The sequence below is a fragment of the Amphiura filiformis genome, chromosome 8 (genome assembly GCF_039555335.1).
Source record: "Amphiura filiformis chromosome 8, Afil_fr2py, whole genome shotgun sequence".
NCBI classification, from domain to species: domain Eukaryota; kingdom Metazoa; phylum Echinodermata; class Ophiuroidea; order Amphilepidida; family Amphiuridae; genus Amphiura; species Amphiura filiformis.
This window is the reverse complement of record NC_092635.1, coordinates 16,493,692-16,555,638: the sequence shown is the minus strand read 5'-3', so window position 1 is coordinate 16,555,638 and position 61,947 is coordinate 16,493,692. Positions and strand designations below refer to the sequence as shown.

General features: G+C 35.8%; 3 protein-coding genes across 3 annotated transcripts in view; 1 reads left to right on the top strand and 2 right to left on the bottom strand.

Annotated features, from left to right (window-relative positions):
• Nucleotides 1-2,621: 2,621 nt before the first annotated feature.
• On the bottom strand, nucleotides 2,622-15,755 carry LOC140159437 (peptidyl-glycine alpha-amidating monooxygenase A-like). The gene is made up of 8 exons (XM_072182914.1): nucleotides 15,636-15,755; nucleotides 11,749-12,141; nucleotides 9,140-9,194; nucleotides 7,166-7,256; nucleotides 6,457-6,548; nucleotides 5,733-5,867; nucleotides 3,578-3,592; nucleotides 2,622-2,626 (listed from the first exon to the last, which is right to left on the bottom strand). The coding sequence occupies exons 2-8, from the start codon at nucleotides 11,929-11,931 to the stop codon at nucleotides 2,622-2,624; spliced, it is 576 nt and encodes a 191-aa protein (XP_072039015.1). The 5' UTR covers nucleotides 11,932-12,141; nucleotides 15,636-15,755.
• A 10,699-nt stretch (nucleotides 15,756-26,454) lies between these two features.
• On the top strand, nucleotides 26,455-41,321 carry LOC140158694 (COMM domain-containing protein 10-like). The gene is made up of 7 exons (XM_072181877.1): nucleotides 26,455-26,586; nucleotides 33,791-33,881; nucleotides 34,713-34,823; nucleotides 35,724-35,795; nucleotides 37,903-37,986; nucleotides 39,077-39,253; nucleotides 39,967-41,321. Exons 1-7 carry the CDS (start codon nucleotides 26,471-26,473, stop codon nucleotides 40,003-40,005), a joined length of 690 nt encoding a protein of 229 aa, XP_072037978.1. The 5' UTR covers nucleotides 26,455-26,470; the 3' UTR covers nucleotides 40,006-41,321.
• A 9,039-nt stretch (nucleotides 41,322-50,360) lies between these two features.
• LOC140158693 (semaphorin-6D-like) overlaps nucleotides 50,361-61,947 on the bottom strand; it is a 62,747-nt gene continuing 51,160 nt past the window's right edge. Inside the window, 2 exon segments of the mRNA XM_072181875.1 lie at nucleotides 50,361-57,282; nucleotides 61,554-61,646. Coding sequence (XP_072037976.1) covers nucleotides 56,738-57,282; nucleotides 61,554-61,646 — 638 coding nt within the window. The 3' untranslated portion in view covers nucleotides 50,361-56,737.

Below are 61,947 nucleotides of genomic sequence, written 5' to 3'. Positions count from 1 at the left end.
TTATTTCACTATATCTTTTGAATTATATGAAAGTATCCATTTTTCGAAAGGAAATGATAAAAGAAATTCAACTGTATCTTAGAACTTTAATGAAAAAATACTCATTTTGGCAAAAGGTCCAAAAACATGTCAAAAATTGCATATTATTGTTCTCAAATTAAAATTAGTACTGCTTTTGCAAATTTATAGAATTTTTCTTCTTTTTTTCAAAATAAGTTCCAAAGTAGGTCAAAATTTGCATATTTTTACCAATTTTGGAAATTTAATAAAATTCCATGTCACCATTGCATTCCCTAATTCACTCCTTGGTGTAATTATTGATTGCTTCCACCTCCAGATTTGAAAACATGACAATATGCCACCTTTAACCTATAAATATAATTCCATACTGAAATCAATTTATTGGTCCAAGACATTGACAATACAATTTAATTTAGTCTATGATAAAAGCAACAGCTGACATATGCTCTCCTTTCACGTCAGATCTACCTTTTCAAATCGTCTACACGAATCATTTATCTTGATATAAAAGTGCACATTTTGTCCTCCCAGCAACCATAATAATCCCATACATGCACGGAAGATAAACATGCTGTGCAGTAACCAACAGAAATTATTGCCTACAACATTGGAAGGGTTTGTATCCATCAGGGTTGTAGCTAAAGTTTGTTCGGCTTATATAAGGTGGAAAAAGTACGACTCGTAACACCGTGTATTGATATAGAATGGCATGCATGTAGTAGGGCGCAATGCTTACGCTAGTTTTGCGTTGCATAATGTGTGACTACCACATGCTTATGTGAATTTACGCGAGAGTGAGTTGGGACTTTATTGACGCGCGCAGTAACAAAAGCCGAATAATTTCTGCCTTATATAAACCGTACAAACTATACAGTGGGCGGTGGTAGGCGGCAGAGTCCACCACTCAGTTTTGGAGCCCACCACTCAGCTGCAATTTTAGCACTGGAGCCCACTCAGAGGCCAAAATTGCACCATTTGATTGAATTAGTTAAGAATTTGGTCCATTTTGGCAAAAAATTGCCAAATATGCAAAATTTTCATCAAATACCACCCAGCACTAAAATATCCTAGCTACAACCCTGGTATCCATGTACTATCTTGAGCTCTATGTTTACAAAATACTCCCTAAAATAGACTAGAAAAATTCACAATATTTGAAATGTATACCTAATAATAAATATAAATTGTTTATTTTTAACATCAAATTGCTAATAATTTTGCTTGAAGTAAAAACAAATTAGAGTTTTTGAATGCAACATGTGCACTGTACACGCTTACAAAATTTGTTGAATTCAAACAAGGCAGCAGTAGTATCTAAATACAGATAACAGATTTTTTTTCTTAATTTTTAATTATCCATTACAGTGTCAAGTTACTGAAGCATGAACACCATGCAACTAGCATTTTGTTATGAATATGTTGGGCTACGTGCAGAAAACTGCCATGCATGGTTTTCAAATCCGGGATTCAAAATAACTTTGGCATTAAATAACAAGACCATTGTAAAGAAATTGTCAATAAAAAGCTATAGTTAGTTTACTATTATACATGTACTCCTAGGCTTTTTGAGAAAAAGTTGCTTGCTTCCTCATTTGTTCCCGCTTAATAAACTTTCATTATAAAATATAATATATGATTGAAACTTTTGCATTTGAAAATCACTTATTTCATATCACATAATCTATGAATTCAGTCAACTTAAACGGAATACAAAATAAACAATATCATGGATTCATGCAACATAATCATGTGGCTCAAATCAATTTAGGTCAGCCAAAAGTGAATAATCAATCTTTTATTAATTTCCTCATTTTCAGCACATATAAATAAGCATATTTCAGAAGCCTAATTTTGATAGAATTTTTAGCATAATTGTGACCAATTAAATGTTTAAGAGAAACTAGAGCGGTTACCGCACCAAAGCTGAACCATGGGGCTTCGGCAGTATATTGTGGTATACCATTTGTCACCCAGGGGTTCATACCTTCTTGGGATATGTGAAAAGGACCCAAAATAGGAATATTGACCTAAGTCTTGTAAGGAGTGTCATCCCTGGTGGGGAAATTATTTTTATTATATATTCTGTACTTTTCTCTCTTTGATTTGACCCCACTCAGGGGTTATACTTTCTTGGCAGTTCAAGATATATGAAAAGGACCTACAATTATGAATATTGACCAGGTCTTTTGAGGAGTGTCACCCCCGATTGGGAAATTATTTTAATTATATTTTTTACTTTTTTGTTGTCTTTCATTTGACACCACTCCGGGTCACTCCTTATTGGCATTTCGAGATAGAAAAAGGACCCAAAATAGAAATATTGGGTCTTATGGAGAGTGTGACCCCGGTGGGGAACTTATTTTTATTATATTCTTTACTTTGTTCTCTTTCATTTGACACCACTGGGGTACATACCTTTCTTGGCATTTTGAGATATAGGACCCATATGAATATTGACCCAGGGCTTATTATGAGTGCCACCCCCAAGTGGGAAAATATTTTATTATATTCTTTATTTTTCTCTCTTTCATTTGACACCACTCACAAGGTCATACCTTAGTAGCATTTTGAGATATGCCCATTTTAGACCAAAAGGTTAGTCAGTCTGTAAGTAAGGAAGTAAGATACACTTATATAGGCTGATACCATTTCATGGTTCAGCAAAAAAGGACAATTGACTGTGTGATGTATTCATTTATATAGCAAAAGTCAAATTTGAAGTCAAGTTTGAATTTGATAAAAGATGCCACAGGTTGTCATTCAAGTCGAGTTCAAAACACGACAACCCTGTTTACACACAAATAAAGTCAAGTTCAAATTTGACTATTAAAGTGAACTTCAGACTCTGTGTAAATGGGATCTAAGTGACAAATTACACATTGTATTTGATTGTGTCACACATACAACTCTGTGCCAGTAGTTAAAACACATACATGTACATCGATCCTATAGACTAGACAAAATCTCGATATTAATGTCGTTTTGCCAATGCATAATTCAATTGGCACTTGAGTTTCTGCAAGTAACTTAAGAAATATCATTGATATTATTAAGTCTTTAATTCTATGACAAGTAGATCAAGTCAAGCATCTCAAATTCATTACATTATTCATTTTTTAAATGAGATTCATACTAAGAGTTACTAACAAAGTGATTTATACTTGGTGATTTAAAGAAAGTAAACAAAACATTTTATATCTAAATATTGTGCATAAGGAGAAGTGCTACTGCCTATTCATTATGAAAAACATGCAGAGGCATACTGACTGGGGGAAGGGCTGGGGGTATCCCCCAGCTCTAAATACAATCAGAGAACTTGTTTACTCTTAACACAATCTGACCTAAATCTACAGTGCCTAACTTCCATCACATATTCCCACCTAATGTTATAGCCTCTATTTTGTCTACATGCACTATTTTAGAGTTTTCAACCACTTAACACAAGGGTAAGGGTACAAGCCCAAGCACGGTTTTGTGTCTTATATGCAAAGGAAGCAAGCAGGGCAGAAGTGACTCAAAGTGCCATGACATATAGGTTTTATCATGCTCAGCTTACCATGAATTCTAGAATCTAAAAATAAAACAATAAACAAAAATCAAAGCACACTGAGATTGATTTTGTAAGCATCAAGCAAGTATGATAACACATTTGCATGCTGCTAGTTGTTTTATTGCAAGTCCAACATATTGTTTGAAATTCACATCATCAGTATAAAGCAGAAACTTAACCAACTCTGTTTTCTGTCTATATTGTTATTATTTTTTTTCTGAAAGAAGACAGTTTAAGAAGTCAGCTGAATTACTCATCTAAATGTTATAAATACCTATTGCTGTCCAGGTTATAATTATTATTGTTGTTGTTGTTATTGTTAGGTATTTCCTTTTGCTTGTAGCCCATAGTCCCAAATTGCATGCAAATGTTAGTGTACATGATTTATCAAAACTGCAAATCACTGTGTGATAGCAAGTACACTACATCTTCAGTCACTATATATTCAGTTCAGTTCAGATTAATTTTGTATCCAAACATCTTTAAAAAATACAAACATACTAATATTCAATATAAATAATATATGCAATGTACATGGTTCAAACTATACATGAGAAAATACATATGATGGATGAGATATAATATGAGGACACTGCTAAATGCTGAGTGTGAAAGGCAGTGCCCTCTGCCTAAAATTACAACAAAAATAATATGGAATTACACACTATACAGGTTGTATCAAAATGATTGGTACCCAACTGTTTTCAATGATACTGCAGAAGACTGACACATCAAAATGCAACATAAGATCCCCAGTAATTTGTAAAATAAAGCTATAAAAGTTCCAAATTATGCACATTTAAAGAAGATACAATGCTGAATTTGTAAGAAATAAGATTTCCAATAAACATCCAAACCAATCATTTTGATGTAGCCTGTAAAGGTACATACAGGTGCCATAAAGAAATAAGGGTGCTGCCAATAAGGTCATTAAACATGTTAAAACAAATTTCTACCCTCAAAAAACTCAATCACCTTGCATTTTAATATTATAAAGATGAAAAGATTTAGGTGGTTCAAGAACCATAATTCTCAATAAGATGGTATTTTAGTCCAGGTTGGTTGCCTCAGAATTAGGTGTGTTATAAATATTAAAATTGTTATTTGAGTTAAAAATAGTTCTTGTCTGGTAAATCAGGAAGGAGACAGTGGTGAAATTGATAAATAGAAATTCCAAGTTGGTTTGAAAAGGTGGATCGGTATGTGCTACCCACAAAAAAGTACAAGTTCTCACCAACTTTTATCAGCCCAGATGACAATGCAGTACAATATAAGGATAAAGACAAGTATTATATAAGGTGGATAAATATTCGCGTAAACTGCGTAACTTTTTCTGATGATGCCATAATTGTAGAGATAATATTACAAGTATGTGCTGTATAGCTCATTTTTGTTACTTTTAAGGAGAGTTTCTTTAATTAAAACCAATTAGAGATTATTTCAAGTTCTTCATTAAGTACTGTTCCACCTTTATTTGGGTCTTTAGAGGTGGAAGGTCAAATTTGAAATGGCCCGGCAATTTGTAAATTTGTGTTTATCACCAGGTTTACTTTGGTTGCTTTTAATTTGGATGGGACAATTATACCTGTTGATGAAGATTTGTAAAACATGTTTTAAGATGACATCAACAATTACAGGGATATAATAATTTGCTTGAATAAATTAGAATTAATGCCATCAAAACCATTACTGTGCTTCACTGAATTAGTGATTTCAACCTGGCTAGTACAAGGGGAAAAAAGACCTCAACAGTGATTTAGCATAATTAATATGTGTCAGAAATCAAGTTTTGGAAAAGTGGTTCTTTATATGATTTCAGAATAAACTTATTCCTCAGCAATCATCCCCTATTTCATTTGAACATAACTAAAAATGTAACCAATTTTTCTTTGTCTGTTTTGTTTTTTCTTCCATCCAGTGGCGGCGCCAGGAATTTTTTTTTTTTGGGGGGGGGGCATTGAGGGGGGAAAAGTGACTTTCAGGGGGGGGGGGCAAAATCAACAAATTTTATGCAAAAAAGTGGAAATTTTCGTAATATTGGGTTTATTCTGGGGGCAACAGGGGGGCAAGAGTTCTGACTGGGGCATTTGCCCCACCCCATGCCCCAGTGGCACCGCCACTGGTTCCATCATAAACAATTGGACTATATGGCATTCATTACATAGCATCATCAATAATGTATGTAACTTATGTATGGATATGTGTGTCTTACCTGCGAATGCATCTTTATGTCCATAGTGAATTTGTAAAGTGACATAGTTGATTCGACTGTCTCCTCCTACATGAAAACCAACACCTACAGGCATAACACAATACAACAAATCATTAGCATGGCTAATACAAAGCTATATAAGCATAAAGGTAAAGGTCAAGAACTCTTGAGAATCTTAGATTTCTATATCCAAAACAAACTCAATACATATAGCATCTTGTAATGTAAATGCTTTCACTTTAGGCAGCAAAAGATCCAGGTTCTACTTTGAATGAACCACATCCCGAATTCCTATACCTCTATAATCCATCCCTACAAAAAGATTGAGCATTCTCACTTAGTTTATAATGTACATGACTGAACAAGTACGTTCTAATTCAGGGGCGTACCCAGGACTGGGGGATCCCGGGAGCGGAGTGAATCCTAAAAGCAATACCAAAATGTCTTTCTTAACACATCAATTATATTAAAAACAATATTACAAATTTCAAATGCAAGCAATGACGATTATATCAGCTTTGGATGGAAATGACATTTTTTAACCATTCTCAAAACACAGGTGGTACATTTTTAGCATACAAAAGCTGTATTGTGCTTATGCAATTGGGTACTACAGAATGTAATTGCATGTATATTACACAAAATATAAGTTATATAAAACAATAAGACTTGCCTTCAGGTATACTTGGAGCTGGAGCATCTCTGGCCCATGCAAATAGAATGGAAGATTGGCCACCTTTACACACACCCATCCCCATACATGAACTGCAAGTAAACAGAGTAATACATTTAAAGTAATTCAAGCATCATTTTTCCTCATAAACTGTTTTACAACTGTAGCAAGCCATCTCTCTTTCTGTAGAGACACTATATTTTTGGCTGTGATATTTTGCTTGCTACCTTGGTTTAATTATTTGCTATGATTTGATTAATTTTTATGCTTGCTATCCACTTGTAACTAGATTCAATTATTTGCTGTATATAATTTTGTTGTTTGTCCCTGAGGAAGGGCAGTTTATCTCCTCGAAACGTCGGTTGTATTTTTGTGTAAGTTTGTCTACTATCCCTGTAGTTTTGGATTTTTACTAGTACAGTTACAGTGTATACCATCATGGTTATATACTGCATTAGATTTTATCTTGTCTTAGTCTTGTTCCCCGCACCAAGTTGATATACCTGGTTCGAATCTTTCTGTTTCACAACTAACTACGCAGAAACTTTTCTACATTCTTTTGTCACATTCATTACTGCCAGCACTGTCCTTTTCAGAAATAATAATTAAGTAAACAAGCAATGCACTAAATCAATTACTGAATCAATCAATCAATCAATCAATCAATCAATCAATCAATCAACCACAAATGAATCAATTGAATACTTACTATGCTTCACCCGGACTTGAAACAATATCAAAACAGCCATATAATAACATATGATGAGCTTTCTTCATGGTTGCATGGGGTTCAAAGTTTACTGAAAAAGAGACAATACAGGTAACATGAAAAGTAAATATATTTATATATTATTATATTTGCATTACAATGTACATGTACAATGAAACACCAACATTTCACCTTACAACTCCAATTTATCTCACATCATGCAACTCCATTGAAAAATACAAGTTGCTCATCAACCAATACTTTACATAAAGACAAAACTCGTGCTACTAGTACTAGAACTTTCATCAAATTTAATCGCTGCGTGCAATGCCGCCGTGCATGAATTTTACAAACTGTGGGATTGAAACTTTACTTGACAACATAATATCCTTCTATGTGTGTTTTTCTACCATCATTTCAAAATTGTTCACTGATATTGTGTGTGTTTAAATTTATTTACTGGTACCTATAAACATTTAATACCCATTAAATTTTTATGGTTTGACACTAATGCAACATCATCAAGTGTGCAATTTATTCACTTGATCATCACATTAAATCAAATAAATAAATTAAACCATCTGATTATTTTTAAATGTAATATAAAAATCTATTAAAGGGGGATAACCCTATTGGTTTTGGATATGGATTGTCTTTAAAATTACATAATAATATCAAATATCGCCCCTTTATGCTGCTTTGTGAAAAACGAGAGCATTTTCAGCGTAAATGTGAATAAATAGCCAAATTTGCAATCCAATACCTTGGTATATGTGAATTGCATTCTGGGCAGCAACAACAACAATTCCCGTTCAATGACGGATGCTGACATGTTGTACAATGCCCGGCCCAGCGCCCGTATTGAACAGAAAATATTTGTGTTTTTTCAGTGCGTTTCAGAAAAAAAAGGAAACAAAATATATTTACCCTTGTAATATGTACATTTCAAATGAATATATAAAAAGTTTGGGTTAAAAATGGAGAGGAAAAAAAACTTCTGATACCGGGTTTTGAACCGGGTACCTCGCGGGTAACAGCATATTGAGTTAATTCGCCCACGATTTTCACAGAATGTGTATAACGCGAAACCAAAGTAGCTGTTGAGGAGACTGTTGATCCGCAATTAATTCCCTCCCCAGAAACCAAGTAATTTTTGTATTTACAAACTGGTAGCCTGTAAAAACCGCTGTGTTTCATGATTTCTCCGGAAATACATTGACTTGGAGCGTCAAATTTCAGGATAGTAATGAGAAAAATAGGATCTATTATGTGATACCAAAACCTCATCAACAATGAAAAAAATCGGGGGGATGATGCTGTCGATCGGGTTACGGACCTTTAATAAATAAATTGGTACTGAAAAACCCCATAGACGTACACATGCAGCAAACAGCTAATCACACGTGTGATGCAATGAAAGTAAATGCAGTATACTTTAAAAGTGGACATTTTCGCGGAACATTCATTTTCACGCTCAACACAGCTACCGCGAAAATATAAAAGTGCAAATATGTTAATTTTATGGATAGGTCTATGTACGAAACCTCAAAATTGTGAATTTAAAAACAAGCAAAGTAGTTCAAAGTTGGCAAAATGCAAAAAATTATGCGAGCAAATTGACCACTTTTACAGTAATATAGCCTAGCCTACAATGTAATGTTCTTCCATTGCAACAAATCCTGCATTATCTATTAGTCGCTTTGGGGTTTTTTTTCCTTCTTGAACTTTTGTCACTGTGATTTTTCATGCATCAGAAAACAGTGTGCTGAAATTGCCATCATTGTTGGCATGTCAAAACACTGAACTTAATACTGGCTCTTACGATTCCACAATTTTGAATAATTCGGGTTCAAGGATAAGGATTTGAATGATCCTATTGAACGAAACCCAACAATTTAGCGCAAGCCACGATCTATTTTACTTGATTACATTGGTATCCAAAATATGTTGAATATGTGGTTATGTTTTACTCACCAATATAGGCATCTTGTCTTGGCATTTGTACTGAAGTGCACATGTATTGATCATCCTGTAAAATATAAGGAACTTATTGAGAACGAAACAAACAAGACTAAATAATGACTATTCTAAAATATTCATTCATGGATTTTATGTGTGTGTCTGTCATTTTCAGACTCAAAAAGATTTTTGGCAAAATGGTAGATATAACTTATAAGCAAAAAACATAATAAGCATGATTGCACCTGAAAAAAAAGCACAGAACATAATTAAAATAAGAATCATAATAAAAATCTGTACAAAGAACCGATGACCTCCTAATTACAATATGGATACTTTTCGCAGCTATGTTGCAAAAGAGGGTCATCGGTTCCTTGTATAGTTTTTTAATGCAAGAAAACATATAATTAGACACCAAAATTACCAAAATCAGATGTTGTTAACTATGGTCAGAATTCAAAAAGGTTGTTGACCTTTGGAAAATTGTCATCAAAGCGCCCTCTAGAAAGGTCTGACGTATAACAAACTATACATTTTGATATATTACTTGACATAATTTGAGCATTCTGAAAATTTTACCCCCATGTGACGTTGATTGACCCCTCCCGGAATGCCCGGAAGTGTCAGGAGGTGAGCCCAAGCTAAATGTATCCAGAATCAATTATAAAGATCCCAAAATGACTATCAAACTTTTATTCTATGATTTGGTCATGGAGTCTACAGGTCCTTTACTATCAGCAGCAGACTTTTTGCAGTGTACCAAGTTCAACATTAAAGCCATATTATAACATTTCTGTAAAAATAGATTAGTAGTATTTATTTTCCATAAAATGTTAGCTTTTACTGTCAGATATGTCCCCTTTTAATTTTGAGCCGAACAAGTGAGGTGAAGCATAGAAAATTGGAATTTACTACTAGCGCTCATGCATATTACTCCCGCGGTTGTAATAGGGTACAATCCTCTGGGTATGTGTATGTGTAGCCCGCACGCCGTGTACATACGTGTTCGACTAATATTTCCATCGTAATAATAAAACGCTGGTTCCATCGTTTTATTCAAAATCTCAGATTTTGACAAAACTACAGCACCTGAAGTCTTGATTTTTGCAGAGTATTTTTTAGGCCTGGCATTTTCGGGTAATTTGTACCCGGCGCATTTTTCGGGCGGGTAAACGAGTACACAAAATTTTAAAAAAAACAACCTTTTTTTTTATTTTTTCGGTTTTGTAATGTCCCTGGACCTAGACCCAAGGCTTTAGCTAGAGACCCGTCCGGCCGTCATTTGGACGCCCTGTCACGAAAATGGACGGCCTAGGACGGCCTTCATAAAATGCAAAAAAAAAAAAAAAAAAATTTTTTTTTTTTTTTTTTTTTTTTTGTAGTGTCCCCGGACCTAGACCTAAATGCTAGGATCATTCATGGTTGACCTAAAAAAATTTGCATGATGTTTTGTGTTTTTAATATGAAAATTGATAGTTTGTATTCATGTCATACTCTATCAATGATATCAAAATGCATTCAAATTCAATGCATTTTGATATCATTAATAGAGTATGACATGAATACAAACTATCAATTTTCATATTAAAAACACAAAACATCATGCAATTTTTTTTTTTTTTAGGTTACCATGAATGATCCTAGCATTTAGGTCTAGGTCCAGGAACACTACAAAACCAAAAAAAAATAACTTAAAAAAAAATATATATATTTTTTTTTTTTTTTGTTGAAATTTCGGTATCCGGGCATGGCGGGACTCAATTCCCAGGAACCAGTCCCTACCTTAGTAAGTCAAGAAAAGTAAGTTTTGAATGGTATTGATGCAAATTGCTTAATACAAATAGTTGGATTTTTATGTCTAAAAAGCCTCTCCTGGGCCCTTCAAATTGCTAAAATCCAGGAGCTTTCGGGGGCGCTGCCCCCTGATCCCCAACCAGGGGGCCTAAAGCGGCCCCTGGCACCCCCGCCGGTGGACGCTACGTTCGCTTCGCTCACTTCGCTTTACTTTTTCTACTTTGGACACCCTACTTTCAAATCCTGGTTAATGCGTTTGTTTAGACCTAAATGCTAGGATCATTCATGGTTGACCTAAAAAAAATAATAAAAATTTTTCAAGATATTTTGTATTTTTAATATGAAAATTGATACTTTGTATTCATGTCATACTCTATTAATGATTTCAAAATGCATTCAAATTCAATGCATTTTGAAATCATTAATAGACTATGACATGAATACAAATTATCAATTTTCATATTAAAAATACAAAACATCTTGAATTTTTTTTTTTTTTTTTTTTTTTTTAGGTCAACCATGAATGATCCTAGCATTTAGGTCTAGGTCCAGGGACACTACAAAACCAAATTTCGGGCACCCGGGGAGGGTATTTCCTACCCGGGTAATGTAATTTCGGGCGGGTACCCGCTAGCCTGCCCGAATTGCCAGCCTTAGTATTTTTATTGACTAAAGTACATTACAATCGTGTAAAAACCCTAATTTAAAAATTTTTTGAGGGTGTTCTCCTCAGCAAATATTATAATATGGCTTTAATGAGCATACACACATTAACTTCTAAATCATGTTTTGAACACAATTGCTAACAAAGCCTTTCCATTTTAACTTACCGATTTTGGAATGACTCCTGGCATGCGTACATCTTGTTCAAAGACCTCATTATCTCTGTCTCCATATCTTTGCCTGATGTTACCCCAATCAAATGCTTTACTATTACAGCTCAATATGATGCTCAGTAGTACTATCAGTACATGATACACAATGTATACAGTCCTTTGGCTTTGGCTCTTCATCTTGGTAAGTTCAAGTCTCAACTTGGTTATTGCAAATTGGTTGCTATATAAAAATCACATTTAGTGGCTGCCAAATTAAATTTAAGAATCTCTCTCTCTTGATTTCCTGCAGTGGTTAATATTGGTGTGAAGAATTCCTGTGGTGTCACTTTCAAATGCTGTATGTTAGTATTGGCCTGACATAACCATGCTTACTTTCCCACTGTAGATCTAAATGAACGAAAGCAAACAGAAAAAAAAATATATAGTCCAGTCAGTCTATCTAAACAGAAAACAAATTCTATGGACTATCTATACATGATTTTATTGGTGCTTTTGATGAGTATGATCTACAAACAAAAGATGTTTTGCAATATACTTTTTTTGAGTTTGATGTTGTTATTCGTGCTATTGTTTATCATTGTCTATATCAGCAACACTTTTTTATTGCAGCCCTCATGAAAAGATACAGTATAACACAACTTGTAGATTTGTGTATAAACTTCTGTAAATGCTCATGTAGTTTACTTGCTAATTCCTCCTAACCTATGTATGATACCTGGAACACAATAGAAACCCAAGGTTTACTAAACCTGTGATGTCTACAATAATAATATGTGACATGATCTGGTCCATGGAAGCAAAAGGCAACAAATTTGAAATTGAGATAAACGCAAAAACATGAAGTAAAAACTAAGAAAATACAGGGTGTCCCTGAAAGAACTGTATTGTCAGAAACTGATTTTTTTTGGTATTTTAACACATACGGTAAACCAAACATAACTAAATAACCGATGTGGTTGAGGAATATATCAGATATCACATACTTTTTGAATTTTGACAATTGACTGCTCCGTTTTTGAAATAAACTAATTTTATAAAACTACAGGTACGCATAAACCAAACATAACTAAATAACTGATGTGGTTGAAGAATATATCAGCTATCAATCATATATGCTCCGTTTTTGAAATAAAATAATTTTACAAAACTACCTCATTTTGAGCCTGTTCCACAGAATCAAAAACTATCAATGACAATAGACACCTCATGCGCTGATGGTGCGCAGTGATTAGCACTCCTAATACATATCATTGATTGATATTTGAATTTGTGAAAAGGTTTGAAAATGAGGGAGTTTAGTAAAATTCTTATATTTCATGAACGTGAACGGTGTGGTCAATTGTCAAAATCCAAAAAGTATCTGAAAGCTGATTTATTCCTCAACCACACCAGTTATTTAGTTATGTTTAAATGTGGTGTTAAAATACCGAAACAATTAAGTTTCTGACAATACAGTTCTTTCAGGAACACCCTGTAGACAGCACAAAACTTCTGAAGTTTAGAACCAAGTATGCTAGCCCTTAGGTGTTTTCAGTATAAGATAGTCTATTGTTTGTTTGGTAATAATCAACTCTACTCAATTTTTGGTCAATTTCAATAAACAAAGGTGTCAAAATAATCAGGAGATCATCCTGCATCAAATAAGCTGGAGCCCTAAGGAATCTGAAATATCACTATATATTGTAATAGCCAACCAGTATATCAAATTGGATGAGTCCTGAATACCAAATATGAACTTATTTTCAACAACCCATTGAAATAACACTGTTGATACAAGCTTACAAATCTCTCGCTCCTCTGTATACAAACATAATAAATGCTGTGAGGACGGGAGGTAGACTACTTGCAGTGTAATGATCATGATCACTAATAAACATTATTTACACACGGATACCAATCTGATATTTATCATCTCAAACCAAACATTGAATGAGTGCATATAATGCATAAAAATAGTGATAAAATGCTGAGTTGCAATTTTTGAACATTATTAAAATGATGATAGTACAGTATTATGTCATGAACCCTATGGAGCGAATGCAGTAAAGATAAGTAAGTTATAATGTGTACAATGTTGAACAAAACAGTTTTAGTGAAAAGACTTGTTATAAAGAGAATTGTTTGATTGATAGTAACATTTTATACTCAATAGTCAAAATACTATTGTGAAGTATAACAGTACATATAAAATCTACCAGTCCTATCTTATCAATTGATACAACTGTAATTATTTGCACTTTGGTATGTACTTTGAAATGATAAAATATCCAATATCAATATTTGCCCTAATGTAATCATTGTGCATCATATGTTTACACACATGAAAGCACAAACTTAGGCACAATTTCTGCATGGTAATATGAAATGTGCAGCATACATACTTGCAGAAAACCATCAAGAGGCATGAATGAGTTGCAATGACTACAGCACATAGATACTGTAAAGCCAAATGTCTGCATAAATAAATAGATGGTACAAAGTCTCATCACATTAATTCATACTATTATTAAAGAAAACCCTAGCTAGGCCTAGTACAACTATAACACAGTTACAAAATATATTTTTGAATATTTGTTTTAAAATATAATTTTAGCAACATGGTTGGTTGGAATCAATTCAATTGGTAAGCATGCAACCTTTGATTGGATCATAGACCTTTGACCGACAAAGTTGGTGAAGTAGCTTATCTGGAAATGGCCAGAACCAGATTGACATTGACAACAATCAATCAAATCAGCATCGCATGTTGTTTTGAAAAAAAACATGTTAAAACCCAGACATGGCCGCTTCGGCGCAAGAGCTATAATTGAAGACCGAATTAAAAAGACTAGTTTGCGTATGACGTCCTGTCAACCATGACTTTGCCCTGCCCCTGATGTCAGACGCAAACTAGTCTTTTTAAGTCGGTCTTCAACAGGGTGTACATGTAGCGTAAACTTGCTTGTTGTACACAATAGTACACACTACACACAGATCAGCATTTGATCCAACCGCGATCGTATTTTGCATATCACCTACAACGCGAACGCACAACCTTGAATACAGTGCTAACCAATCATGAGTGTGTTGGCATGGTTGGATTCACTTTCATGTTATGCATACACAGTCGCACACGCTGGCGCACATCACGCAGTGAGTGTACGCAAAAAATCGTCACGCTATGTCAGGCTGTGCAGCTGTGTTCGTGTTTGTTCAATTGAAATTTCCACTATATAAATAGGTAATTTTTTATTTCTTACGTGGTCTGGACTGCCGGCTGTGCATATCACGCACACGAGCACAAAACACATGCACAGTGCAGCCGATAACCAATCACGCTGATCAACGGTCTTGACAACAAGACGGTTGACCCATTGGTTGTCGGTGCGTAGTTAGGGGAGGAGACCTTGTTACTTCTAGCTACGCTATCACCAATCACCAGTACCAGCACGTACCCCGACCATGGATGAAATAAAAAATTATCTTCCTTATATTGCAAGCCAATGAATGACTGTTGATGAGCACTGCCACTGAGCAGTTTTTAATAATTATCATGATTATTATACTTTCAATTTACACATTTACTTCACTGTATATTATAATCATTGTAATACTATTAATAATAGTATGAAGCTTCATTCCAATCATTATTTGCGATATCCAACGTTTGCATTTAAACATCGTATTACCATGATTAATGTGTACACCAAGAAACCTCAGCCAGAAATTCTGACTTGATCAGCAGCTGCGATATCAAACAACAGCTGGAAAAAATGCACGTAAATAAAATGTTGGCTTCCTGATATGCGGGCAGATGGCACAGATTTTACCATAATTTACGAATATTACTATAGAATTAGATCAAAGTTTCCAAATTACTTGGTCTACATTTTCTACAATACCTGGCTAATTCGGGAAAATCGTGTTTAGTTCTGTATATCATCAACATCTGTGAGATGCAAAATGTGTGGCACTCGACATGTTTTGACAGCCATCTTGCTCCGTAAATAGCGTAATCGATATACAAGATTATCGAGTTGTCATCGGTGATCGGGTATCGATTAAGTGGCGAAAGTGGCCAGCTGGATAAAAAATTGCGTTTCTTTTTTCCATTTTTTTCAGTGGCGGCGCAGCACGATATTATTAGCAGGGCCTAACAGTAGGCAAGGTAAGGTTCGGGGAATGGGGAGGGGTCCCAACAATTTCACAAGGCATAAATTCAAGTGTAAATGAAACGTAGGCAGAAAATTCAAAATTCACATCATTTCACTTTCAAAGGGGTTTCGGGAGGCCCTGGGCCCCGGCCCCGGCCAGAAGGCATTTCCTCTTTCATTGCCCCCCCAATTTTTTATGCCATAACTGATTTTTTTTGTATGAATCAAACCCCTTTTTAAATGATTTGTATATAAACCAAAACTCTTTTGAAAAAAAAAGCCCCTGGCAGAGACCCGATACCAGAGACTGTTTATTTAGCTAAATATTCCTCTGAATAGCTTTAAATTTGAGCGCTCATTTCTTAATTTGGACATTTTCTCCAAAAGGGGCATTAAACAGAGATCGAAATAAGCCGGTTGTTGCCAATTTTTTGGCTGTTGTTGTTATACAATATTTTTAATGTGAAAGTAGCCTAATGAAAAAAAAACATTGAGGAAAATGTTTGATCCAAAGGTCATACAGGGTCAATGAGGTCATTGTTGATTTAAAGTAAGGGGCAGGGGGGGGGGCAGGGGAATGTTACTGCTCCCATGTCAACCTTTAATACTTGGATCTCTGTCCCGGGCTCCCCGGGAGCATCGGTGAGTGAAGAATGAAGATGTTTTATCCGGGTATTTTATAAACTAGCATTAATTTTAACATGTTTAAAGGGCATTTCGTGATCCACAGCCTCACCCCCACCTTTTTTTTTAAGTTGAGATTTTTATACCACTGGAAACCTCTGGCAGTCTGGCTACATCATGGCCTACTGTTTATGTAGGCTACCAACAATTTCTTGCAGACTAATTCATTTAGCAAAAATATCGTCAAATTTGAATTTCGTTCTGGTATACCAGAACGAAATTACAACAGTGGCCTATGGAGCAGTGCAATTATAGGCCTAGTGGCCTACACATAAATCATGCTCGCAAACGCAAAATCGGAATCAATTGAAATTTTATTTTTGGGCATTTTTCGTGGACATCTACTGAAAAATGTCATAAAAATAAACTAAAAGAGCTAGGATGCTAGTATCACGAAATCCCTCTTTAATATGTAGGCCTTACCTGTAATTTAATATTTACCTTTAATATAATAGCACTCTAATCATTAATGATAGTCTAATTTTACAAATTGGTTTATTAATTACGATAACATTTTAGCCTCCAAAGTTAGTCCCGGGTGATAATAGCTGATATTAATGCACTCCAAATACCCAATCAATTCTCAATAACATAATTAGATGACTTATACAAGGAGGGCGCTATGCCAAGTTTGTTGAAAGTCAGCGAAAGTGTGTTCCTGCCAGGGCTGCTGCAGACGTAGAAGCTCGTAGACTCAGGGGTGCAGACCCTTTTGAGCTCTTTTGCAGACCCTACATGACCAGAGGAGCTCCGAAGCAGAAGCGTAGCCAGCGGGTGTGTGGGGGGAGGGCAGGGGGCAGAGTGCGAGCGCGAACATTGTCGTATTAACCCCTTTTTATCCTGATAATGGGCGAAAATAGTGTAAAATACAAACTTATGGCCCGCTACGCGCGCTCATTACCCCAATAAAGCCATTAAGGAAGTTCGAAGATATCAAAAACAAAACCGGCATATGGATTGTATGACGCAACTAAACTACATTTTTTTTCTGTCTGTGCCCCCGAAATTTTAATTTTGCCACCCCTGACCAGAAGTTACCGGTAGTGACCGGACCCTGATTGAAATCTCAATGCCCCTTCACCCATTTTTGGTGAATGTGTAGATGGTTTCATACTTCATTTGGAATGTGGTCCATTCACCATGCTCACTAACATGATGGTATGTGCTATAGGAAGATTTTGCCGAAGCTTTATCATCATTATCACTATTATAAGAACTGAACCTTGTTCATGGTATGGTTGATTTGCCCGCAACTATCATGACTATTAAAATATGAATCTGCTTTTCATTTTATGTTCTAGAGAGAATGTCTCTTGACTATTGGAGCTACTTTTATAGGAAGACATTGGAGAAACGGAAGAAATCTTTCTGGACACTAAAAAGGCTGCAGTAGGCCTACACGTACAACATTTTACTGATAAACGTTAAGTGGATCTATTTGCTATTTGTGACCAGGGGCGTAGCCAGCTTTCTTGGTGGGGGGGCAAAATAAAATTTTGGGGGCACAGACGAACTTGCAGTTGCATCATACAACACATAGAGGCTGTATATCTTCGAGCTTCCCGAAAAGGGCCTTATTGGGATGATGTGCGCGCGTAGCCTGAAAAAAATGGTATTTTACACTATTTTCGCCCATTATCCGGTTAAAAAAGGGCTTTATTGTAACAATGTGCGCGCGTAGCGCGGAAAAATTTTGTATTTTACACTCTTTTGGCCCTGAATTTTGCTAGAAAAGGGGCTCCTTGCCCTTTTTCTTTTCCTTTGCCCTCCTGATTTTCTCTTTCATTTTTTGTCAGAGGGCCCTTTTTTTTTGTTGTTTTTGTGGGGGGGGGGGGCACTCTGGGGAATGGGTACCGTTTTTTTATTAACTTTTAGAGCCTCCATTTTGAATTTCAAAATGGCCGCCATTTTTTTTAAAGTGAATTGCCAATTAATAATAACTATTCATTCAAATGTCATACAATATTTATTATAAAATATAAAGGGTTCAATTATTCATTGGAAACAAAATAAAATAATAAGAGCACTAGAAATACTCTAATTTAGCACAAATCTAAGATGGCCGCAATATTTCAGGCTTTTTATGTAAAATGCCATAACTTTTGAATCAATGGACATTATGAAGACGCTTTTGATGACTAAACCATGTTTTGGCATAATATGAGGATATCTGATGAAGTAGCTATCTACTGCTGATAACGGTTGATGAAGTAACTATCTACTGCTGATATTAGTATTGATTAAGTATATAGCTATCTACTACTGATAACGGTCTCGATGAAGTAGCTATCTACTACTGATAACGTTATTGATGCAGTAGCTACATATATCTAATGCTGATAACGGTATTGAAGAAGTAGCTATCTAGTGCTTATAACAGTATTAAGTGGAAGTAGCTATCTACTGCAGATAACGGTATTGGTGAAGTAGCTATCAACTTCCCAGCAAACACAAAAACGTTTTAAAAACGTTTTAAATAAGTTATATTTTGGCTTTTGGTTTAGGTAAAAACGTTTTAATAACATTAAAATGTCGGGTTATATAAAGGTCATGATAACGTTTTAAAACGTTTTGTATGAAAAATTACACTACAACAATATTTTTAAATGTTTTCAAAAAATGTTATTGTAAACTATTTTTGTAAACATTTTTGCCAAATATTGTGTCAATACTTAAATAACATTATGTCAAAATGTTTGAACCCAGCAAACACAGAAATGTTCTTAAAATGTTTTTTTCTAAACCTTTAACTAACATTAAAATGTCGGGTTATATAAAGGTCATGAAAACGTTTTTAAAACGTTATTGAAAATATTTTGGGCAAACATTTTTCGCAAAATATTTTTTCAACCCCAAAATAACATTCTGTTTAAAATGTTTTGTATTAAGTTTTCAAGAATGTTTTTGGAATGTTATTACAACGTTTTAATACCCTTTATATAACCCGACATTTAAACGTTTTCTGTAAAACATTTTTGTTTGCTGAGCAGTAGATTATCAAAAAATATTTTTAAGGTTATGAAAACGTTTTATACTCTTAATATACCCTTTATATAACCCGACATTTAAACGTTTTCTGACAACCTTTTATAACCTTTTGCGAATGATGTCGAAAACGTTTTGTGTTTGCTGGGTTCTTATAACGGTATTGATGAAATTCGGATGTAGCTATTCGGATGTAGCTATCTACTGCTAATAATGGTATTAATGAAGTACCTATATACTATTGATATCGGTATTGATGAAGTAGCTATATATTGTTGATAACAGTATTAATGAAGCAGTAATCTACTGCTGATAACGGTAGACCTATTGATGAAGTACCGTATCTATCTATTTCTGATATCCGTATTGATGAAGTAGCTATCCACGGCTGGTAACAGTATTGGTGAAGTGTCTGTCTACTGCTGATAACAGTATTGATGAAATAGTAGCTATCTATGTACTGCTGATAACGCGGGTATTGATGAAGTAGCTATAAACTGTCGATATCATTATTGATGAAGTAGCTATTTACTGCTGATAACGTTAACGGTATTGATGAAGTAGTTATCTACCCCTGATAACGGTATTAATGAAGTAGCTATCTACTGCTGATAAATATATATCTAATGTAGCCATCTACTGCTGATAACGGTATTGATGAAGTAGCCATCTACTGTTGATATATTGGTGATGAAGTTGCTATCTACTGCTGATAACGGTATTGATAAAGTAGCCATCTACTGCTGATAAAGGTATTGATTAAGTAACCATCTACTGTTGATATCGGTATTGAAGAAGTAGCTATCTACTGATGATAACGCCATGGTGAAGTAGCTATATCTACTACTGATATCAGTATTGATGAAGTAGCTATCTACAGCTGATAACGGTATTAATGAGTATCATAACGGTAGCAATCTACTGCTGATAACGGTAATAGCTATCTACTGCTGATATCAGTATTGATGAAGTAGCTATTTAGTACTGCTGATATCAGTATTGATGAAGTAGCTATCTACAGTAACTGCTAATAACGGTATTGATGTAGTAACTATATATGCTGCTGATAACGGTATTAATGAAGTAGCTATCTACGATTGATATCATTACTGATGAAGTAAATATATATACTTCTGATAACGGTATTAATGATGTAGTTATCTATTGCTGATATCGCTATTGAAGAAGTAGCTATATCTACCGTTGATAACGGTATTGATGAAGTACCGGTAGCTATCTAAAGTTGATATCAATATTGATGAAGTAGCTATTTACTGCTGATAATGTTCATGAAGTAGTTATCTGCTGATAACGGTATTGATGAAGTAGCTATCTAGTACTGATAACGGTATTAATGAAATAGCAATCTACTGCTGATAACAGTATTGATGAAGTAGTTATCTACTGCTGATAACAGTATTGATGAAGTAGTTATCTACTGCTGATAACAGTATTGATGAAGTAGTTATCTACTGCTGATAACAGTATTGATGAAGTAGTTATCTACTCCTGGTAACGGTATTAATGAAGTATAGCTATCTACTGCTGATAATGGTATTGATGAAGTACCCAGCAAACACAAAAACGTTTTAAAAACGTTTTAAATAAGTTATATTTTGGCTTTTGGTTTAGGTAAAAACGTTTTAATAACATTAAAATGTCGGGTTATATAAAGGTCATGATAACGTTTTAAAACGTTTTGTATGAAAACACACTACAACAATATTTTTAAATGTTTTCAAAAATGTTATTGTAAACTATTTTTACAAACATGTTTGCCAAATATTGTGGCAATACTTAAATAACATTATGTTAAATTATTTGAACCCAGCAAACACAGAAATGTTCTTAAAATGTTTTTTTCAAAACCTTTTAATAACATTTAAATGTCGGGTTATATTAAGGTCATGATAACGTTTTTAAAACGTTATTGAAAATATTTTGGGCAAACATTTTTCGCAAAATGTTTTTTCAACCACAAAATAACATTCTGTTTAGAATGTTTTGTATCAAGTTTTCAAGAATGTTTTTGGAATGTTATTAAAATGTTTTTATACCCTTTATATAACCCGACATTAAAACGTTTTCTGTAAAACATTTATGTTTGCTGAGCAGTAGATTATCAAAAAAAGTTTTTTAAGGTTATGAAAACGTTTTATACTCTTAATATACCCTATATATATAACCCGACATTTTAACGTTTTCTGACAACCTTTTATAACCTTTTGCGAATAATGTCGAAAACGTTTTGTGTTTGCTGGGTAGCTATCTACTTCTGATATCAGTATTGATGAAGTAGCTATCTACATGATCTACTGCTGATAACAGTATATGAAGTAGTTATTTACTGCTGATTTGAATATACATACCGTAAACGTTCGCCTAATGGCGCTATGGAGTGCATGGAAATGAGAGAGCGCCATCCCTGTAAAAGCCGACTATTATCACTGATCATTAAGGGTACGTGTAGTTAAAGGGTGAAACCTATCGACACATACAATTATGAACAAGATCGAACAAACTTGTTCATGATAATGCGGTAATCATTCACCTGATACGTTGTGGCCCAGTGAGCAGAGCATTAGACTATCGTGCGAGGATAAAGAGAACTTGTGGAGAAGATTGATGGTTCGAATCTCATGCAGTAATTTCTGACAGATTATGATGTCTGTCAATGGTTTTTTTTCCTGATTTGAGCAAATTTAATTCTCTATTTTATCTTTAACATTGTTTATATAATTTTATTATTTTATCTTGTATGTGTCTTTTTTCATGCTTTGTTTTTATCGTTTCATTTTAATCAAATGTTGTAATGAACCTATTTGATTGTATAAGCATTTGTTATGTGTGTGAGACGAACTGTCGTGTGCGACAAGTCTTTCAATTCGCGCGAGTGTCCTTGCCTATGCATCAGTGGTCATAAGAGGTATATCATTTTATTCGAAAGGGGGGGTCCCAAATATATGGGGTTCATAAAGTCTTGGAAGGTATAATAGGAGGGGGGCATAAAATGTTTTATGACCAAAATGTAGGAGTCACACGATGACCACAGAAAGTGTGTTATTTTATTCAAAAGACTGATTTCAATACAATTTTGGGGTTTGGGATCATAAAATTTTTGTTGCCGAAATAGGGGGTGCGCAATTTTATTGACGCAGACTTTTTGTAAATTTGGGACCCCCCTTCCGAAAAAAATTATAGCCCTCTAAGAGGATTCAAAAGATAACCTCTGCCCCAATAATCCATAGCTATATTTGTTTGAAACTGTTCCACGGAGGATGTATCATAATAGGCTCAGTCTTCAAATGATATAAATAAAATTTGAATGAGTGAACGAACAAAATCATACAACGACCAACTGAATAGAGGCTGTGCATATGACGTATCATCCCGTAAATATGGCGGACTACTCAAATGCATTCAACAAAAGCATGATTGCATCTACCGCGACAGCTTGTCTCACACACATAACAATATGCACTACGATCAAATAGGTTGATGACAACATTTGATTGAATGGACTGCACTGCGCCATGATTACGGGGAAGAAACCGGTTCAATTCCTTTGTTTGGAGCCAATCGATAAACGCAAGGCCTCTATAGCTATCATTGAATACTGGCTAGGATTCCACAACACAATGAGAACATGTTATAAGGCGCTTTGGAAGGCACACAATACCCCAATGGCTTTCCATATTATGTGCACTCAACAACTATTCAGTATCGAAGCCCGGTATCGAAGTTACGTAATGTTACTATGTCAACGGGATTACGCGCTTAAGTAATGAACCACGATCGAAACAATCAGTACACAAAAAAGCATACCAAAATAGCGTGATCGTAATGATCGCCATACAAACAGTGCTTGGTTCCGATACCATCACGGAGTTACGTAACTACTTCGTGGTCTGATAGTTATATAATCAATGGTCTGATCTACTTGGGTTCGGTTCGATCCTTTTAATAAAAGAAAAAATAGCTGATCATTTATAATGCATAAATCATGGATAAAGTAATGTAGTTACACAATTTGAAACATTGAGGCCGTTCTATTTTTCAAAGGTCATTTAACTGTTAAATGTAGTGGAATATATCACGCATTGATAGGTAGCAGGTGGAGCAAATTTTGTCAGCGGTTTTTGTTGCTGTTTGTTCGCAGTGCCTATTTATCTTAAAAAAATAAGAAAATTAAAATTAAATTTAAAAAAATTCACAATATTCATTCGTAAAATGGGGACAAAATCCAAAATAATTTCTTGACCCTTCTTCACATAAAAGTGGGAGCAGAAATCAAGATTCGAACAAGGACCATTCACCATTCAAGGCGCACCCTCTACCGACTGAGCTAACGGGTCAGACAATAGCAGGGTGTAATTTTCAACTGAAGAATATTAAAAAAATATGAAGAAATTACAATGTTATAAAAAGATTTACCAAAATGAGTTAGGTATAACGTATGAATCGATTTACAAATTAAGTCAAATGGCACTTTGAGAAAGAATACCTGAAGAAACCCCAAAACATCTGCTGCTCTAGCAACTAACCTAGTGACCTAAAGTATTGGGTCATGTCACGATATTTTTTCTGAGGCATTATGTCCAGGTTGCTCAATTTAACATACACGTATCCTTAATGCTGTTGAGATTTTACAAGGATGGCGCTCTCACATTTCTAAGAATCCAAAAGCGCCATTAGGCGAACGTTTACGGTATTGCAATGGGAAATATATTTTGTTTCCTTTTTTTCTGAAACGGTACGAAAAAGAGTTAAAAACAGGGCCGTCGCTAGAGGGGGGGTATGGGGGGTGTGACACCCCCCCAATATACAATTTTGTCGGCGAAATGTGATTGCTGTCGGCAAAATCATGTGACTGTCGGCAAATGTAGTCAAAGATATGTGTGATTGTCGGCAAATTGTGAGAGCCATATAACAGATTAATCATGTGTTACGTAATTGTGTTGTTTTAACGTAATATACCTACTGTGAATGGTATAGCGGTTACTAGTTAAAAAAAAAATTTCGAACATTATTTTGACTCCTAAAATGCTCTCGGTTTTTTTCACAAAGCAGCATAAAGGGGACGATATTTGATATTATTATGTAATTTATAGACAATCCATATCCAAAACCAATAGGGTTACCCCAAGTAGTTATCTACTGCTGATAACGGTATTGATGAAGTACGGTAGCTATCTACTTCTGATATCAGTATTGATGAAGTATCTATCTACTGCTGATAACAGTATTTATGAAGTATAGTTATTTACTGCTGATAACGGTATTAATGAATTCAGTCATCTTTGCGCTCATTCCATTTCATTTATCAAGCGCATTGACTGAATGACTGATTGATTGGTTGACATGTTGATTGATTGATTGATTTATTGATTAATGAATGAATGAGTGAACGAATGAATGAATGAATGAATGAATGAATGAATGAATGCAAAATCACCTCTAGGACCATCCCACCTTTCGATTTTGAAAAAAAAAAAACCCAACATACAGCCCCATCCCAAATTACAAGCCTGCAATTCGAGCATCTACAGTAAGAGCTCCAAGAGCATGTACGGTGATTCAAAGAACAAAACTTTTGAGTAAAATGAGAATTCAAAAATTCAACCACCCCGGATTTGAAGGAAGGTCCACATTAATGAAGTAGCTATCACCTGCTGAGTACTGATTAGTGATAACGGTAATTGGCGGAGTACCGTACCTATCATTTCTGTTACAGTAGGCTATTGAAGAAATCGTTATCTACTGCTGTAACTTGAACGGTTTAATGAAGTAGCAATCTTCTGCTGATAACGGTATTGACGGGTGGTTGATTTATTTATTTATTTTTTTGGTAATTTTTCTTATGTGCTTGGCAAGTTTTTAATTTTTCTTATGTGGTTGGCAAGTTATTGGTAATTTTTCTAAAATGGCGGGCAAGTTTTTAATTTTTCTTATGTGGTTGGCAAGTTATTGGTAATTTTTCTTAAGTGGTTCTTAATTTTTCTTACATGGTTGGAAAGTTTTTGGTAATTTTTCTTATGTGGTTGGCAAGTTTTGGTAATTTTTCTTACGTGGTTGGCAAGTTTTTGGTAATTGTTCTTATGTGGTTGGCAAGTTTTGGTAATTTTTCTTACGTGGTTGGCAAGTTTTTGGTAATTTTTCTTACATGGTTGGAAAGTTTTTGGTAATTTTTCTTATGTGGTTGGAGTGTTTTTGGTAATTTTTCTTATGTGGTTGGCAAGTTTTTGGTAATTTTTCTTATGTGGTTGGCAAGTTTTTGGTAATTTTTCTTATGTGGTTGGCAAGTTGTTGGTAATTTTTCTTTTGTGGTTGGCAAGTTTTTTGGTAATTTTTCTTTCGTGGTTGGCAAGTTTTTTGGTAATTTTTCTTATGTGGTTGGCAAGTTTTTGGTAATTATTTTTTTACGTGGTTGCCAAGTGTTTGGTAATTTTTCTTACATTGTTAATTGACAAGTTTTGGGTAATTTTTCTTACTTGGCAAGTTTTTGTAATTTTTTACGTGATTGGCAAGTGTTTGGTAATTTTTCTTATGGTTGGCAAGTTTTGGTATTGTGGTTATTTTTCTTACCCTGGCTGGATGAATGAATTAATGATTGATTGATTGATTGAATGAATGATTTTTTAACTTATAAAATGGAGTGAGGAGTGACACAAGTCAAGAACTTAAGGTTGGTCTGAACCCTGGAAATATAGGCTACAAACTTTCGTTCCTCATAACTGCTAAATTGTTGGTGTTGGCCTAAAGTAGGCTATATAAAATTTTAGGGCCCTATACATAATAATGGCAAAGACTTGATAAGTTCATCTGTGAGGTCAAATTTGGGCCAAAATGCTCATTTTGGGGGCCCGAAAGTTTTCATAATTCCAGGGTTCAGACCAACCTTTAAGGCACGGGGAATGAATGAACGAACGAACGAACGAAATCAAGCAGACGACGGAACCGGAATAGTATCAAAGGTCAAAGTTCATGTCACGAAAACAAACATGGCGCTGATGTTCACAGAAACTGCAAGGTGGGTATGTCAGTAACAAGTTCTGGTTCTGGTTCTGGTTGAGTCGGCATTGCCAAGCCATTGCCAGACATGCTGTACTTCACCAACTTCGCGGTCAAAGGTCTATGCGCATTTAATGGCGTCGCGTCGCGAAAAGAGCTAATTAATGAAGTTTATTTTTGAACATTTCCCCGCTCGTCGCTGTCACTGTCGTCTCGTCGAGGTCATTCCAGTCGGTCGTCGTTCTGTGGAAGTAGCTGAATTTGTGCACATCCTTCCTGATCAGCTCCCTTTTGAGTTTCCTGCTGTTTCCTCTTGTTTTCAATCCTGCTGTTCCACCCTGTTGAACATAGTCTTCCGCTGTAATTCCAACTTCCCCATTCATGATCCTATACATGAGCTGGAGTCTGGCGTCTTTTCTTCTGTCTTGTAACGCTTCCCATCCCAGCACTCTGGTCATTTCTGTGACACTGCTGAGTTGCTTGTAGTCATTCATACAGAATCTTGCTGCCTTTCTCTGCACTGCTTCGATGGCTACGATGTCCTTCTTCTTGTACGGGTCCCAAGAGCAACCAGCGTATTCCAGGATTGGACGTACCAGCGTTTTATAAGCTGTCTCTTTCATTTCTCTCGGGCAAAACCACAAGTTACGCTTGGGAAACCAAGAACTTTGTTGGCTTTGGATGTCAACTTCTGGTATTGAGCCTTCCAGCTCATCTTGCTATCAATTTCGACACCAAGGTATGGATGAGAGTCTACCTCTTGCAGCGGTTGTCCACAGAAGTTGTAACTTCTGTCTGGCGCTTCTTTCTTAGTTGATAGCTTCATGACTGAACACTTGGCTGGGTTGAATGACATCTCCCATTCCTCTTGCCACTTTTCCAACTGGTGTAAATCTTTCTGCAGTATGTCCATCTCTCTACTGGTCTTCCCAGATGTATATATGACGCAGTCATCTGCAAATAATCTAGCAGTACTCCTGATGTTGTTTGGCAGGTCATTTATGAATAACAGGAACAATAGGGGCCTAGTACTGTACCCTGAGGTACACTAGAAAGCACCTCCCTTGGGGCCGATACCATGCCGTTGCATACCACCTTCTGAGATCTTTCAGTCAAGAAGTGTCTAATCCATTTCAGCAGGGATCCTCTGATACCATGGTGATCAAGTTTGCCAAGGAGTCTCTCATGGGGGACTTTGTCAAATGCTTTGGCAAAGTCTAAGATGGCCATATGAACTGTCTCATCATTCTCCATACTTTTAGTAAGGTCATGAGTGGTTAACACTAGTTGAGTGACAGTGGAGTGTTTGGCTCTGAAACCATGTTGGTTGTCCACCAAAATATTGTGTTTCTCCAGGTGTTTCATAACATGTGAGTGTATTATGTGCTCCAGAATTTTACTCACTACACTTGTGAGAGATACGCCTCTGTAGTTACCAGGGTTGTCTCTAGCCCCTTTCTTGAAAATGGCACAAATATTTGCCTCTCTCCATTGATTGGGTAGAGTTCCTTCCTCAACCGACTGTTGAAAGATGTCTGTGAGAACAGGGGTTATCTCTTCAGCACACATTTTGAGAATCCACGGTGGTATACCATCTGGACCAGGGGCCTTGTTTGGTTTCAGGTTGTTAATCTGCTTCAGCACGCCTTCTTCACCAATCCGGAGATCTGGAATGTCAGGGATGCTACTTCTTCCTAGTGATGGTATTCGCTTGTGTCTTCTTTGGTGAATACTCCTGCAAACTGGTTACTAAGGGCTTCAGCCTTCCCAAGATCATCACTGATTATTTTATTGTTGACTTTCAGATCAGCAACTCCTGTATCTTCCTGGCGGATCTTCTTTATGAAAGACCAAAAGGCCTTTGGATTTTCCTCCATAGAAAGTGTTAGCTTACCCATAACGTACTCTCTTTTGGCGTGGTTTAACTCTCTTTTGACGGTTCTACAGAACTCTTTGTATTCTTCCCAGTCTTTCTGATCGCCGGTTCTTTTGGCTTTACTGTACATTCTACCCTTCTTCCTGCACATTCTTCTGTGAGTTCTAGTAAACCAAGGAAGATTTCTTCTGTTGGATGACATTTTGGTTGGAACGTTCTCCTCCATCACTTGTTTGATCTTACTATCAAACATGTCCCATTTTTCTTGGACGCCTTTTCCTTTAAAATGGAAAAGTTTTAGTGAACGATTATATGTAATATGTGAGTAGGTTTTAGCGAGCCGTTTGTGAGGTTGACAGCTTAATCCGTTCAGTCTGTTGCCAGTCATTTAAATAAGCTTAGGGCCTACAGGTATAAATTTTGACTTTATAGTTTTTATTAGTGCCGTACTATTACGCTGACTTTCGTATTCGGCGAGGAGGACGATTTCGACCTCCTGGTTTGTTTACAAACAGAGAGGTAGACAAAAACCGCTCCGCTTGTCCAAACACTCAAGTATCAGAAGGATGGTCCACAATAGCGTGATTCATTTAATTCACGTAACCTGAATAGGTAGGTATAATACAAAAAAAATTGAACTTTTTTTGATTCTCATCAAAGTAATCTCATATTAAAGAGCTAAATGAAAGAAAACTGATGAGGCATAAATGAATGTCATATGACATGTGGTTGCGGAGATATGCTAATTTGAATGGCTCAATTTTTCAGCCAATTTCCTGTACAAACTTTTTGTGCATGCACATATTAAAATGCTTATAGGCCTATACTGTGCATTGTGAGTACACAATTTTAAGAAACAAGCACCATCTTGCTGAACTGTAAATGTAATCCTAGATTGATTGAATTTGTATTGATGTGAACATAAGGGCCTATCATTTTCTTTGGAGGGGGAGGGGTCCCAAATATACAGGGGGTCATAATTTTTGGAAAGAAAAATAGGGGGTCATAAAATTTTTGATGACCAAGATGACCACAGATAGTGTGTTTATCTTATTCAAAAGACTGAATACAATTTTAGCCTCTTCAGGGGATACATGTAAGGTGTATCAGTGGTTGGTGGGGGAGGGGGTCATGTGAATTTTGTTGCCGAAATAGGGGGGTCGCAATTTTATTGATGCTGACTTTTTGTAAATTTGGGAGCCCCGCAGAAAATGATAGCCCCCTAATATACAAATGAACATGTATGAGTAACATTTTGTTTTATTTCTGTTTTCTGATGCAGATTCCAGCTTTGACAGAGGATGGAAACCAGGGACTGTCTTTTGGAATCAGAGCTGTTTAGAACATTTACAATAAAATGTAATGAGAGAATGGTCAACTAAGGAAAGCTAAAAATCACTCTCCTATATCCGATTTAAGGAGAGCAGTAGAGAGTGATTGCTCTCGCTCTCCACAAAAGGCAGTCCCTGGGAAACCACAGTGAGGGCCAACAGCAAATTATGCAAAAATAAAGAAAAACTTATTCAAAAGATGAAATTTGTGTTGAAGTGTCTTATTATTTTTTTTTTTGTCATTGAAAAACTCACGGTTTTGATACTACCCACCCAGAGTACACCATTTCACTAATACAAAGGGGGGGGGTAATTTGTTTGAGGGGGCACCCTTTAAAATGTTTAATTATTATAAGCACTAGCTGATGCATTCACCCCCCCCCAGGAAAATGTTTTTGAGCAGGCACCCTTTGGAGCACTGGCTGGCGATGCTCCCTATTCAAGATCATTGCGGAAACTTGAGGGCCAGTTCACTTGATCATCAGAATGGGGTCACTCCTGCTCAAGTATGAACCCCCGCCCGCCCCCAGCTTAAGTTTGGTCTTTGAGCAGGCAGGCACCCTTTGGAGCACTGGCTGGCGATGCTCCCTATTCAAGATCATTATGCGGAAACTCGAGGGCCAGTTCACTTGATCATCAGAATGGGGTCACTCCTGCTCAAGTATGAACCCCCGCCCCCCCCAGCTTAAGTTTGGTCTTTGAGCAGGCACCCTTTGGAGCACTGGCTGGCGATGCTCCCTATTCAAGATCATTATGGAAACTCGAGGGCCAGTTCACTTGATCATCAGAATGGGGTCACTCCTGCTCAAGTTACCCCCCCCCCCCCAAGACGTAGCATCATAAGAGTACGCCCCCCCATCAATTTGAACATTTAAAAATCAAATAGGAAAATGGCCAAAAATGCCCCCCCCCGCCATCATACCCGATAGTCATTCATGCATCTATCATAGCAAAAATCTGCTAGCGCTTATGCATGATGGGATAGGAATAGGAAAGGTCCAAATTTGCTTCTTCCCCGTCTCATAGTCGGCACAGAATGAGAATCTATCCCAGCATCCACAGCATGAGCCCATTCAATTACTATACGCAAAACCATGCTGGGTTAAGCATGTTCACTCGCTGGCAAAAGGCGCCGAATTCGAACTACACAAAGTCCCCAGTTCACTCACTTTTTGCGCAAGGCATCCATCCAAACTCATCAAACCAAACATTTTTATGTACAAAAAACCACCTTTATTCACCGCATGCTCCATTTAACTTACCGCTCAACTCCGTTATTTAGATATTTGGAGAGTAATTTCCGAAAAAAATTAGATCGAAATCGTCACTTTCAAACCCACTACAAAGTCGCCAAAATTTGCCGCGACCACGTGTGAATCATCTGACCTCTTCCGGGTTATGATCAAGTTCAACCTTTTGACTTGACCTTGTAAGCTTTGGAACTGTTTTTAACTCGATCTAATTCCCCAATTTTTTTTTTTTTCAAAAACATCGCCGTAAAATTTACTACCGGTAATGAATTTTCAAAATGGCGCTGGTGCGCGATTTCCTATGCTGAGAGAGGCTGAATATTGTGCATGCTCAGGTAAGGAATGCTCACATACCTAGAATAGGGATTAAAAAGCTGTCACGTAGAACCATGTGCTTCTATTGTCCAATTTGCCATGTTTGCCATCAAGATTTCATATGGAAACAGTTCAGACCCAGTACAGGATCATGTCAGAAATTAATATTTTGTTATGGGTCTGATTATTCGGACTAAGTTTTTATGTAGTACGAGGAACCCATACCGTAGTAGCTCTGCACAACGGTATGGGACGAAGTGTATACAAAAAGCTAGTGCAACGCAATTGCATGATTTCAATTAGAGTTTGTACTAAAAAGTACAAGGCTCCTGTAGCTTAAATAGTTGAATGTTTGTCATAATATTAATTACACAGCTTCTTGTACTTCTTACTAGACTCGCTTGCCAGTCCTATATACGCCGTACCTATGTATATTGAGGACTGGCTTATGCCATTTTGGATGTCAATGGGAAATACACACTTAACGAGTTGCGCCAGTTAGAAACTTGAAAAAAATCTTTAAAATTTCATCAATGTATATAAAAGTGGTACCAACCGATTGTGCTTGCTAATTTAAGACTCGGTTGAAACAAAATTAAGGATCGAACGCATTTTAGTGTCCAAAAAAGCAAAATTATCCGCAAAGTTCGGCCGAAATCGGCACCCTTGCCAAGGGTTCAGAATTCGAATCGGGAACGAAAATATCCGATCTTTGCGATCAAAAATACAAAATTACAACTTTAAACATACTATTGGCAAAAGACATTATTACCAAACAATACAGAATAGAAAATTTGACATCATTTTCTCAAAATATTGAAAAAATTTGCTCACTAGACATCGAAAAAGTACGCAATCCAATTCCCGTTCAAACGCGTGGGAAACTGAAAGTGCGATAATCGTGACTACTTCTTACCTACTAAACTCCTATGGCTATGCTTGAAATTGAATACCTGAGTGGAAGAAGGGCCCAACTCCATTTTTTTACAAAAATGAGTTAGACCCAGCATTTTATTGCCAGCAGACTGATCTTCCTTGTGTGTGAAGGATGAGCCAAAATCCACTCTCCAAATAGTCTTCCACGTACACTTAATCATGGTTTTCATGGAAGAAAGGCCCAACTCCATGGAGTTGGGCCCTTCTTCCACATATATAGTGTTAAAGAGGAATTTTGTTCATCCATGAAATCTGCTTTTCACTACAATAAATTTTCTTGCCAACCTATTACATGAGTTCTACTTGTGCAATTAATGGTGATTATCTAATTTATGTAGCTATTTATAACACAGAACTGGTACTTGTGGTATATTAGTGGAAGAAGGGCCCAACTCCAGCTCGTATTAAGACCTGTACCGTTGCCATGGAAACATGATATATAATTTGAATGTATGTACTATTGTATATTCATGTATTAATGGTCCACTCAAGATGAAAACATTCTGCCTATAAAACTTTTCCAAATATTAAGTTTTTCTTAATATCTCAAAAACAGTTTTGATGGAGTTGGGCCCTTCTTCCACTCAGGTATTCAATTGTAAGAAATACTCCATTACATATCCAGAATAAATAAAAAATTCATTAGCACATGATCCAAGTTGATGGACCAAAGCTGAGATGGCACTTCAGTGCAAACTTAGATAGGGCATCACCAATAACAAAAATGTCATACCGATAAATGATGTGTCTGTTTGCCCATTTTTTTAAGTTTGCCTTGCGAACTAGTTTTTATGTCAAAATGGCATAGCATGCATTAGTTCCAGTTACTGTAACTCGGCATAACGTCATGAACGTAGATGTCATTATGTTTATGATAAAGACTGAATGAAGTCTTGCTGGCAGGACTAAGCATGCATATGGTAATTTGTTCACCACACATGCACATATAAACTTATGGCTCAAAATTCATGGACTGCTTGCCATATGATTAAGCTTACTGACTTCCTTATTGTTGACGTTTTAATGATCCCCAATTTCCGGTCGATTATTTAAATGTGTCACATGTGCTGTACATCATGTATTGTATGACGCTTGTTCTTGTGGGAACCAGCCAAACTTCGGAAGAAAAAATCTTTTCCAAGGTTCCTTTGCTTTGACAGCTTGACCATCAGCAGTATCGTGCGCGACATCAAGCGCTGCATTGGACCTTGTGCAAAAAATAATGCACGCTGGGTGGCTAGCAGTTTGCTTTATTTGTAGAAGGAAATCTGAATATTACTTTAATATGTGAGTAGGTTTTAGTGAGCCTTTTGTGAGGTTGACAGCTTAATCCGTTCAGTCTGTTGCCAGTCATTTAAATAAGTTACAGATATAAATTTTGACTTCGAAAAAAAACCCCAATGACCGATACTAAAGCGATGTGATGCAGGACTTGCATAGGGTAGGCCCTACTTACATTTGAATAGCTGTGATTCAGTTGAACAAAGTTCTAACTCTTTTATTGTTCTCTTACAGCATCAAAAGGGCAGTGTCCCTCATCAATGATATTGATGCCTCCAAGTTCCCACGACTACTGTCTAGAATTTTGCAAAAGCTTCATCTCAGGGTAAGTGTCAGGCTTGGTGCAGGGTGTCCCAATAAAAACTTAACTCTTTATTGAACCATCTAGTTCACATCTTTATTATAGTAATCAAATTATTTTGATCCATTTTTCAGTATCAACTTGCCGAAATGAATTAATTTCAAACGGTTAAAATAATCAACATTTATATTAAATTTGAGATAACATTTGCAATACAGTGTAGCAACATTGAGTTTATTGCTGCAGTTAATATTAAAGTACAGAAGTGACAAGTGATGTATCATGATATTTTGCATTCTTATTCAATGGGTGCGTCTTGTAAAGAATTCACGTAATTTGATTGGTTTTCGGTGTATAATATCTCACAATAGTTGATAGTGATATTAGTCAGGGCGCGCGCCGCCACGCAACGGCAGCACGCTTGTTGCTCCTCAATGATCGCGTGATAATGCGTTCGCGTAATACACAGGCGAGAACTAAGAACGCGATTCGGTGGCTTAGATGTTCGTGATGGTTTCGTTCATTTAAAACAACGGGGATGTCCTCACAAAAGTAACTTTATTTTTTCTGAAAAAGGCAGTTTTTCTCGCAAAAATTACATTAAAACTGAATAAGAATGAGAATAAATGATAGGATTTTGTTTTTGCCTATCAATATCGTGTCATAATGGATAGGCTGGCCAATATTTTTATCGTAGTGGATACCGGCCGCGCCGGCATCCACTACTCAAAATATTGGCCAGCCCATCCATTATGACACGATATTGATATAGGCAAAAGACAAAATCCTATCATTTATTCTCTAAATCAGTAAGCAAGCAAGTGTAAATTCTTAGTATTTTATATTTTAAAATAGGATGAGAGATCATTCACAGAAGATGAAGAGGAAAAACTTGAAGGTGCTTTGGGTATAGAAGGACGAGACTTACAATTAGTACTGGAAACAACTGCTTTCATTCTTGAACAGGTAAAACATATAAAGTATTACTTTTAAAGTATTACATGGGGGACATTTATAATAATGCCTTGTAGGATTCATCATGGGGAAGTATTTGCAGTGAAATCAGTGAAGGAAGTATGGACATGTTCACATGGAAATACTTAGCAGTAGCCTGGCTGGGGCAAAGCTTCAGTTCAGTTTTATTTCATCGAATTCCAACCATACAAATAATTACAATGGTTATGAAAAAGCTTTTACAATCACTGGTGAAAATAAAGAGGATGCCACTAAAACGAAGGGCGTGTTATCGTGGAATCCTTTACAAAAATGCTTGACATGAGTATGGTTGTGCTCAAGAACAACAGTAAGTTTGAGAATATGCTGTTTTGAAAGTTTTCCAGACCAAGCAGAGGTCTGAAATCAAGGAGGTAAATAAAGAGTCAATGGGAATAGCAGCAAATTTACTTTGGATTGTTCAAAGATTACAAACAATATGAGGCGCATTGGAAGATTGAAAACTGGCTCACATAGTGTTACATATCGCTGTGACTTTGCATAGTGACAAATAGCTATTCTGCTGTAAAAAGTCATGTTACACATGAATTATCTTGAATAAGAAAACAGGTGTCATGTGACACAATTAATTAACCCTTTATACCTCTGGCTCTCTACCGTTTAAATGAATTAAGAGACCACTACTTTTCTCAGAACATTCTGCAATTTGCTATCTTATCCAGCATTGTGTAAAACTCATGACGATATATATTGCAGGAAACTGTTGACTTCATGTGAACCTTCCTTAACTAACCTCTGACACCCTAGTGCAGACTTTCATGCAATATGAAGCAAACATGACAACTTCAAGAAGCTTGAAGATGTTCGATAAATTATGAGTAATAGAGAATTTGAATTTGTTGTTTATTTCAGGCAGCATACCACATAGCTAAACCAACAGTGTTGTCACAACAACTGCAAAATATAGGCTTAGCTGAGGATAAGGTAAAACATACACAGAGCGCTTAACCATATGTCTTTTATTGGCATGATAAATATGTGACTCTTCAGGATTTTTCCTAATTTCAGGAGTTTTTGTGGCCAAAATTTACACAATTGTATTGATTTTCAGCCTGTTTTGGGGATATTTCAGACCAATTTCACTCTGTTTTTCAGCAATCATTCTGCAATGATTAGCAATACTTTGATTGGTACTGAATAGCAGGAATTTATACTGAACAGCAGTGACAAAGCACAAGATAATGGGCATTGTGTATACAGTGAGTGATGCCCACACACACCAACAGCATTGCATATAATATATGTAAGACCCTGGTCAGACGTACATTATTGCGTCATCAGACCATCGTTTTCTTTACCATGGTCCGACCATAGTTGACTAAACAACGTACGGTCACAAGGTCATGTACTATAGTCTGATAATGGTTACTAAGAGTTGATTTCATGCTGAAATGCATGATCGGATGACACATTGTGCGGGTAGTCACACGGTTGGTTGTTTGTACTAACTATATATAATAGTCCAACCATATTAACTTGAGCGCTAACTATGTTAATTAGCATCATTGGGGAAAGATGGAACGACTCTAGTCTGGCCATGGTCGCCAGTGGTCACACGCTACCCGTACCATGGTACAACCATCTTTAATTGGTAAAAACATACACATATGACCGGGGTCTAAATCATGCTTACCATCGCACAAGACAAAAAAACCCAAAGAATTCCCACCTGTCTGGTGCCTATCAAAGTATAAGTAAGTGATAGGCTAACCACATGTGAAGCATCCTTTGTAATAATAACTAAACAATTTCTGCCTCTTTGATGGTGATCAAACTATACGTAACTATAAGAAAGAGGAATTTCATTCTCTCCCATCAACCAATTACCAGCTTCACAAAGACAATATCAAAGGTTTCAGTACATGCAGAAAGTGCACCATAAATTGTGGCTAAAATTAAAAAGACTAGTTTGCGTCTGATGTTATCTGTCAATCAAAAGCGGGCACGGTTTGTTTACAAGTGTCGTGATGATGAGTTGCTGAAGGAGGCGGTAAAAACAGGGCACGATATGATTAATTTTGCACCTTCAAATATACAAACCATCTCAAAAGTTAGGTCTTTATAGTAGGAAACTTTCTCTCCTAAAGGCACCATGTCAACAATGCCTTTAAAAGTTGTTATTTGCCTTGAAAAAGTACATATTTTTTCGCCATTTTCTGTGATTCCTTTTCTCCGATAACCAATCAAGGGTTGTAGGGAGTTTGATTGATTGTGACGTCAGATGCAAACTAGTCTTTTTAATTCTGTCTTTAATTATATTTGAAGCCACTTTGTTTGTTACAGATTCCTATCCTGAAGACCAAATATATTGTCTGGTTTCCTATTTAGGGATTCAATCATGTTTCACTATTGTAAATCACCGTTTAAATGATGCCTCCATGCTCAGCGAAGTAAACGGTGCTGAACAAAGGTGAAACATGATTGAATCCCTCAATAAGAAAAACAAGCTCAAAGTGCTTGCCACATAACATTGCACAAATATTGATTTTGTCAGTTGATGATCAGCAATAAAACTTCAGAATAAAACAGATATGCGCGCTTCCATTAACTTGCGTTCACATAGTAACAGTATTACCTATTATCAACAGTTGGCTCAAAGGTATAGGAAGAATTGTTGAAATTGTTGCCCGGCCCCCGCACTCCGTGCATTCGCGGGTATTCATGCTTGTCGGTGAAGTTTAAAAACACCCCCTTTTGCATCTCATTTCGCGAAGTTTTTAGGGAAAAACACCCTTTTTTAGCGATTTAGCAAATTATTTGCCCTTCGACAATACCCCTATTTTTGATAAAACGAGAACGATATTTCTAATATACCTTTTCTGGCAGAAACGTGTCGGCTGCTCGATGAAAATACCCTTTTTTTCAATTTCGCGAACATGTGGTTTGAAAAAACACCCCTTTTTTGTGTGTTTTGCGAATCGCGTTTCTTCATCTGAAAACACCCCTTATTTCGCGAAATTTTCGACGAGCATGAATACCCGTGGATGTGGAGTGGGCCGGTAATTGTTGTAACTCTTCATTTTCACAACAGGTAGCTGTATTTGTGAAAGCATGGACTTCCAGTGGAAAAGGTGTGGTAGAAAAACTAAGGCAGAGAACATTAGCTCCAAATCAGGTAGGTTCTAATGCCACTATACATTCAGATATACACTACTTCATCCCACTGGATACCACACACACAATGATTTATGAAAAGTGCTCATTATGACAGCAAAAAAAAATGATCATGATAGAAAACATACCGGTGTATATTTTCTCTTAAATCAAGTCGGTTCCTAAATTATAAACATCCCATGTTCCCAAAGTTAATTGTCACTATGAAAGTGAGATTAAAATCACTTCCATAAAAACCTATGGCCAAAGAAGGTGTAGTGTAGCAAAAGAGTTTGTGTATTTGCTCTTTGCATGGTCATTGAGGCCAAAGTCTCAAACTGACAGCATACATGAATGGGAATTCTTCGTCCTATATGTGTGCTGTACCTAATTCTGAGTATTAATGCACCGGCTTTACGCACACAGTTTACCTATGCACAATCCTGTATTGATCAAATCAGAAATTAACCATAATGATAACTATGACATGGTGCATTATAATTACCACAATGGATCAATCATAATTTATATATATGCAGCACTGTTTCACGCAAGGGGTCGTTATGTCCAGAATAATTAACTTCCCAAAACATGGAAGCATTTAGGGATCTATACTATGACATTTTAAACCTTATTTTTAAAAAAAATTGTTTTGATTGGCAGTAGACAAATACTACATGGTTTGAAGGGCTACAGACCTACCACCCTGTACCTGAAGAGTGAGGGGTGGTAGGCCTGTAGCCAGTATCAAGGGAAACATAGTGGACCTTATTTCCCTGAAAATACCATGTAATGTTCCTTTTATTACACCTGATGACATAAATTCACATGATTCATAACATTTTAAATAAGAAATCACCATGTTGCATAATTCAGCGTAGAAGTGACCAAGCGATCCTCCTCGCAATACGTCTTGAACAGCTTCACGGCTTTCCGAATCATAAATTGGGTTTTTCCGAGCATCCTTTTGCAGCATTAGTTCCGCAATATCTGCTTCAGACAGCAAAACACTTCTTTTCTTGATGCTAAAGCTAAAATGTCAAATTGGTTTAAAACCTTTGCAAAGTTTTCTTTATAACATTCTAATGCAAAGGTGTGTCATTATTTTTCAGTTGGAGGAAGTCAACTGGAGATTGAATTTACAGATGGCACAATCAAGTAAAACCAAGATGAAGAAACCTAACGCCATGTTTGAGTTTGTAGTTAACGGGGAAACAGATGATAAGGAGCAACAGAAGAAAGTCAGAATGGAATTCAACCATGAAGAGTTATATGAGTTTTATAATCAGGTATGTATGCCCATGTGATTTTATGGAAAGTAAAGAATCACTACCCAAGATTATCCTACACGTTGTGTGTCACCTTGAGTTTGGTAGTAATATCAGTGATTTATGCAGCTGTGCTGCAAGAGTGCCAACTAACTGCCCTTGTATGTGTGTGTACATATACTGCGGAATTAGTTTAGCATGTGTGATTCAATACTGTGACCAGTCAATATGCACCTACGCAATGTTACTGCCAAACTCTGATATAGTATAGATGGGTAAGTTCAGGCAGGTTCTCTTTAGAAGATTTGGCCAATTTACTTTGCAATTAAAAGATTGGCACAGTGAAAATAATTAAAAACCTCTACTCTACTAGTATATCTTTTGTGTTTTATCCAATTCTTCTAGACATTTATTTCTAAATGTGCTGGACCGATTTTTTGACATGTTGCATCAGCAGGAACACTTGGTTTAGAGTTCTGGGAAAATTTAGGGTTGGGAGTAGAAATACGCTGACATTTCGTTGTCAAAAAAACAATTGGATTAGTGACAAATAATAAACAACTTTGTATTGGTATGAAAATATGTAAAGAAGGCACATCATTTGCATGGTAGAGGCAGTTTTAAACCCTTTGTAATAACTGTGATGACAAAAGAAATACCTGCCACCCTTATATAAGTTGTGTTATTATTTTGAAATTGTCTGCTAATTTATGTTTTCTTTCTTTTCTTTTCAGTTGGAAAGTATACAAGGGCAACTAGACTCATTAAGCTGAAATGCTTGTTGTACAACTCAGGACCAAAGAAGTATATTGTATAAAGTATTTTACATAATAATTTGTATATAGAAATACATTTCTTTTATATTGTTTTGTTATCATTCGGAACCTACTATCATGTTTACACAAATAAAAAATTGTTATTGAATTAGTTGGTGTTCATTTAAATCATGCCTAAGGATAAGGAATTCAATAATGTTTTCATTAATCTAATTAAAAGTTAAATAATGAAAACCTCTTTTGTGAGTAAATTGCATTAACTGCATATCACACAACAATATACAGTGGAAACTCGTTAATACGAGATCGCTTAATGCGAGAAACCGCTTACTACGAACAGTCACACGTGGTCCCGATTTTCCCCTATTATTTACTGTGCAAAAGAAACTGTTTAATACGAGGTAAATAATACGAAATCCGCATAATACGAGCACTTACTGTGAGTCGAAGCTTTTGTTTTCTATTGTTTTTACGACGGATAAAAAGAGCTAATTTCTCAAGGTGTTGACAAAATATTCGCTCGAAAAGTGACGTAAACTCAAAGCACGACTTCGAATGCAACTGAACTTTTGTACGTACAAACCAGTGCAAGGAGAACCAGGCCAGGGCAAAAGGACCTCCGAGTACACTCGCGCCACAGTCTTTCCGAGATTAGATAAAAAAAATAATTAAAGATTTCAAAAGAAGCAATACTTAATTTAATATCATTAATCAGTTTTTATCAGCATTACAGCAAATAATTAATCAATTTTTATTCGTAAAATAATGAAGATAAACTTGCCGTCAAATTTCCCCAAAATCCCATACAGTACTTTAGCGGGGCGGGGCTATTCTTAATGAGCTCGTGTCAAAACCTTAGCAACCATCATAACAACGAGGATTCCCTTTCCTATTTTTAGCTTTTATAAAATCGTGTCATGACGAAATTTGCAATATAAGGTCAATATTGCTGACCACATATCACATATCGACTAGCCAATCACAAAACTCGAAGTCCGCCCCTGGATCGCAAAGTGGGAAACCCTTCATGTTGTTTACGCATGGTGAAAGATGGGGAAATCCCGACACTGCCGTATAATTGTTTATTATTTTGTTAACGATAATCAGCTTGAGAAATCATCTAAATTTCATCAGAAAACGCTATGAGAAAAATACCTCTTACCGAAAATCAAAAAGGAATATAATTAGCCTATAATAACAATCGAGGGATTTGGAACTGTGACATTGCTCGGCAGCTGCAAATCTAGTATAAAGTTTTGCTCGTACAGTCTCACTCTGCCGACTTCTGCAGGCTTAAACACATGCAATCTCTATGCAATCTTCCGAGACATTTTTGGCACCTGACTTTTAAAACGAGTTTCCACTGTAGTGCCTTTTTGCATAGTGCAGTTGGGGACGTAAGCTCATTGCGCATCACATCTATGTAGTATCGAGGTTAAGTTTTCGTATGCAATGCTGAATGCTATGTGAAGTACTATTCAATGGGTATAGCGAGATGCAAGTCAGATAAAGTTATGGCACTAGTAACTGGTTCCCAGTTAAGCAAGCAATCTCACTAGTTTATATTGAGAACCATTTGAATATAACTCGTATTATGCTGTGTACAAATATCAACCTCGATAGTGTCTTGAAGTGCAGGTGTATACAATTACAGCCCTTTAAGTGAATACTGTGCACAATGAAATTCACATCACTGACTGCTTTTGGAAAAAGTTCTGTATTGACCTGGTGAATCTCACAAAGTGTATGTGGGCTGTAAGTGAATTGTAACTAGTTGTAAAAAGTCATCAATAACATGGCTTTTTGAATTACTCTTGCATTTGTTACATGTATATGTGAATGAAGTCATTTTTATTTTTGGTAAAATTAAATTCAGTTGTGACTTTTGCCTGACGGGGGCATATGTACCTTTGCTCAATCAGCCAGTGCTATTGCCATTTGCCAAGACTCCAGCAAGTGCAAACATATATGATGTCAATACATTTGTTTGCTAAGAATGCATAGGCCTTTTAAACAAGTAGGAATAAGATGGAAACATTGGGGTCACTCTCCAAACAAGGTTGGAAAAACTCCGGTATCATAAACTTGATTCAATCTAGGGGGTTAGGAGGTAAGATTATTAGTTCTTGAAGTTGTTATTTCAATGTCAATATCCTAATCAGTGTTATGCACAGTTAACAAGAGCACAATCTGTGCCTGTATATTGAGGAAATAATTGCATATTTTATACCTCATATGTAGATTCCTGTCGTCTGATTGGTTAAAAGTGCGGTCATTGAGTTAGCTATGCCCTCAAAATGAACTATGCCCGGTCATGGAAACGAGCTATTGACCGGTGTCCATCTACGCATGCGCAATAGCAAAACATCCACATACATTCATTCAGTATATAAACAAATATCGACTGCTTTATATTCAGGACATGGTTTAATATTTATAGGCCTGCTGTGATAGCATGGTTTTGAGATCACCGCAGGCTTATAATTTTAACCATGCCCCTCATAGCAGTCAATATTTGTATACTGCTTTGCAATGAACCAGGATCATAGCATTAATGGTAACCCACCCAACTTGACAATATAACCAACTTTTGCTTTCATTTGGGAGACCAAAGTTTGCATCTTTGTAAACATTGATCCTAATCCCAATGTTATTAACCTAATACTTATCAGGCTACTTATATCATAACTTACAATGTTAATGTACTTGGATGTTTTAATAGAAGCAAATTTTTAATAACTCTTGTTGCCATATTTCATGGATGCCTTGCTTATCTAGAAATCACTACAACCCAAAGTTCTGAAGAATTTGAAGTGCATGAAATATCTCCTTGTTGTTATACAACCACAATGTATTTAGCTTTACACAAACACATGGGGTAATGTTATTTTGAACAGAATGTTATTATTATTAGAATTCACATTGCATTGCAAGTTGCATTTCCTTCTAACTTGGTTTTGTGAAATTATTTGTATACCAATTTGTAATTCTTGCATTTCGCAATCTATGCGCCCCATTCGGTTTAAATGCAACAGTCGTCATAGCGCGTTGAATTGTGAGAAATTGGTCGACAAGCCAGAACCAGAAGTAGATATCACCAAGCACTCACACATAATTTTGCATTCAGTTGTGACAAATAAGCCGTAACACAGAAACATTATGTGTTTAAATGTCAATATAATTATGTTACACGCGAATGCACACTAAACAGCAGTTTATACTAATTGTATTAGATCCATTTTCGATCTATTGATCACATGAAATCCTTGGTGGAGCTGTTTTTAGCATTATTATCACACTCGCGTAAAAATCCAATGGTGGCTAGCAAGGTGATGTCGACGCTTGAGGTAAAAAATTGGACTAGCAAGAGCAACTGTTGTGGCGTCGCATTGTATTGTGAAATGTGAGAATTGGTGTAGTTTGCTCATTCTGACAAACTGCATATGACTACAAACTGTTGCTTTGTATTGTATTGACTGTACAGGGCAGGGCTTGGGGAATGGTGTATGCACAGACTACCACAAACGAACTGTAAACTGTCAAAAGTCTTGGTATCGCCCAATGATGAGGGCTGATTGTTCCATGAAGTGAGTATTTTTACGGTCATTTGCATAAACGAAAAGACATGCAACACGCAAAGGCACGCAACACTTGCGTGATTGTTAGATCGAATGACCGAATATGTGAGAATTCACAGCATACAAAGCACGGGGACTTGATGTTTGTCTGTGGTAGTCTGCGGGTGTAAGGCACTTAACAGGTACTATAGTTTGTTTTTGCTTATAATTAGTGCAAACAATGAGACTCATAACATCATGAATTGATATAAAATGGCATCACTTACACTAGTTGCATAATACATGACAGGTGCGTGCTTGTGTGAATTTATGCGAGCACAAGTTAGGACTCTATTGACATGCACAGTAACAAAAACAGAATCATTTTTGCCAATTGTAAGTTGAACAAACTATTTATGATGGTTTATAGTAATCTGATATTTGTCTGTGGAAATCCTGACAACAAGAAGAGTTTGTTTGCCAAGTGTTTGAATCCAGTGGGAAATGTGGTAGTGACGTCAGTGTGCATTTCATTGGGCAGCTTTAAATCGCTACCGTTCGCTCAAAGCGCTAGTGTACACACACTGAAAGACAATGCATAGATGTATGTATGAAACAGCTGCCTCAACATGTTGACTTGACCACCTTATCAGGGTGAAGAATGGTATATAATTATATTATAGAGTTCCTCAACTTTCAATTCTATGTATGAAAAAGCGATTGATCTGACCACTTTTGAAATGAACTCTTCAATTTTATTCAGAGTATTAGGGCAAGAATCATGATATTATACCTTATATATTAAAGAATTAAGAAAAAGAATAATTTTGTCAGTGGCTGTGAATTTTTTAATGGGACACTGCACTCTTCAAGTAGAACCTTAAATGGTTCTTGACCTATCACTTGTGTAGAACCTTAAATGGTTGTGCAGGCAAGAAAGGGTTCTGGAAAGGTTAGAAAGAACTATTTTGGACCTAAAAAGGTCTGGAATTGCCAGAAAGAACCCACAGTTGTGTAGAACCTTTTGGTTGTGCAAGTAACCAAGAAAGGCTAGAAAGAACCATTTTGGACCTGAAAAGTTCTGGAAAGGGTTGATGGTTCTTTCAATTTTCAAGAACCTTTTCTCTTGAGGGTTCTACATACAGGACATCCAAGAAACCTTTTTATGCTTTCACCGTGATGTCCGTACTTCCGTCCGACCCTCCGTCAGATGTATCTCATGAAAATTTGGTCTCATATGAACAGTTCAAATCCTACTGCAACCAAATTTGGGTCATCCAATGCACTATGGGAACTCGCATCTATTGGTGGTGTTCGGAAGTTTTAATAAATCATTTTATTTCATTCGCAAATGCTTTAAATGACTTATGTGATCAATTTTAGGAAAAATTTTTTTAAATTTATCCAAAGTTAAGAAAAGCATGAAAACTCACTTTTGTGAGTGCTTTTGCTAGCTGTAGATTTATACCAGATCAAAATAATTGCTTGAATTGCCCATCAGTAGGCTTAGTTTTGAAGACAGAGAAAGTGGGGGGGGGTTACTTTGACATAAATTATGAAACGAGGCCTATAGTGAAGAAATTCAAAACATGAATACACACATTTTGTACTTTTCACAACTAAAAAATAAAAAGGGTCAGTCCATGTCAAAACAGACTGAGTGTACACCCACCCTCTTGGATTATGCTCTCCTTTGGCTCAGGGGTACCTTTCATGAACCCCTAGGTGAGGTCACAAGAAAAAAATTCAAATTACATTTCGTTTCCGAATGGCGGGCCATCTAAGTTTGGCGACCTTGACCAAAATTGGGAATTTAAGGTGTCCAAATGACAAAGCGCTCTCTTTGAGAGGCATTTTCTTCTTAATTAAATTAGTTGTGACCCTCTTTTTGAATGTGGTCACTCACTGGCTGTGTCTGAAATGCCTAATGCCAAAAAAGATTGATTTGAATTTCGTTGGGATTTCAGAGGGGTCAAAATCAGCACTTCATACTGTTCAATCAAATTATCTTTGATTTTGAAGGACCCATGATAATGCCACAGTGCACTTTAGGTCCTAATTATGTTCAGAATGGATTAACCATGTGCCAATGTCTATGAGCAATTCAAAAAAGAGAAATTTCTAGACCCCTACAGAATTTTAGGCCCCCTAAAGTGGTTCAGCCACAAATGGTGCTTAAAATCGGCAAATTTTGACACCTAATAACTTTAGGTGTACACCAGATATGAATTTCTAGTCTGTTGCATCTGAAAGAATGTAGTCTTATGTTACTAGGAACATAAGATTTGTTTTGTATTTTTGTGTTTTGATATTTTCAAAAGGTCGTTGACCTATGAACATTTTTTCGTCATAGCGCCCTCCTGAAAGGTCTGACACATAACAAACTATACATTTTGGAATCCTCATGACCATACGAGTAATTTGATATATTACTTGACATAATTGGGAGCATTCTGAAAATTTGACCCCATAACCTGTACTTTGCATGTGCATCGTTGCCAGGAAGTGCATTTTTGACCCCCTTAAAAATCCATACAGAGGATTAGAAAGAGTTTTTTCTTATTACTTGACTCAAGAGCAACTTGAAATATCAGGATAAATAATACAAATGGCTATAAAGTGATCAAAAATATAAAAAAATATCATACTAAAATTGGCATTTTGTACCGTATCCTGTATGCATGGTATGTTAGGCAAAAATGACTATTTTTGAAAGCGTCAACTTAATACTAAAACACAAAAAATACAAAACAAATCTTATGTTCCTAGTAACATTAAACTACATTCTTTCAGATGCAAAAGACTAGAAATTCATATCTGGTGTACACCTAAAGTTATTAGGGGTCAAAATTTGCCGACTTTAAGTGCCATTTGTGGCTGAACCACTTTAGGGTGACCTAAAATTCTGTAGGGTCTAGAAATTCTCTTTTTTTAATTGCTCATAGACATTGGCATATGGTTAATCCATTCTGAACATAATTAGGACCTATAAGTGCACTGTGACATTATCATGGGTCCTTCAAAATCAAGATAATTTGATTGAACAGTACAAAGTGCTGATTTTGACCCCCTCTGAAATCCCAACTAAATTCAAATCTATCTTTTTGGCATTAGGTATTTCAGACACAGCCAGTGAGTGACCACATTCAAAAGAGGATCACAACTGATTCAATTAAGAAGAAAGTGCCCTCAAAGAGAGCACTTTGTCATTTGGACCCTTAAATTCACAATTTTGGTCGAGGTCGCCAAACTTTGATTGCCCGCCATTCATAAAACGAAATGGAATTTGATTTTTTTTTGTGACCTCACCTAGGGATCCATGAAAGGTACCCTGAGCCAAAGGAGAGCAAAATCCAAGAGGGTGGGTGTACACTCAATCTGTTTCGACATGGACTGACCCAAAAGTATCTTTTTGCATCAAACATTCAATTTTCTGTCCACCCCTGCAAAACTTGGCATTTTTATGAACATGTTGAAATTTGTGTCTTTTGGTGATTTTTAGAACATCATTTCTTCCAAACGGAATGTTGCAGAGGGATGAAATCTTGTGTAATGATCAAAAACTAAAGAAAGTAAAAATTTGATTTTGATAACTAGTGACGTTTATAAGAGGGTGCACCACCCAACCACTCCACGATTTATGTTACAGTGAAATTGAATTTTTCTTGGTCATCAAGGTTAAAAAAACCACATTTACGCCATGATCGCTTTTATTTTATTTTTTTCTGAAAAGCAAAAATGGAATTGCAAATCAGGAAAGTCGATTTTACGCGATGCAAGAAAATGTCAAAAGTGTCCCAACTCGTTTTCTGGACGATTTTGTCAATTGAGCATGGCGTTTGAGCCCGAACCAATAAAGAATCCAAGTAAAGTTTTTCTGTTAGCCAAGATGAAACTAATTCCACTGCATATAACATTGTTGCCATGACCTGTTTAATTTTCTTTCTAAAAAGTGAAATTGCAATTGTAAAACTTTTATTGTTACAGTATGTAGATAATGGTATACGGTAGCCAGCGGGGGCAGGCCAGACAAAAAAATAACAGAGAAAAGTGCTCTGAACATTGAAAAAAAGTAAAAAGAAAATCGGGATGGAAAAGGGAAATAAAAGGGAAAGGAGCCCGTTTCCCAGCAAAATTCACCCCAGAGCCAGTCCATGTCAACGCCAGGGATGTGAGTGCACCGCAGCACCTCTTCAATTTTTTACACAGCCGTGACGTTAGTTATGTAGGACAGTGACGCCACTTGCACACATGCATTGTTATTACCCAGTGTCTATGGGGTGTACACAGATTTGGGTCAAAGGTCATTAAGGGGTCACTTCCGGTATAAAACGAAAAACCTTCAAAATTCTTTATTTGCTAAGAAAAACATAGGACAGTAACGGTATGTTCACACATGAATTTTGGTTACCCAATTCATGTGGTATTTTTATTTGGGGTCAAATGTCATTAAGGGGTCACTTCCGGTCTGAGACGAAAAACCTTCAAAATGCCCCTTCTGCCACAAGTAACATAACAAAGTGGTGCCACGTGCACCCATGCATTCACATTAGCCAATGTCTATGGGTGTTTTCATATATTTTGGGGTCAAAGGTCATTAGGGGTCACAACACGGCTGTGTTCGTGGGTTAGACCACAGCTAATTTTTTCTTTTTCTGTGTGGTGGTACATATTGATGAGAAAGTAAAATCCTGAAAATTTGAGCTTCATACTCTATTTTGTTTTCCGTGGCATCAATTTGAAATTTAGGGGTCAGCGTAAAAATGTGTCGCAACGCGAAAGACGATGTTTGGAGGTCCATAAATGTATAAAGGGAACCCCTACAACTTTGAAAAGTATGTATCCTGGGGTACGTTTTTGTGTAGAATTCAAATTTGGCATCAGAAAACTTGTAACTCCTTTACTTTAAAAGATATGGGGCCCTCAAAATGCAACTTCGTCCATCCAGGACCAACTTCGGGGGGTCAGAACTCCAAAAGTAAAAATAATTTTGCTGTCCATTTTTTTGCCAGTCAGAGCCCTTTGGTAGGACATTACTTGTATCCCATATTGAGCCTATTAGATTACTTTTAGCTGAGATATTACACATGCAAAACCCCAATTGTACATTTTTTGTACATTTTGACCCCCCCTGAAAGCCAATGTCAGACATTTTGCCCCACCATCAACTTCAGGTAGGCCCTACGTTTTTCTGCGTTTTCTGTTTTTTTTTCTTAAATTCTGTGAGTTTGTCCATCTTTCTGTGACACGGAAAACTTGCCACTCTAGGCTACGCCATGGCATTCTCTCTAAAACACTAACTTTTAAATATGCTTTATATACTATTTAATAACTGCAGAGCTGAAACCAAACATCTTTTTTTTTCATTTCAATTTGTACAGAGTTTTCATCAAAATTTCAAAAATAGGAGGAAGCACTATTCAAAATTTCAAAAATAGGAGGAAGCACTATTCAAAATTTAATTCATGCGCCAATTTCAAAGAAAGTTATCAAAACCCATAAGAAGTTTGGTCAGTTCTTTTAAAGTTTGGCTGAACCGCTTAGCACAAGTACCCTTTTAAAGGCCACCAGTCATTTATCTGCATGTTGGCTGTTTTACGGTTGTTGTTTTTGTGTTTTTTGAAAGCCATCTTAAAAATTCGGCGAAGTTGATGTTTAAATTTGGTTGAAAGTTATTTTGATGAGACAGTGCAATGAGGTGTTGTCCCTTACTTGTCAGGTTGTAACAAGTTATCCATAGCTAATGTTTTTAAAGGTTTGAATCATTAAAGGTTTGAACCATTCAAGTTCAACGAATGCAGGGCGTAGCAAGCATAACATAACATAACATAACATAATGTCACATTGTCCTAAATTTGGACCATTTTAACACAAAAATTGCACATTTTTCCCACATTAAGCCCCGGTATTTTTTTAAAGTACAAGATCAGTTAGACAATTTGGAAATCCCCCTTGTTGACTACAGTACTTCCCTAGACCCCACCGTGAGGGGGCCAAGACAGGCCCATGGACTGTTTGAGCCCACGCTTCATGCTCGATCATGTCGACACATCTTACTTTAATACCAGCAAAATTATTTCTCCAAAACCCCCTGATAATGTGATCTAGCGACGGCCCTGAACTGGATGGAAATTAAGAATTAATTAAATAGGTTTGGTTGTCATTGCTATTTCCTGATCTACTCGCATGATATTGCAAAAATTATCTGGGGCTTTATTAGGGTGGGGACGCTTAGGCCAAAAAACAATTGTTTGGTTGTACTACAACTGGTCCAAAAAGGTAGGGTCGGTCGGTTGGATTTTTTTCACCTTTGGTCCAACCAGAATACGACATACTGAACAGAAAAAGTTATTGTACTGGGATTCTTTTATAAAAAGTTGTCATTTTACGGTTGCATTCTCTGCTGTCTAAGTTCACATGTCCTTCATATTGGCAATGCTGAAACCCGGCATCGCAAATGTGTTAATTTTACGGCTGGCGGGCATGTGTCAGACACGCTATTAAACATCTTTTTCATCATTTTTTCATCTTTTCGGTGTAACTTTTGTGGTTTTTGGTTGTGAATTTTAAAGAAGAAAAAATTGAGTCAGCCTCAAACACAGGGCCGGTCGGTGGGTGGAGTATATCCTAAAATTTTTGGGGCCTTATTAGTAGGAATAATATGGTACTCAATCCATAGTTCTGTAAAGTATTGGTTTCTCTCCTCTGTTGCAAAGCAAATACCTCTATTGATTGTTGGGAGGTCATTATTACAAAACTTAAAGCACAACCAAGAGAGACACATGAAAACAGTAATTCAATTTCTGTTGATGTTTTATTAGCATACATTTCCAGATCAGATTTGAATATTATTATCATTTCACCAAGAGACTGGGACATTATGTAATAGTTACCATAGCAACCAGGACATTCTGTAATAATTACCATAACAATGATGATTACTAATTTTGTTCACAATACAGTTTTGACATAACAACTGTACATTACAGACAAAGGAGATAAAAACTTGACTGCCAATAAAACATGGGTATATGTATACAATAAAACAAAGAGTGAATAAAACATTTCAATATTTTGGCAGTAAAAAAATAAAATGGATTTAAAATACCATTATTATTCTCTTAATTTACTATATACATAAAATTGTTTGGTACTTCTCTTTTCCTTTTTTAATATAAACGCTTTCATTTTGAAATTTGTGGATATTAGTCTGAATATTCAAATTGTGTTGATTTATTTTTGAGTCAAAAGAGTCAAAAGTTCAAAGAAGGAAATAGAGAGGATACTTTCTCACTCTAAAATGGAATGCAAATTATTCTGAAATAGCATCAGCTCTTTAACACAGTTCAGAATTACTGAACTGTGGGCCTTACACCTATGTGAACTGAGCTTTGGTGTTGGGCCATCAAACCCACAACTCGAAAGCCAAGGCCAATTTTAACATCACACTTGAAAATACAGTTGCCAGATAATATGATTAAAGTGGATAGTAAATACCCCTACAACTTTCTGGATTTTGGAACTTAATCTAACAAGTTGTAGCAATATCAACTCACAAAATTTGCATTTCATTTTAGAGTGAGCAACCTGTTTGGACAGCATTGTAAACACTAATGTCACAACATGTAAATAACAAGGATTTGTTTTTCATTCTTAGTTCTCCTCTCATTGTGTTACAAAATATTTCAAAATATACATATCAAATATGTAACACAAAGACAAGATATTTCCGAAATAAAATAATAAAATATGCTGATAATAAATTAGAAAATAAACTTAAGAGAATACCTTCACAAATGAAATGAATACAATGAAAGTGCATTTTTGTTCTCAAATTAATCAATCATTCATCAGAATTTCACACACTTAATGGACAGATGCAGTATCAAACTCTCTCTACTCAATCACACTCACACTTCTATATAATTTACACATTATTTACAAATAATTTTAATAAAATATGGGGTCAATCATAAAATTCATTAATTTGGCAACTTTTTTCAAAATAATATGCACTTTTTGATCAAAATTAAATCAAAGAGCAAAATAATCGCTTTCAATGTTAAAATGTCTTGACCTCATTACTAAATATTGAATTATTTGTGCAATTGACTAAACCATTTAGTATCCCACAATGCACCACTTCATTGTCAAATCATGCAATATTTCAGCATACTCAGATATGTAATTCCTGAACAGTATTCTTGCATGACATGGCAATGGGAGTGAAGCATGATGGGATGACTCTACAGTTCCAGTCTACAAATGCATCAAAAATGAGCAAACCCTCTTGTCCTGCAACTAAAGCTTCCAGAGGCAAAATGGCTAACACATTTATGATGCCTAGAACATATTCTATCTTGCGTAATAACTGCTATTTTCTTACACTTAAGGAAGAACAAGGATTTGGACTAACTAATAAATTATCACAAATTTGACAACAAATTTGTGCATGTTGCATGAAGATATATTCATCAACAACCACAGTATGTATAAAGGATTGACAACAAAATCTGCATTTATTATTAATTAAGTCCGTGAATAATATCCTTGATTCTTCTGAATACAATAAGCTGAAGAAAGAAAGAAAGAAAAAAGTTTATTGGAACAAAAATGCATATATTGCAACTTCTGCCCACGCACAACTCACATACAATATTAGGTTCTCAGCATACATACATACATACATTTCATTCACTCATATATTTCATTCATTTTGGACTCATACATCATTATACATTTGGCAAATCTTGGTGTGCAGAAGATGCACCAAGCTGAAATATTACTACAAAAACAGATACAGATATGGAAGATTAACACATTTTCATAATGATTTGCAGATGTGGGCATTTTCATGACAAAATGTTACATTCTACAAAAGCAAGCGCATAATATCAAACATTGTAAGCATGTAAGAAATCTTAGTTTCCAAATGCAAAATCCCACTGTTATACTTTCATTAACAACCCATAAAAAGGAGAACTATATAATTTTTCACCCCGATGTGACCGTGACGTCAGTGCGCATTTTTGTGCACAGCTTCAAATTGATGGCGTACACACGTATGAGTAGACACCGCACGCATGAGAACGTGAAACAGCTGCCTCAACGCGTTGACGTCACTGCCACATCACTTATGGTATACAAAAATGGTATAGGTACAAAATTGTGCATCATGATTACAGGAAATATACAGGTTTAAACATTCACTTAACCTCATTCATGCTTTACTTGATCCACAAGAAGGGTATACAATATTTTAAAAAGTTGGAATTATACCAAGCAGTTCATAATGACAGTATTTTTCCTTATGTGTTCACAAGGGGTTGAGTGTGGCAAATAGGTTGCCTCTCATAACATCTCCTTATTTCCCCAAGTGAAATTTTTTCTTTACTAAGAGTAAGTTCTCTTCCGTAAATGTTCATTGTTCAACATACAGTGACTCCACTGTTTTGTTACATTACTGCCAAATTCAATGATGGAAGATAAAAGAAAATGTAGGAATATTTTCAGAAGATAAAAAATTAGACACAAAAATAACCCAAATAGTACCTGTGTATTATTAACCTGCTACTACTATATGGTTGAAATTTCTTGTTGAGATTTGTGTCATATTTTGGAGTATTGGACTATTAACATAAACATTGGTGATAACATGACATTGTCATAAGTGACTGAATTATTTCCCCTTTCCATATCTTTAAATTATATAGTTGATGAGATCGGTCCAACTATATTCCTTTACCTTTGTGTTGCTTCGAGGTTGGTAGTGACGTGAAAATGCATCTCTTTTTGCGAGAGTGCGTTCTGATTGTACTGCCTTTACACGTAAGTGCATTATACTCTGATCACAAGAATGACGCATGCATGTCAAGGCTATGCAACCTGAAAAACGCAGTGATGTCACTACCGAACTCGAAGCAATACAATGTTTAGTCTATTGATTGTTATGACCGCCTATAAATGGGAAATCCAATCCATCATGCAACCACATGATTCCTGTCTTTGGTTTGCATCAGTAAAAGCATAGGGCCCAGCCTTTTTATAGGCACTTAATATTTATATACAATTTTATTCTTTGGAGGTGGGTCCCTGAAGGAAAAGAAAACTTTAAAAACTTTGAAATAAGGGATAGGGTGGGAGTTCTTACTCATACAGTTATCACTTACATCACATTAGAAATCAGCTGCAGTTTACCATCAAAGGCAAAAACTGTACAAAGCATAAACATTGATACTATTACTTGACTTTCTCACATTGCCTACACCACATATCCTATAGCATAAATACTATATGCAATTTAAATAACAAGTTACAGCCAGCCAACGCTAACAAAGCATCGCTAAATGTGCAAATTCTGAATGGTGAATTTGGACAGTAATGACAGCTTGCTTTGTCTTTGTTAAACAGTGCTGATTGAAACATTACATTTAGAGATTGTATGTACATATGTGACATTCGCTTTTTGACGGGTCATTTTGAACACTGAATTATGATTTCCCATTCTCAATGTAAAGCATGATTCCTACATAGTTTGACAGACAATTGAGATATGCTCTTTGAGATATTTCTCTTTTGATAACCTGGCTCCAAATTCAAGAAAACCAAGACACATCTATGCTTGGGGGTAAAATAACATTGATTGTCTGATCAAATTCAACAGAAACTGGGTAATACCCCCACTCAAAGATTTATCTTGCTCTTTGTGAATCTGGACCCAGGTTCCCAATGTAGAATCAGCATTCCTTACATAATTGCTTTTACAAGCTTTACAAATTGCATAGATACATAAAAGACAACTGGAACTACCAAAACCTGGTTTCGTTCCCGATGACAAAATAATACTTAATGGTAAATGAATGATTCGGTTATAAATTGTTGTAATTTGAATTTTACCCTGCCTGAAAAATAATTATTTCATCAGCATCATCAGCACTACAGATTGGGGGCAAACAATCATCTCCCAGCTACAGTGTTTTGTACTTATAAATATCTGTCATGCATTAACAGAAAACCTTTTTCTTTGGAAGCAGACATATTGAAAACATACAAAATATCTGCTTTTCAAAAAACTAAGTGTTATCTGCGATGCAATCAAGCAAAATGGGTAATTTTTGAGCACAATGAACATTCAGTTTTTAATTTCTTTATTATGTGCCATTTTCAGAACTTTATTTCTATGAAAACTTCATCACATTAGATGTGTGGTTCCAGAGATATGGTTATTTTAGTATTGCTCAAAACAAAGAAAGATGATACTATTATTGGCTAAATCTTGAAATCGAAATCAATATTTAGCGACAAATGACTCATTTTGCTTGATCACATCAAGTACACACTGCATTGTATCTACAGAGCAGACTATTAAAACACCTGCCTCCAAAATCAGCATCTTCTCTCTTATGTACTTTCTGAGATTGCATTGTCACTGAGAGGATGTACAAAAGTTATGAGACCATAAACAGGGCTGGATCCCAGTGGTCAAATCACTGCCCAACTGAGGGGCTACAACTGGTTGAAATAAGCAGATTTGGCAGATATGCCAAGAAATTGGCCCCATATCCACCTGTATCTGCCAGTGATGACATGCAGTGGAGGAGAAAAAAAGGGAGTGGGTACTACAACTCCTGCCTGCTTCTTAAACAACATAATTATAAGAATCATAATGTAAAACAACTTTTTTGTTAACACATTGATACAGCAGAACAAGTGCTTAAAAGTTTGGCCCATTTTTACATGTGTACATATTTGGAACATGTGTATTAATTGGAATGTCTAGTTACAATGACTGAAGCTCCTGAACCAGAATTTGCACCATTGTTTTAATTTTTTTTTTTAATTTTTAATTTGAGCAATAAATTCTGAAATCTATGCAGATAGACAATTAATACCATAATTCTATTTTAAGCAACTAAAAAAATGGTTACATGATTGCTATATTAGTGGTTAGTTATCAAACCATTTCTTTATTTAAAAGAAAATGGTCAAAAGCAAACAAAATATACAGTGAAGTGAACTGGATCGAGTAATAATTGGATCTTGATTTATTGAAAAATTTGGAGTGTGATTCCGCCTGAAGCAGCTTGTAGGATTTCGACTGCAGCAGAAAACTGAAGTAATATGTATGCTGGTTAATATTTAGTTTTATATTAAATGATATTTCATCTTCATGATATGTTGATAAAATTAGTATGTTATGCTCATTTTCACTATGCAATAGCTAGTTAAAAACTGATTTTTTTTCTCCATTTTTTCATTTTCTTTTAAAATATCAAATATGACCATCAATGGCCCTACATTCTATGACTATTGTATGAAAAATTACTGTTCTATATTCATTCCAAATCAATAATAATAAATATTATTTATGCCATGATTTATAACACCAAGACCAAAATGACATTTATAATAATCAAATTTCTGCCAAACATTGAATGCCTTCTGCACACACAGAGCCTAACATTAGATAAAAACAACAAGGTATTTATACAACATGATTCTTGCAATATATACAGGCTCCTATTCAATATAAACATTGCCAGATTTGTAATATTCAATTTGTATTATACATATTTATAAACATAATGTACAAATAAAATATTTATATATTATATATATACTGTTTCCAGAACATTACATGATTGATAATACCGTGACAAAATGTCAGTGTATTCTTATCAGGAATATTGCCTCCTCCGTCTTCTTAATGATCACAGTTTTTGTTCTTAAAGTCTGAACATTGTCTTCAAGTGACCTGTTACAATATAATAGAAGTCTATAGGCAGTGTTTATCTATTGATTGCAACATAATGCAAAACAAGCAACTGCAGAATATTTCTGCAGGCTAGATTTGTTGTTTCATTTTAGTTGTTGATCATCGCCATGGCAACATCATGGTACGATACTTCAGTATTTCTTGGCGCAGCACCATACCTGTTAAACAGGTTTCTTCACAGTCTATTAGGTGCTCTGCACCTGTGCGCTTCTCTGTGAATGGTGACATCATGGGTAACATTTCCATCAGCTTGTTTGGAATTGTTTTATGTGTCAAATTCTGATGACCAAACAATGTAAAGATCTTTCACTGATGGACTGAACCCACAGCATGTAATGCCCACACACATCTTATCCCCAATTATGCATAACACCAATGCATATTGCAGGAATTACAATTACACCACATCTTCTCCCCCATATGGTGGCATTGTTAATGTTGTTGTTGCATGTGGTACATGTTCCGGTGAGAATTCTTGTCCGTCCGGTCTCATTTGCCATACATCTTCTCTTGAGTCATACAACTCACTATCTGAAGCACCGGACGGTCTACGCTCCTCATCCCTCGGTGGAGGAACAGGAGGCCTGTTATACAATGACGAGTCTACCCCTTCATTTCTGGATAAAGAAATTCGCTTTTCTAGTTCGGGTGAATGCGACACACCATGTTGACCGGGTGTAAGTGACCGACGTCCGTTCCGTAACACTAGTGGGTTAATACCCATGCCATAACTGTAAGCATTGGTGGGTGGTTTATACAGTGGATTGGCGAGTTGCGATGATTTCCTAGAGAGCTCTTCAAATACGTTGTCACTAGCATTGGAATTCTTGCGTGAACCTAGGTCAGGACTGTCTTTCTCTTGATACTCTACCAGTGTCATATGGGGTAATTGTCCATTCTCTTTCTGGATAGTATTTGAGTCTAGTGGCGCCTTTTTCATATCTGTAGAAATATCAAGAGGGGCAAATAAATTGGTTAATCACAAGATATACCATAGTGTGATACATCTTTTAACATCAATTTTGAAGTGTGGACTTTTCCTACAAATTAATACACAACACAAATTGGATCTCCTCAGAAAAGCACCCACATGACAAAATCTTAGAGGCAAATCAAAATGTTTTTGATCAAACAATCACGATGTACTTTCATTAGTCAAGGAGTTCAGCAAGTTACTGCCATTTTGCTTTTAACTCTGACCTACTTGACACAATCCCCAACACAATTTTGTAATTACATCCAAAATCAATGATATTACCTCTAGACAATATGATGTCGTAAAATGAGCCAACCGCTCCAATAATTTTTATTTCAATTTTACTGTGATACAATTACAAGTTGCAACATATAGTAGCTGTATATTACCAAGGAAACATGTTTATGGTCTATATTTTATCATGAAAATGGTAGTACAGCCATGCATGGATATTTATTGAGGCAATTAATTTGATAATGGTAACGGGACATGAATTCAACATGCATGAAAATGGGAGATTACAATGAACCACTTTGGGTCAAATATATGACAGGTAAGCTAAATAAAAAATGTGTTTTATTTAACTTATATGGGGATATACATAAAACATAAACTGAAACAGATAATTTTAACCAACAATAGTGATAGTGTCATGCATTTTATTTTTAAAATCCTTAAATATTTTAATCATTACTCTACATTAGTAGCACTGCAAACTAGATCTATTATAGTTATCTATCAGGCTTTTTTTTCCATATTAATTATTTTCCTTATTAATTAACTACTGTGGGTAACTATTCAGATGCATAGCACTTTTACAGCAGGGGTTTCGAAAAATGGACTATTTGCATATTTGGTCAAGCAAATATCAAAGATTTGTGTCTGAGTGCCAAATTATACACATTGTTAGCTAAGTTTACTGCACATTTCAGAGCTGCTCAGGGGCTAACCATAATTGGTCTATTACCTTGGATCTGGATGCAGGCTGCCTATTAAGAATCCCTGTTCTACATGTACAGTATGACAGGTATGCATTTTCTATAATCCCAAACTGTACCTTAACTTTTTTGAAACTATCAGAACTTTTCTATGAGCACAAACCACTTTGCATGCAGTAAACCACAAGGAAATAAACATGTAACATGGAGCGAATTATTTTTCAATACAAAAGTTTCTGGATTTTTTTTGATCGAGTCAAATTATTTCTACAGTGCAGTACTATATATTGCTCATCTAAATTCTATATTTCAATCTAACTCAATATCTAAACCAGTGCTCCAATTTCAATTTTTTTTCAAATGGTGATAATATTACTTTTATCTCCTTAATACCTGTTACCACAACTACCTTAGTTATCAAATCTACCTTAATAAAACAATAGTAGAGTCCAATAGGTGTCCTTCTCCATATGCTGCCCATTCCACAATTTTATGAGAGGGGGGGATGAGGGGCAAGATTTATTCAAAAAGTTGAAAATTTGGTTTCTTGAAATGATTCAGAAGATAAGAAAATTAGAGGACGAGAAGAGATGAATGGAAAACCATTTGGTTGAACAGTTTCTGAATGATATTTTAATTGGAGGTTGTTTGAAGGAATCATGAATATTAATGATTTCAAAAATGGACGAGTTAGAATCGATGAATTGATTATCACGTTATTATCAGATAATTTTGTGAACCCGACACCATGTATAGGAGAGTTTGGTATATGCTATTAGTCTCAATCTCCCACAAACACATATTTTACTATTAAATGATGACATTTATGTGGTACAATAAACTTATGTGTAGATGTGAATAAGACCAATAGAGGCCGTCAGCCTTTTCCGCGGGATCCGCCATCTTGTGGGTACTGCCGTTCTGCATGTCATGCGTTAGACATTATGCCCCGATTACGCGGAAGTCGCAATGTGTGACGCACATCTTCAGTCAAGAGTCAATGCGGTGATCTTAGCAACAATGCACTCTGTACCCACAAGATGGCGGTGTTGACGTCACAGTGACTACCTCTATTGTATGGAGTGTGCTGTATCATGTGGGTGATTGACAGCTAGTTGTGGTGTTGAGTGTATTTATTAATGTCTTGGCAGTAAAATGTGTGTTAATAATAAGTTTTTTTTTCTGGGAGATGCTGCTTTAACTTAAGGTTAAATCCAGACAAAACTGTTGTCTTCATTTCTTCACAATGTGACCAACACAAAGTGCATCATTTTGTTTAGTAGGTGTCATGTGTATATCATGAATATGTTGTGATGAGGTATTAGTATCTATACATTATCCAATAATAAATGCTATTAGTTAATAATGATTACAAATAAGTTAATAATGCATTCTGTGTTATGTCATATAGGTTTAGTAAGTACGTAAAGGACACAGTAGTTTGTAAAAGGCAGTTGAAGTGAAAATCTGAACTAATACACTTGCATGCATGCACAGACACACATATCCACACACATTCCCCCCCCCCCTCTCTCTCTCTCTCACTCGCCCATCCATCACATCCCTTCACACACAAATGCACTGGTGGAACACTACATAATAAAATCACAAACTTAGAATCCTGCTCATTCCATATAAAATGTTGAAAGCAAATCTAGAATACTTTCTCATTTGACTTGGACTTGTTTTTATTTTTCACAAATTGCTAATTGTTTACATCCACCTGCTCTTCCGAAGCAAAAATGAAACATTTTTCTTTCACGGACTAAATGTCTCTAATGCAAACTTTTCTATCTCTCCACTGTGTCCTGAAGCAAATTGTATTGATATTAAATGACCAGCACCATGCTAAATATCCATATATATATACTGACTGACAACAAAATCCATTGTTTTACCTTACTCAACAGTTTTATGTAGACATAGACAGCATAGACCTGCGAAACATGTGTAGAATTGGTGGCCAAAAGTTAAGAGAGTCACAGAGGTAGTTTTATTTGTCTATGAGAAATGTCAGCCAATAATTCTATTTGTCAGACTTGCCACAAATAGCCACTCAAAGACATTTTATTTATTTCATACAAATTCAGATTTTAAAAACCTTATATAATTTTAGATTGCATATTCGGTGTCAATTAGGTTATTGTTAAGAAAGAGAAATTTGGGGTGCATTTAGTGTTAGAGGAATATTTTCTGGGGTATAAGGGTAAAAGTGAACATTGTGTTTTGCATATACTAGGAATTAGAAATGTAATAACAAGGTGCTTGATTAGGGTGCATTTACAAGTTTGAAGAAAAATATTAAAAAAGAAATATTAAATATCATGTTCTTTGGACAGTCGTAGCATTAAATGTGTAAATATTTGGTTGTAAAAAGCTTTAACTTATTTATTGTTGTGTTATAGCCAATGTTTGTATGTAAATTTGCTAGAATGATTTACATGTGCGATTTGAATATTATATTAAAATTGAACTTTTTTGAGACAAAAAATAACAATTTACACAATGGCAATTTTTGGCTTTGTTTGAAACTGTAATTAAGATTGAAGAAATAATTGAGGTTTTTGTCTGATCTGAATAATTAATTTTTTCAAGTTTTTGCTTCTAAACATCAATCAAGTATTGGAATATAGAAGTTTAAACATAGTAATAAGGTACCAAAATGTACTAATTCAGAGCTTGTATTTAGTATTATTAATTAATTAATAAAGCAAGCACTCATTACCTCCAGACCTATTATTAAGCAAGTCATTGGTTACTTTTGAAGTAATTTCTACATACACGGATGTTACGCATTTCATCTATCACTAGGACCATTATTATATAAGAGAAATTAAATGAAATGCACCTCTTATTATTTATATGATTATGTTGGATGTTTTTAATTTATTGGTTTAATTAATAAAGCAAGAAATTAGTTTTTGATAAAAGTATGACTTCTCTCTTCTTTTGACCACCGTATTTCCACTCATGATATGACAACACTTTACTGGTGTAGGAAGACAACACGGTGCACACACAGGGAACCAAATTAACACTGGATCACATCATCATTTGGTGTTTAACAAATTCACTGTACTACATCAAGCACATGACCACATCTAGTTAGTTTGGAAGACATATGCCACCATGTTTGTGTGTTGCCCGATGGTAATTAACAAAATAATATTGGTTTCTTTTAACTTAATATGACAGCATATGACCAATACAAAACTTATTGATGTAATATTTTTGTCTCTCTGGGCAATAACCATCAAACAAATTTGGCAGACAGTTTTCCAAAATGACAGACAGTTCACCTATTTCATCCTCATTGTTAGTATTAGTAGTGTGGTCTCCTTTACGGCGAGGAGGATGAGCAGGATGATATAAGGAAATAAAACTGGTAGAAACTGAATAAGACAACAATGTAAAGAAAAGAACAGATTTTCAAAATCGCTTGTCGACAATAATCTGTTTGATAGCTCTTGCAACACATGCAGTTCATACTGCAAAATCATGTACATTCATACAGACCTGGACAGTTCACAACGGAAGGCAAACCTCACTCGCAAAGGCCTGCCTTTGGCACTCCAGTTTTGATGGAAGGAATGGGGTTCCGATTAAGGAAAAGAACAGGATTAAAAGACCAAATAGGCCTATAATTAAGGTTGGGTAGAACCACAGTGGAAGGTATGAGTGGAGGCCATAATT

What these genes read in the sequence shown, in the direction of transcription:
- LOC140158694 (XM_072181877.1), top strand. Translation starts at nt 26,471, where the DNA reads ATGAATGAACGAACGAACGAACGAAATCAAGCAGACGACGGAACCGGA. An exon ending in ATGTTCACAGAAACTGCAAG is followed by an intron (nt 26,587 to 33,790) that starts GTGGGTATGTCA and finishes GTTCTCTTACAG; the next exon opens with CATCAAAAGGGCAGTGTCCC. An exon ending in GAACATTAGCTCCAAATCAG is followed by an intron (nt 37,987 to 39,076) that starts GTAGGTTCTAAT and finishes ATTATTTTTCAG; the next exon opens with TTGGAGGAAGTCAACTGGAG.
- LOC140159437 (XM_072182914.1), bottom strand. Translation starts at nt 11,931, where the DNA reads ATGAAGAGCCAAAGCCAAAGGACTGTATACATTGTGTATCATGTACTG. An exon ending in CAGGAGTCATTCCAAAATCG is followed by an intron (nt 9,195 to 11,748) that starts GTAAGTTAAAAT and finishes TATATTTTACAG; the next exon opens with GATGATCAATACATGTGCAC. An exon ending in TCAAGTCCGGGTGAAGCATA is followed by an intron (nt 6,549 to 7,165) that starts GTAAGTATTCAA and finishes GTTTACTTGCAG; the next exon opens with TTCATGTATGGGGATGGGTG.